A 69,242-nucleotide genomic window follows, 5' to 3' on the forward strand; every position below is an offset into this window, starting at 1 on the left:
GTGCCACTCGTGGGCAGACTCAGCGCCCCAAGGAAGTGTGCGCACCAGGGGGTCCATTTCATTTTTTAAAAAGATTTATTTATTTATTTGAAAGTCAGAGTTACACAGAGAGAGGAGAAGCAGAGAGAGAGAAAGGTCTTCCATCCACTGGTTCACTCCCCAATTGGCTGCAACAGCTGGAGCTGTGCCTATCCAAAGCCAGGAGCCAGGAACTTTTTCTGGGTCTCCTATGCAGGTGCTGGGGGCCCAAGGACTTGTGCCATCTTCTACTGCTTTCCCAGGCCACAGCAGAGAGCTGGATCAGAAGTGGAGCAGCTGGGTCTCGAACCGACGCCCATATGGGATGCCCCCCTCAGGCCAGGGCGTTAACCCACTGCGCCACAGTGCCGGCACCCAGGAGGGGTCCATATGCTTAGAAACCCTGTGGAATGCTTCAACACAAAATGGCGCTCACAGCAACCAGTAGAGCTTCAACAGCTACGGAGTGACCTGGATGGACCTCGCAGAGTCGTGAAAGAAGCCAGGCACAAACGGGCACGTGCTGTATGATTCTGTTTACATCAAGTTCCAAACCAGGCAAAACCAGGCCACGCAGACGTGGGCTAGGCCAGTGCAGTGACAAGGTGTGAGCAGGTTCGGAAGCTCAGTGAGCGGCACACCGATGTTTGTGTGCTTCACTGTAAGTTACACGTCAGTAGAAGGTTTACGGGAAAATACTGACTCACCTGCAGTTGTCGGCCATGTGCAGGACTGTGTCTGTCCCGGAAAATGGGTCAGAGTGGAGGTTGGCTGGGGTGTTGGCCACGTCCCCAGGGCTTCCCTGCAGTGCGATCATTTGGGGGGGGGGGGCTTCGTGCGGGAAGAAACGAGGGGTCAGGGCTCCCCCAGGCAGTGGTACACACTGCACAGTCTATGCGCTTCACGTACTTTGAAGAGATTTTTCAGGTACCTACTATGCGCCGGCCACTTTGTATATATTTAAATCCCCTGTCTACTCTAGAAAGTCAGTTATGAGACAAAAACCCCTGAGGTTCAGAGAAGTGGGATAACCCACCCTTGGTTCGTGAGACACAAAGCTCCAATTCAGCGTCAAGTCTAGCTCTGGCTCATGGACCCCGGTGGACCAAGCAGCCAGAACATGGAGAGCGCCTACGCCTTGCCCTGCAGTGAGCCCGTTAATCCATAACGCTGTCCACCCCACCCCGGGCAGAACTCAGCAGTCCCTCTGGGCCCCCTTGTAACCGTTAGCCGCTCCTAACTTCTTCCTGTCTTCCTTGGTGGTATCTGTCCGCCTTCCTAAAGACCCGTGTGCCAAGTACGCAGCATGGAGCCCAGCCCAGGGTAGACAGCCTGGGGTGACTTCAACCGTCCCCGGGACCGAGGACCGTGTCGGGGGCCAAGGGCACCAGAGGACTCGGGCAGAGCGAGGCTCGGTGCACACGGGCAGCTTCCCTGCAGTCTTTCCGCACACTCCTCACCGGCAGCTCCTCACACCAACGCCGGCCCAGGCTGTCTGCTGGAGTGAGGGCAGAGAGGAACTGTCCGCACCAGCCCCTTGCCCACGGGGAACCGAGGAGTCTAAACAGGGAACAGTGTGCTTGCCTTGGCTCATTCGGCAGAGGAGAAATGTAGGAGCCTCTCAGCGCTTTCTGCAAAGTTCAGCTGGAAGTGGGACAGAGGCTGAATGCACTCTGGGGCCCAGCAGAGTCGCGGGGAGTGTCCAGGCTCCGCCTTCCCCTTAGCTGAGGCTGGTAACCCATCACGTTTCTGCCAGTGTGGGACAGAGCTGAGGTTTGGCTCCGCTCTGCATCCAGGTGTCCGGGTTCATCACTGGGACAAGGAGTGAGGCACCAGCAAGGACTGGTTGTCAGGGGTGCCCTGAAGACCCAGTTGAGCCCTCACTGCTGGGGTTGCGCCAGGCCAAGCCTGCCACCTCCTAGACCTCGCCGACTCACCTGTAAAAGTGGTCCCTAAGACAGCGGTCCACACCGAAGACTGCTGCTTTTCTTCCCAAGAAACCTATTCTGGGAAAGGCAATCACAGGCTAGCGAGACCGTCGGGGTCTGTCGTTTGACGTGAGCTCAAGCTGTAACTGAGACAGGAGACGCTCGGATGATGTGAGGGCTTCTCGGACAGTGTGGCTCTGCAGGCGTGGGGGAAGGCTCTCCACCGTGACCGTCACCAGCGCGCTCTCGAAACCGCCCCACTCCAGACAAGGATCGGGCTCTGAGGACTCGCCTCCGTGCCCGGGGAAACGGGAGGGTTCGCCGTGTTCAAGCTTTCTCCTCTCTGTCCTCTGCCATCAGCTGTTCGAGGGCTCCTGACTTCTGCCTCGCTTGCCAGCCGTCACGCCAGGTGCAGGGTGGAGGGCAACCCTGGTTCCCTCCCTGGCTTCCCACTGTTCCGAGCCTGGCTCCTCACCAGGTGCACAGCGTCCAGTGAGCCTGACATGACAGCATGCATGACAGCATGAAGTCACACATCTGCACCTCCTGGCTGGACAAGAGCCTGTGTGGTCCTGACTCCTGCTACGCAGCACCATGGCAACTGGCCAGGCCACAGCTGGCAAGTGTCAGAATACCAGAAAATGAGGCATCCGGGTAGGAAGTGCAGTGTGGCACAGTGCAGCGGGGGACGGGAGTGCCACACCCATCGGACCAGCACGAGGACGGGCAGTCACGGCAGAACCTGACTATGCTCAGCTCACACAGAGGGAGCTGGGTCTGCAGCCCCCGAGCCCTGAGTTCCTGCGTGGTTGAGAAGCCCAAGCCAGGCAGCTGCCTCCACCTCAAAGGGTGGTCTCTGTGCAAGGACCTTGGACGTGGCCTTGGAGCACACCGCCAGGGCAAGTGCCTCCCCGCCTCCCCTGCACAGTGTCCATGGCTGGCCCCACTGCTGTCACCTTGGAGTTGGAAGGGAGCGGAGAGGCACCTGCTCCTGTCCCTGCCAGAATCTCCAACACTGTGTGAAAGACACGGGGACGACAGGAAAGGACTCGACCACAGCAGCAAATACTTTTTAATTTTGTCACATCTGCCACACTTGCCTTAGAGCCGTCACAGGAACGGGACACAAACAATCTGACGTCAACATACACGTCAACACCACAGGGTGGGGACAGGCGGTGGGGTGCACTTCTGCCCCCTGGCGCCCTGCTTTGGTCCCTGGTTAGCTGTGTGCTCTGGGCCAAGTTCCCAGACGTCTAAAGCTGCTCGTGGCTCCGGTTGTTCCAGTAACAGCAGAGACGGCAGCCTGAGGGCATCCGCAGGGCACTGTGCTTACGTGAATGGGTCCACGCTCACGGCCTTACCAGTCCCATCCTTGACACGGCTGCGAGATGAAGGTCAAAGGGCAGAGGTGATGCTGACCGAGAGCACTGGCCAGTGAGGGGCAGGTGGGCAAAACTGCTCAACCACCAAGAGGAGGTGGCACATGGCCGTCTGCCAGCCCACTGCACCAGCGCCCCAAACTCCAGCTCGGCTGCTTCCTGGCATAGTCCCAGCCCCAGACGGCAACAGCTGAGCTCCGGGAGCTGATTCCTGCACTTCCTGGGCACAGGACACAGCCTATACGGAGCCCCTGACATATGCCTCTGGCTGACGGTAGACTGGGCCACAGCCTGGATGGGCTGCTGTTCCCAAGAAGCCACCCTAGAGGGCGAGGCCCGTGGCTGAACGAGGACCATGCTGGTACCAGACACTGGAGCACATACACTGACCACACAGGAGCAGACTCAGGGATGCGGCTACAGTGCGGATTCTTGTCAGTAAATACTTCCAGTTGGATTTGCCTCCTGATCAGAGGAGGCGCTACTTTTTGACTTGTCACTGCACAGTTTGACAGCCTTCCACACAAAAGAATTTCTTAAAGAACATCGATTTTTGCCACCACAAATTTAGAATTTTGGACAAGAATATATTTTATTTTTTCATAAAAGTTCTACCAAAAATATATCTTTGTGCTTAACTTAAAAATACAGCTTCAGAAAGCAAAAATCTGAGTTGTTCCAATTCATTCCACGTCTTGTAAACAGCAGTGGGGGGAGGAGTCGCAGAGGGGCCCAGTGTTAGACTCCAATGCTCACTTGAGGAGCTTGACCTTGTCCTTCAGTAACCTGAAGGTGGGGTTCTTGCTGATTTTCTTGTTGAAGATGACCAGGAGCTCCTCTTCGGACTTGTGACAGTCACTGGTCACGGTGTAGTACTGAGCTAGGACCTGCACAGGGAAAACAAACGCCAGATGGCTGGGCGCATCCTCGAACCCACCCCAGGAGCAGGCCACCGGTGGGAGAGACGACCCCGGCTGCTGAGCACACGGGGTGCCCTGCAGAGAAAACCTCCCCGCTGCTCTGGCATCAGCCAAAGGGAACAAGCGCTCTAGGACAGCGACTGCGTAACAAAACCGGATAAAGCCAGAACCTAGGCACTGCCCTGGCTGATGCCACGTGATAGGGTTTGGCCCAATTCTTCTCCACAGAGCCTGTGGGGCGGGCCACTGGGACAGCCTGAAAAACACTAAGACACACACACACACGCGTAAAAACAACTGTACACTGGAGTGGTTAGGATGCCTGTGTTCCAAACTGAGTGCCCCGATTCGCGTCCCAGCTCTGCTCCGACAGCAGCTTCCTGCTCATGTGACCAGGCAGGTGAGGGCTCAGGTACTTGGGTCCCTGTCGCCCAACAATCTGGGAGACCCAGCCCGAGTTCCCAGCCCGAGCCCGGGGACGTCGTGGGCATTTGGGGAGTGAGCCAGTGCATGGGGGATCTCTGTCTGTCTCACGTAAATTTGAAAAAGACAGCTAAATCCCTCCACAGCGAATCCATCCTGGGGTTGTCCATGCGGCATACCTTTTTCCTTAGCTTTTTGATCGAAATTTCGTTGTCTGGGGCCTGTTTTAGAACTGCTTTAATAGTTCCCTTCCAGTTGAATTTACCTACAACACAAGAGGTTGTCAGAGGTTAAGGAGGGGCGGGGGCAGCAGGCAGCGGGGGACACCCCGTGGTGGCGGATCACCAGTCAAGCCGTTGTGTGAGACGCTGTGCTGGTTTGTACCGTACAACCCGAGACCCAGAGCACCACTGCTCCTGCAGCTGCCTGCCAACCTACAGTGATCTCGGCCATTGCACGGAAAAGGCCTCCACACTCAAACTGAGGGTCCCCAGCTGAGACGTCTGATCCAGCTCCCTGGTCACCGACCCTCCACTGGGGAAGCTACGATTCCCGGGGAGCCCGTGGGCTTGTTCCTGACTAGGTGGATCCCCAGGGGCTGGGGGAGACCGCCACCTCCTGACGGGAGCAGAGGCTTCAGGCCTGAAGCTTTGTGTGACAGGCGAGCGCGGGGCGGGGCACCAGCAAATGCACCCCCCGGGGAGCAGCAGGGAGGCCCCAGAACTGACACCGAGCTGAGCAAGGAAGTAGCCACGTGTGGCTGGGGGCTCAGGGGACAACGAGAGGTGGGGATGGGAGACCTGGGAACAGCAAGAAGGACAGGGCCTTGGAAATTTATCCTCAATTCCAAAGGTCGTACACCAGAACATTTCCCATGCACACTGCTCTCCCTTGGTCCTTAAAGACAGGGGCACAGCTCTGGCTCCTGGGGCCTCCACGTGTCCTGGGGGCGCACGTCTGCCCCACCTCGCCCCTCCCCGAGCAGGCAGGTGGCACTTGGCCAGTGCCGGCGGCGACCGTACCCTTCACAGGCTGCTGCTCGTCCACTTCTCCGCCCTCTGCCTGTCCTGCAAGCTTCATCTTTTTCTTCTTAGATTCTGTTTCAGCTAAGTATTTACAAAGAAGAAAAAACAGATTCTGCATTCAATGAGTGCATTCCTCATGCTAGCCAGGCTACATGCATCGTCGTCTGTCCCCAAGCAACCCCGAGCGGGACAGGTCAGCCCGAGCCCAGAGCTCACGCCCTCTCCGTGAACCTGGCCCCAACACCAGGTCCTGCAGGTGCTACCCCTCCCCAGCTCCCTGCTTTAGCGATCCTGTACCGTCCTGAGAGGGACGTCAGCTGACCACACACCTTCCGCGTGCTTCCGCTTTCTTTTTCCCACAGCCGACGTCATCTCCTCCTGGCCCGCGCCCCCTCCGTCCGCTGCCTCCTCTCCCTGGCGCTTCTTCTTGCTCCTCTTCCGGGCTGAGCCGTTGGCGGTGGGCGTGTCCTCCCCGTTGGCCTCCAGTCCAGCCCCCTGGCCCTTTTTGCACTTCTTGGGCTTCTGACCCTTTGGGGTTTCCTGGTGGTTTTCCAGTTCTGGTTCCTCCTTCTGCCGGTCTCCCTTCCTCTCTCTCTTCTTCTTCTTTGCCTCTGCTGGCTTCGCCGTGGCCTCTCCCGCTTTAGAGGCGGGAAGCTGGGCGGGCGTCTCTGCACGGGGATCTGCCACTTGGTCAGGTGGCGGCTGGGCCTGCCCCGTGCTGACTGGCTCCTTGTTTTTTACGGAAAAGGAGGAAACACAGACATTCTCGGTCTAGCTGCGGAACACAGCTGGTCTCAACACCGCACGTACGAGCTAAGAAAAGCGCTTTTATCACTTACCATTCTGGAACAGCGGAAATGTGGCAGTGACCAACAGGGGAGACTCCCCCAGCCCCCCTGCACCAAACATTTCCCTTCCACTGGAAAAGTGAAGAGCCCCGGTGCCACCGAAGCCGGTGCTGAGTGCCAGCCCACTGTGCACCTGTCTGTCAGGACACACAGCACTTAGGTGTGGCAGAATCTGCCGGACTGTCTGCAGCCCTGGGCTCAAATTCCAGCTCTGTGAGTTGCCGGTCAGCTGAGCCTGGCTCCGAACCTATTTCCCCAACTGTAAAAGGAGCGGTGGTCACACCTCCCTTACACGAGGCACGAGGCAAATGAGAAGAGGAATGTGAGCGCGCTTAGCACGGGGGTGGCTCAGCAAATCGGCCCCGTGGACAGGGAAAGCTTCGCACATCAGCAGGCACTAGACAAAGGCACGCTAGCGCCATTACTGCTCAGAGGAGGCGGTTACCCTCGGGGCAGTGGGGGGCACCTGGAGAGCGTGGAAGGAACGGCCAGTGCGAATGGAGGAGGAAAGAGGCCCCACCCTCTGCAGCGCCGGCTGAAGCCCGGCCACACATCCCACTTCCTTAAGAGAGGACCTGAGGCAAAGCACTAACCTGCCCTGAGCCCCGACGCCCCTGGAGACAGGGAGGGGGCTGCTGGCCGCGGCGGCAGGGCTGCTCCGGGGCCAAAGCCACTGGGGTGCATCTGCAAGCCTCTGTTCCTCAGCAGCCAGGTGACCTGGGGTTACCCACAGCCTCTCCCCGCCGGGTGAGCCGAGGCCTGGCTTCCACCGGCACAGGCGGGCCCAGGCCTGCCTCCTCAGGAGCAGCGCTGGGCAGTGAGCTGTGAGGGCTCCGAGGCGGCTTTCAAAAGCAGAATGGGGAAGAAACTTCCGTTTGCCTCTCCCAGTAGGGTAGTGCTACAACCGCCCGTCCACCCGCTACGGCCAGGGCTGCAGCTCGGGCCTTGCCTTGGCTGCCAGCCGCCGGCCTGGGGGACACCGAGAGGCACACGTTCCCTCAGCCAGCCCACCCCCTCTCTCTCCTTCATTCCTCACCCTCCGGGCGCCGCCCCAGCAGAGCGCCCCCTTTCTGCTCCAGGACCCCACAGGCCTCCACAGGACCCCACTCTACCCTGTGAGCCTGTATCTCGCGGTTTTCTGCCCCAACCCACCCAGGAGGGCAAGCCCATGGCCCGGGCAGGACAGAGGAGCCCCAGCTGGTGCCTGGTGCAGTTAGCAGAGGGGAAACGTGTGCGACGTGGACTAAGGAAGTCGCAGGCCTTCAGCTTGGCATGACAGGCACCAGGTGGTGCTGGGAGGCTCCCTGGACGAAGTTACAGCTGAAGCAGCAACCAGCAGCGGCTTACAGAGCCCAGCTCTGCACAAGCTGTTCACTGATTATTCTACAGAACAGGTGCCACATAAATGGCTGCAGGGTTCGAAGGTGCAGTCTGTCTGAGACTCTGCTGTGGCTCGGGGGCAGTCTGCTCACCAGGGGTCCATGTGTGGTGATGTGACTTTAAGAGGCGGAGCCTAGCGGGAGGTCTTAGGTGACGTGGGGGCACCACCCTCAGAAGGAATGTGGGACCCCAGTCTCCCTCGCTGGCTTCCTGTCTGGAGATGTGGTTTCTGTCCTGCACGCACGTCCACCCTCTGCCTTGGGACCCTCCCCACAGACTGCCGGCCGCCAAACTGAGCTCAATTAACCTCTCTGCTTTATAAAGTCGGCCTGTCTCAGCTATTTCATTTCAGTAACAGAAACAGACCACCAGCAAGACAAACACCCGATACAGCACCAGCCTCCACTTCACTGCAGTCTCAAGTTGACGCCCAAACTACTCGCTCTGCATCAAGCAAATCAACCGAACACTCTGACTGGAAGCAAAGAGCAGGCAGCGTCCCACGGCCGCCCGCTGCCCAGCGCTGCTGCTGCTTCCACTTGCCCAACGCACACCCTGGGAGGCAGCAGCCGAGCCAGCCGCTGGGTCCCTGGCACCGACGTGGGAGCCGATTGAGCTCTGGGCACCGGCTCCAGGCTGGCCCAGCTCCGGCTGCTGCAGGCATCTGGGGAGGAACCAGCGGACAGATCTTCTCTACGTGTCTGTCTAAACAAAAACTTCAGAAAGCAGTCCTCTTGTCTATGAACCTGATCTTGCCTCCAAACAGGACAGTAAGCTCTAAACAGGAGCAAAGTGCAACTGAATAAATGAGAACAAACCGTAAGCTAACGACGTGGCAAAGACGGCAACCGACACTTCCCGCGCTGCACTCTCACTGCCGAGCCACCGCGACTCAGACGGGCGTGCGGCAGGCTGAGCACCGCGGACGCCGGGCCCGCGCACAGACCCAGCACTCCACCCTGCCACAGGACACCTCGTGGCCACACCACTGCTCCCCGGGAACGTTCTGTTTTTATCCAGGGCCTGGAACAGGCCCGGCCCCCCGTGTGCACTGACTAGATGAACGCCGATCACTATCGGCAGACGCACAGATCTGAAGCGGGTGTGGCAGAGAAGCGATCACTATCGGCAGACGTACAGATCTGAAGCGGGTGTGGCAGAGGAGCGCACCCCCAGCTGCATTTCGGAGCCGGCCGTCGCCCGTGAGCTGGTACCGCTGTCAAACAACGAGCGAAACACCTTTCTCTGCACGATAAGGAAATCTTGCCTGCAGTGTCTCAGCTTATTCCTTCCCACACGTGAAGGCACAGAGCCTCTCTGAGAAAGGAAGCTGTCTTGACCTCCCACAGTAAGACATTCCCGCCTCATCATCACAAAAGGACTGCTGCTGCACCGCAAATCCAAAATGCAACCGCACTTACTGCGCTTGAGGCCTCAGCAAAGATACTCCACACTTGCTCCAGGACGGAGTCGTTGTGAACTTTTAAACTGTTCTTCATCCAGTTCTGTGCAGGGCAGAAAGACAAAGTCCTGTTTATGCCACCTGCAGCTCGGTCACTGCTGGGCCAGGTGGGGGTCAGACCACTCCGTACCTGGAATTTCGCCTTTTTCCTGGGGACGTTGTCATAAGCACTAATTTGCTCTAAAAGTTCTTTCACTTTGGGGCTGACATTAGGTTTCTTTATTAATTCATTAATTTTCTACAAAAAAGGAAGATAAAACGAAAACAATGAACAACCAGGGCAGAAGCTTCAGAAAAACCAAGCAGAAAGTCCCTGCCGTGGCCACCAGTTCTGTTTTAGGCCCAGATTCTACATTCAGGTGACACCTCGAGATAAACAGAGTCACTTCTCTTCCACATATGATGGAGTCCTGGCCAGAGGAGGTAGGCAAGAAAAAGATGTAAAGTGCATCTTAAATGGGAGAGGCAAATAAGGTAAAATTATCTATTCATAGACAATTTCTATGTAGAAATATGCTGTTATAGGTACAAACCCCTAAAGATTCCACACCAAAGGAAAAAAAAAAAACCACTAGAACTAATAAGCAAAGTTGCAGGATACAAAATCAGTAGTGAAATGATTAGGAATAAACGTAAGAGCAACTTGTATGAAAATTACAAAACAATGTTGAAGGAAATTAAAGACACCAATAAACACAAAGCAGCCATGTCACACACTGGAAGACTTAATAAGATGTCCCTCCCTACTACCCAAGGAAACCTATAGTCAATGCAATTCCTATCAAAATCCAGGTGGCATTTATGCCTGCAATACACATCTATCCAGCTGGGAGGACAGAAATGGCAAATCCACCCTAGAATTCTCACGGGACCAGAGGATGTGGCACAGGAGCACCGCTGGAGGTCTTCCACTTCTTGATTTCAAAGCTTACCACAAAGTACAATAACCAGAACTGCGATACTCACATACAGAAACACACAGTCCAGACGAACCGGGAGCCCGGACAGGAGTGCTTGCATGCATGGTCAGAGGCTCCAGGACAAGGCTGCCGGGACCACTCAGGAGACAAAGGACAAGGCTGGCATTACTGCGGCCAAGCCGCCACGTGCGGTGTGGTTATCAGAGCACAGGGCCGAGTCCCAGCAGGTTTGGTTCACCTCTGTTCCCTAAGACGTGCTATTGTGGGGCTCGTCTGCACAAAGGACCCGTTTACTCTCCGTCTGGACGAGTGAGGCGCTGTTACCTGAATCCACGCCTGCTGCTTCACGTCGCCTTTGTGGGTTTTCCCTTCGTAGCCTTTGCCACCGTACTTCTGGTCTTCACTCACACACTTCACGTGGTTTTTGTAGTCGTCGCCCCTGTAAAGCAATCAGCAGCCGGCCCTCAGAGTGCCAGCATGGGGAGCCCTGTCCAACGCCAGCGGCAGCTCCTGTATCTGCTCACACCTGCCCCTAACAGCTGCACCTAACGGTCACAAGCCCATGTTCCTTCCTCCAGATGTCCTGTGGAGCCCAGCACTGGGGCCCAGCACTGTGGTGCAGTAAATGAAGCTCTGCCTCACCCCAGCATCCCGTATCTGAGCGCCAGTTTGGACCGCTTTCGCTCCAGCTTCCTCCTGACGCGCCTGAGGAAGCAGTCGAAGATCCCTCAGCTACCTGGGGCCCTACCACCCATGTGGGAGACCCAGACGCAGCGCCTGGCTCCTGGCGGCAGTCTGGCCCAGCCCGGGCTGCGGTGGGCAGGTGCACCAGTGGACAGATCTCTCTCTGATGCTCTGCCTTATAAATACACACATACATAACAAATTTTTAAACTGAACACAACCCACTACTAAACTTTGTCCATTTTTATATACAAACGTGTTCAACCAAACTGACAGGCAGCATTTTTCTTTCAAATCATTAAGCGATGTACACTGAACACAAAAGAAAACCCTTCTCTGCGAAAGAGTGGTTTGATCTGAAATCCAGTCATCTGAATAGCTTCCTGGTGACGTAGGAGGCAGTCAGGAATTGTAGTGGAATCGTTGAAAGCTGATGTGCAGTGGTGGTACTGAGTCACCAAAAGTGATTTCGGGGTCCGGGGGGGAAGAGGCCCGATTTCTCTCTCATGCAATCTTTTAAGCTCTCTGAGATTCCCCAGGAAAATACTGGGGACAAGGAGGAAGGCTGAGTTAGAGACAACCCGATTTTCACCGACTTTACCCATCTGGCTTCCTTCCAGGATTAAGCCTGAACAAAGACTTGAGCAGTTTCAAACATCACTGCTCTAGAATGACATTAAAACCTACTCCTAACAAACAGTGAGCGAGTGCCGCCGAGAATGCTGGGTAGATCGGTCAGAGGCAGCGTTTCAGCGGGAGCCCCCAGAGCTGACGGGGCAGCACACACTGAGGCTAGCCCTCTGTAGTGACCCAGCCGCCTGTCCCTGCCCCTCCTTCCCAGAGCCCCTCTGAGGCAGTGTCTCCACAGACCCGGCAGCCGGGAGGGCTCCTCCTGCCTCTGGTTTCCAGGGAGGACCCGGCCTCCCCTGCCGCTGCAGCCGCTCATTCTCTGGTTCCCAAGCCCAGCTCATCCGTGGCATGGGCCCCGCAAAGCTGCGCCAGAGCCCCTGGGCCTGATGAGAACTACCAAATGCTCTCACCGCCATGATCCCTTCTCTTAGTCCTCTCTTGAAAACATCCTTGAAAAGCAAGTGGTTTTGTAAAGCACTTTTGAAAGTCTTATCTATTTTTTTATGTGAAAGGCAGAGTGACAGAGAGAGATATCTTTCATTTACTGGTCCTTCTCCAAATGACAGAAACAGCTAGACCTGGGCCAGTTCGGAGCCAGGAGCCGGGAACTCCATCCGGGGCCCCCATACTGAGGCCATCACCTGCTGCCTTCCAGACACATCTGCAGGAAGCTGTGTCAGAGGGAGGCTGGACTGGATCCTAGGCACTCCCCTACGGGAAGTGGGGGTCCCAAGCCGGGGCTAAGCCTGCAGCGCCACAACACCCGCCCCGTAAGGCACCTGTCAAAGAGTTCGCCACTTTGAGTCAAGGTCTTCCCTCAAACGCGCCTGCACTGCCCCAGGCCCTGTGGGCCGCAGCCCCCAGAGCCGGTCTTGGCGAACGCTCGTCTTACCAGAAGTCTTTTCCGCAGTCGATGCACGAGAGGCTATCGCAGCTCCTGCACACAGACACGTGCTTTTCCACTTGTACTTTCTTCACCGACTCGCCACACGCATTGCACGTAAAGAACACCATCTTTAGCTAAATGATTAAAATAATCTCTGTCCAAGATAGGTTTTAAATCTTGTGCTAAAAGAACAAAAAGAAAAAAAGATACTTATTTTATGCTGCCATTTCTATTTCCATACAGCTAACTTTTCAACCAGAATTTCTCATGAAAATAAGTGCAAATAGCAGAACCAAAGCTGATCAGCAATCTACAGAAAATTCTCCACCAACGGACGTAAGACAATCACTCCTGACAATACTGACAGCTAACACTTGGTGACTGCACACGTGGCACGTGCCAGAGGTGACTGAGCGCGTCACAAGTACTGATTCAGTCAGTCTTCATAGCAACCCGCTCAAAGAGGTACCTGAGGCACAGAGAGGTGAACTAACTTCCCCAGGGCCCCACAGCAACAGATCCAGGATTTAAACCTGGCGGGCTGGTGACAGAGAGGAGCTTCAGAGTGTTATAAACAGTGCTGCTTGCTGCTGTAATAACTTTAAATCCACTTGCATGCCCTCACTGTATATATGTAAGAATGATGTCTAGAGTGAAACCCCTAGAAACACTAGTGTAGATGGGCACTGCACACTATGTCACCCCTGGTTACGAGGGGGAAAGTGGAGGAGAGGTCCAAGAACAACTTGTACAGGCACTGAGAGCATCCATAAACACATTCCTGGATGTCCACGGGTGTCACTACATGAGGACAGGGAGCAAGAGAGGCATCACTCATGTGGCCTCTTGTCCACAAGGTCACAAAAAAACAGAAGCACACCCCGGAGTCCCAGTCCAGCAGGTGCTGAGTTACAGGCAGCCACAAACCCAGGTGTCCCCCGCACTGCCTCCCTCCATTGTACCTGCACGTACACATAACCACCATTTAAAAATCTCATGGCACAGCAGGTAAAGCTGCCATCTGCAATGCCAACATCACCTGGGTGCCAGTTCATGTCCTGGCTGCTCCACTTCTGATCCACCTCCCTGCTGATGGCCTGGGAAAAGCAGTGGAGGGTGGCCCAAGTGTTTGGGCCCCTGCCACGCACATGGGAGACCTGGATGAAGCTCCTAGCTTCAGCCTGGTTCAAAAATGAATCAGCGGTGGAAGATTCTCTCCCTCTCCCCCTTTCTCTGTAACTCTGACTTTCAAAATAAATAAAATGAATCTGAAAAATCTCATGGAGATGTAGTCTATCAGCTCAAAAACACAGGTTCATCTGAGGGTGACAGTGCTCTGAGTAACTTTCCAACCTTCGTGACCTCTGAGTCACTGCGTTCCAAGTTTCACAGCACAAACATTTAGAACTGTGTAACCTGCACTTTCTTCCTCGTTATGAGGATGCGTGTGCATCAGGGTCACGCTTCACCCGAGAACCCTTCGCACGAATGAGCTACCCTTGGTGCATGGAATTCCCATGCCTGGCCCCCGCTGCTCCCACATGCACATGTTCTGGATCACTGCTGGCAAGGTCCCACCTGAGCAAGGACCAAGGCCATTCCTGTCCACTCAGCCTCCAGTGGAAATGTACAAAGGCCCGACCAGTCTGTGGAGTCCCCTGTGGGGCACTGTCGGTCATTAGTTTACCTTATACGCTGCAGACAAATCACAGGCCCTGAGTCCGGGGCCCTGGGTCCCCCTACTGAGTAGGGGGGATGGGTGTGTGGTCAGCCACAACCCAGGCCCCAAGGGACCAGGGCCACCCTGGGACGTGCTGCAACAGCTGTCAGGTTCTGTGTGCTCAAGGTAAAGACGTGAGAGAGTCGCAAGCCCTGGGGCAGGGAGCACGCACACCATGGCGCAAGGCCCCTGAGCACCCCGTGCGAGGCAGACGGGTCCCCTACATGGCAGGCCACAAGGGCAGCCGTTCTGCCTCACGAGGGCGCGCAGAAGCAGCTGCACAGAGCCAGACTGTCTGCCGAACATTTCCTGTGCCTGCAGGAGACCACGGAGAAAAGCGTCCCCCAAGCTCACGGCGGCCGAGCACTTCCCAGCCTTGGCGTGGGGGCGGCTCTGCGTCTCGGCAGAGGAAGGAGGTTTCGGCAAGCTCCAAGATCCAACTGGGAGACTCCCACCACACACCTGGCATTGAAGGCCTCAGGACAGGTGCGAACAAAATACAGGAGACAGTGATGTAGACAGAAACGATGCCCTCAGGATATCTCCCTCGGCCACGTGACTGGCCACACTGGGCAAACATCAGGAGAGGATTAGGACGCGCCACACGGCCAGCTGAAAGGCCTGCTTTCACTGGTCTTTCATGGATTTAAGATAAAATGGATAACTCCCCAGCAAGTCACAACTCAGTCCCTCTGTGCCTTCCGCTGGACTTTCACCCTGGATGTACAAAGAAGCAGTACGTCTCCCCGCCTGGCTAATGAGATAAGGCCGGTAAGGAGCTTAACTCTCCCTTGTTCACTCCAGCACCAGCCCAAGAGTCACCTTGACTGAGCCTCCCACCCGATCCAGGCCCCGGGGAGACACCCAGCACCTATGTGGGGTGAACACACTTGCCTGGGGCGCACAACCATCACACACCAAACCTTCCAACCCAGCTCAGCTGCACGGCAGACGCGGTGTCCCAAGCCTTAGTGTGGGCCTGCAAGCTTCAGAAGCGTCGATGCCCCACTCACAAGAGACCATGCGCTAACTGAAGACAGCAAAGAACGTGTCCAGAGGCAGCTCTGCGACACTCAAGCCCCACGACTGCACGAATCCGAATGACATTTAGCGACTAAACGTCCAAGTGCTGTTTGGTGAAGTTTGTAAAATCCCCGCTTCTGAAGTCGGGAGAGCTGCACAGGACGTCACTAGGGCGGCCCACCAGGCTCAGATGCGGCACTGCGGCCTCTAGCCCTGCCCATAGAAGATGGCACTGGTACAGGGCCAGATCTGATCAGAGTCCGCTCTTCCCTCCCTGCGGCCACCATGTCAAAGACACTGCACAGGGTCTTCCTTGAGAAAGGCGAACAGCAGTGCTCCTGGATGGGCCGGGCACGCGCAGTGAGCACGCAGGCAATGAAGGAGAAGCGCGCCTCGGGCCCTACGCTCTCCAGGCCCCTGGGTGCCCCGACTCAGAGCAGACCAAGTCCTCTGTGTGCGCCCAGCTTGCTCTCCCTGAGAGTGACTGTTTTCACGACATGCCACACCCAAGACAGAGATGCTGAGAGCCTGAACCTGGACCACAGCATCATCGGCTCCCTTCAAAGCCATTCCACACTCAGAGCGCAGGACAGCCACCACCGCGCCACGGCCACCTAGGCAGAAAGGCAAGGCTCAGGAGGTCACAGAGGGGCAGAGGGGGCCTAAAAGGCGGGTGACAAGTCCAAGCCCCGTCCTCACCACGTGCTTGACCACCATGCCGGGACCCTGAGATCCTCATACAGAAAAAAAAAAAAAAGTGCAGGTTCTACAACGTGACCTTTCACCTCTAAACCTCAGAGCCCTGAGCCTTCATGGTAAAGTCAGCCCCCACTGGGCAACCAGCCACCCACATCACGGCGGAGGTCATCTGGCGTGGGGACACAGATGCTGAACTGATGGGCAGCAGACAGCCGTCAGGGAGGGGCTGGGAGCTTAGGGCCTGGACACCATGGTCTTCTCTTAAAAATACGGACTGCATCTGGGGCAGAGGATCTGAGCTGGGTCCGGCAGTTGCCAATCAAACAACCCATCAGTAACCTCAAGGCACTCGATGAGGATCTGTTTATCTCAAAGCATCACACGGGAAGTTACTAAGACACCAGATGTGAAGGCTTCAGTCCTACCCAAGCGCGCAAAGGTTTCCCTGAGACTTGGTAATGCACACATCAACGCTGCCACACCCAGGCTCCTGAAACCATGACCTCCATCCACCCGGCCGGAAGCCCACCCCGCCTCCGCCGGTCCTCACCCGTGACCGCCAGCTAACCCCCTGCTCCGGACGACGTGCCCTGAAGTCTGGGTCTCAGACTGGGATTTAGAGTCTTTTTTTCCCTTCAACCTTCCTCCCTCCATATTTTTGTTGTTTTCATTAAAAGACAATACTCACTATTCTCCAAACGTTCTCTCACACACATACATCACTCCATCATCATCACACCACAAAAACTGCCCCCTGGAGGGGCCAGACGGGCAGCCCCAGCACAGCGCCCAGCGCGCCTGTGACCTACAGCGAGTTCCCCATGGTACACACTCTGCAGGCCAACTAGCCTAGGCTCTCGCCCCTTCCGGGGGCGCTGTCCACCACCCCGGAGCCCTTGGACGTGGGGTGACTAGGCCTGCAGGTGCACTGTCAGGGAGGGCCTCTCCCTCGGTCCGGACTGGAGCCCTCGGAAAGGAGGTGAATAAATGAGCGACCCGAGGCTGGGAGGAGCCACGCCCCCCCACGTCCACTCTCTGCCATCCTTCCCGCCACAGCGTCTCCGTAGTTTCAGGCAGCATCCCCGGAGTGGCCACGGCGCCCGGCACTGCGCTCGGCGCTGGTGGTGGAGCGCACAGTGCGCGCCAGTCCTGGGCGGCCGCGCGCTCTGCAGAGCAGCCGGTCTTGCACACACTCCCGCTCCACTTCATCCATCCCCTCCCATGCCCTCACAGGTAGCAGCTGCAGCCCGGACACCTGCCGCGTGCCCAGGCCGGTCCTGGGTGCTCAGCACGTCTCCATTCACGCGACCCTCGCCACGCCCCCCCGTCAGCCTCTGTGTCGTCGCTCCCGTGCGACAGATGAGGAACCCGAGGCTCACGGAGGTGCCCCGCGAGTCGCCACACCTGCAGACACCCTGGCCCTAACCCGTGCTCGCGACCCCTGGGGTCCGGGCACCTCGGACTCACACGGCAGCCTCGCCCCCAACGTGCAGCAAAGCCTAAGCGCACGGGCTCCTGGGCCGCGGGGCCTTCAGCGTTAAAACCGGCACAAACATGTCATCCTACGTCCAGGGCTGCAAGGGTCTGCGCCTCCCTCGGAGCGTGCGAGCCAAGGCGGCCAATGGCGGCCAGGGGGGCATCGGCCCCAGCGCCTCGGCCCTCCGCTCCCGCTGAGCCCCGACCGCCTAGGTCGGACCTCCGGGTCGCCGCCCCTCACCTCTCAGCCAGCGCCCGCCAACGGTTTCAACTGGCCGCGGGGAGCACGTGGAACCACCGCCGCCCGCCCGTCGCACCACCTCCTCGGGCGCTTCCCCGCGCAGCCAGAACCGGCCCACGCGCCTGCGCGCCGCGGCCACACCCCTCGGCGGAAGTGACGTCGCCGGAAGCCGGCGGGCGGGCCCCGCGAGCCGAGGGGGCGTAGTCGGGAGAGTTCCGCTGTCTGCGGAGCCCGGCCGGCGCGCTGAGGGCGGTGGGCGCCGGCGGAGGGGAGGCGTCGGGGCGCGGAGCGGCCGCCGACGGTAAGGGGGCCCGGCCCCGCGAAGGCGTGCGGGGGCGGTGCGGTGGGAGGGGAGCACGGGCGCCCGAGGGTGGCCCGCTGCCCCGGCCCCGCGAGGGGGCCACGGAGACCGGCGGCCCCCGCGTGAGTCAGCGCGCACCTGCCGGCGCCGGGCTCCGGAGGGGCCGTTGGCGGAGGCTCGGGGCCTGGGAGCCGGGCCTTCGCCCCGCTCGGCTCCGGCGGCCTGGAGGCGCCGCCCGCCCCCTGCCCGGCTCCGGGCTGCGCCGCTCCTGGATGCGGTGTGCGCCCACCCCCGGAGCACGGCGGGGAGGGAGGTGCTCCGGCAGCCGGGCTCCCAGCTGGGCCTCGTCACCGTGCGCCGCCTGCGAAGTCGGGCCCCCGCGAGTGGAGCGCGCAGGGCAGCGCCCGCCCCCCAGCAAGTGCATCGTGTGTGGTAGCCGCTTTGCGGCCTCGAGTGAACGGGGTGGGGGCAAGGTCATTAACTGCTCCCCGCCCAGGGGTGATGGGGAGGCCGCTCGCGTGCTTTTTTGGTTTGTTTAGGGGTTTGTTTTTATCTATTTGAAAGGCAGAGTTATAGAGAGAGCCCTTTGATCCGCTGGTTCACCCCCCAAATGACCCCAGCGATCGGAGTTGGGCTGATCCGGAGCCAGGAGCATCTTCTGGGTCTCCCATGTGGGTACAGGGACCCAAGGACTTGGGCCATCTTCCATTGCTTTCCCAGGCCACAGCAGAGAGCTGGATCAGAAGCAGAGCAGCTGGGACTCGAACCGGCCCCTCTATGGGATGCCGGCAACACAAGCAAGGATTAACCTACTGCTCCAATTCGCCGGCCCCGCCAAGAACCTCCAATGCAAGTGTTTGGAACAACGTCCGGCGGGTTAAGCCTCTTCCTGGGACACCCACATCCCATGGGAACGCTGGTTGTAGTCCAGGCTGCACCACTTCTGATCCAGCTCCCTGCCAGTGTGCTTGGGAAGGCGGCAGAAGGGGTCCAAGCCCTTGGGTCTCTGCCAGCCACGTGGGAGACCCAGCTGGAATCCTAGGTTCCTGGCTTCAGTCTGGCCGTGTGGCCATTTTGGGGAGTGAACCAGCTGATGGAAGTTCCTCTCTCTCTCTGTATCTCTGCCTTTCAAATAAAAAGATACCGAACAGGAAAGAATTTTAAAAATTTAAAACACGGAAGTACTCGAGCTGTCTTGCGTGTCAGGGGACAGAAACGGACTTCATCCTTGCGTGTGCCTTCCTGCATTTTGTTCTCACGTGGTATTGAAAGTTCAGGAAGGGTGAGCTCGCTCTCTGCAGAACAAAGCTCTCAGCACACGTGTCTCTTCCACCAGGAAGCTTCCCCGGTTCATTTCTGCTCCCTGTGTCGAGTGGCTGTGGCCCAGTGCTGCACTCCTGAAGACAAGGGGTCGTCTTCCTGGGGTGATCACTGTCGCGCCCGTGGCGCCTGGCACATAGCGGGTGCCCTGTGGGGAGGTGAGAGACACAGCCTGTTCAGTTTAGCAGCGTTCCACCCCAGGAGTCGCGTGTGCGTATTCGGCACATAGCCTCTGTGTGAGCTGGCCTGTGCGGTGTGATGGAGTTGGTAGAAACCTAAGACCCAGGTGTGTTTGCTCACACCCGCACGAGGCTGGCTTGGTGCTGCGGTGCCTCGACTGCGGCTCCTGGAGAAGTAGCCTGTCTGACAGCGTCGCTGGAAGACGTCCACCGGTTCTGTCCTTTGGTGTTTGCCGAGTTGGTAGAGTTGGCCCAGGGCGCGGGAAGGCCTGTGTTCCGGGAGCCCTCTGTGGGGTTAAGTTCCCTGGGACGCGTGACGCGGTTTAGATGCACGTCTTCACTCACGTCAGTTGAGGCTGTTATCTGGTGCCATACAGTCCACCTTTCCACCATGATGTTCCTGGTGTGGATTTGTGGCTTTTATCTGCGATTTTTGCTGGTTTTATCCGCGAGGAGGAGAGGCCGAGATGTCTCCTCTGCTGGTTCACTCCCCGGATGCCCGCAGCAGCCAGGAGCCGGGCACTCGATCTGGGTCTCCCATGTGGCAGGGACCCAGCTGCTTGCGTCCTCGCCTGCTGCTTCTCTGGGTGTGCGTTAGCCGGAAGCTGGAATTGGGAGCAGAGCTGGGACTCGGGCCGGGCACTCTGATACAGAAATGCGGGCGTCCCCGGCAGCCCTCCCAGTCCCTTGGCGCAATGCCTGCTCCCGTTCGTAGGTTTTAGAGCAAGAAGAAACCTCCGAGTCCAATGGGGACGCTCTCCATTTTCACAGACAAACAGATGGAGAGCATCCATGCACCCAAAGGCTGTGTGTAAGACACCCGCTGGGCACAGAGGCACCCTGGTCACAGAGATACAGCAGTGTCCGCACCACACGAGACTTCTGCTTCTTGTCACCGTTAGCTGCAAAGATGGAAGAGCTGCCTGTGCCCCCTCCGTCACGCCCAGGCCGGCACTGTGCACACCGTACAGCAGGGCCTGCCTGGCGGCTACCTGAGGAGGTAGATGACTTGCCTTTGCTTTGAGTGCACAGTTCGCAGTAGTGATTAGGAAGTGTGGGTTTTGGAGTCTGTCCCTGGTTTGAATCCTGACTCTGCCTTTACTTGATGACCTACTTTCAGCTGTGTGGCCGTCTTCTCTGTACTTGGGGTCAGGTTATCTAGTGCCCTGCCACAAACCACCCCCAAGCTCAGTGCCTTTGAAACCATTTTGTCTGAAAATGTTGGGGTCAGGAATCCAGGAGGGCGTGCACTGGTGGATTCTTGGTTGCACGTGGTGTCGTCCAGAGGAGGACCGCCCTGGAGAGTCAGGTGGCCGTGGGGAGGGATCGCCAACCCCAGCCACGGCCCTGCCCTTCTCCACGTCTTCTGCAGGCGGCTCAGACCTCCCAGAGCCAGTCAGGAAGACGACGAGGGGAACTCGTTAGCTCCCAAGGCCTGGGCTCAGAAGTGAGCACAGCCTTCAGCCTGCTTTCTCCGAGTTCTGGGGACAACAGAGCCTGCTCAGGTTAAGAGACAGGAACCTGGACTCCACGTCCCGATGGACGTGTGGCCTTCTTTCACCTACGGCCCTCGCCGTCGTTTGCCGCACGTGGGGTAACAGCGGTGGCTCCCAGATGGTCCTGCTGGGTCGGCTGTGAAGGGCTCGGCCCAGTTCCTGGTGCGTAGGTGCGTCTGTAGGTGCTTGTATCACTGTTGTGATTAGCTGTGTTCCTATCGGTAGTTGTCTACAGAGCGTGTCAGAAATACAAGATCCACATTCTTTTTCCAGAGCTGCTCCTGACCGTGTTGGGGAGGTACAGGACTGACTTCAGGAGGTAATTTAGAGAACTGTAGTTATTTTTTAATTCAAAAATAAATTTTGGGGCCTGGCTCTGTGCGCAGGAGGTTAATCCTCCACCTGCGGCGCCGGCATCCCATATGGGCGCTGGTTCTAGTCCCGGCTGCCCCTCTTCCAATCCAGCTTTGTGCCGTGGCCTGGGAAAGCAGTGGAAGGTTGCCCGAGCTCTTGGGCCCCTGCACCCACGTGGGAGACCCCAGAAGAAGCTCCTGCCTTCGGATTGGCACAGCTTCAGCCGTTGCGGCCATCTGGGGAGTGAAACAACAGAGGGAAGACTTTTTTTCTGTCTGTAACTCTACCTCTCAAATAAATATCTTTAAAAAAAAAAGTAAATTGTGGGGGCCGGTGCTGTGTTGTAGTAGGTTAAGCCTCTGCCTGCAGTGCTGGCCTTCTATATGGGCACTGGTTCAAGTCCCTGCTGCTCCACTTTTGACCCAGCTCCCTGCTAATGTGCCTGGAAAAGCAGTGGAAGATGGTCCAAGTGCTTGGGCCCCTGCACCTACCAGTGAGACCCAGAAGAAGCTCCTGGCTTCAGTCTGGCCCAGCCCTGACCATTGCAGCCATTTGGGGAATGAACCAGTGGATGGAAGGTCTCTCTCTCTGCCTCTCTCTCATTCTCTGTAGCTCTGGCTTTCAATGAACTAAATAAAAAAATTTTTTTTAAAAGAATTGTGGAAGGGTTCATAACTTTGTATATCATAATTCCAGGAGTTGGTCCAAAGAATTGTTTCCATTATTTCTGTAGAGCTAGAAATGTCTAATGAAGGTTCAGGATAGTTGCTGTATTTTAACATTGGTTTGTGGGTGAAAGTTTTGTGTTTTGTTTTCAAGGTCTTCCCACGGGAGCCAGTGAAGCCTAAGAACAGGGACCCCCGGGTCTCGGAATTGAAGGCCCAGCTTTGGCACGTGGTGGCTTTATGGTCCCAGACAAGCTGCCTGACCTCCCCACTGCTGTTTCTTCACCTGGAAATTGTGCTAGCGGAGCCTTTAGAAGTGCTTGAGTCAGTGGATAGTCCTGCAGTACATGGTTCGTACATGATGGCTACTTATAGACCAGGAAGCCCTCTCTGGTCCGGCTGCCAGGGGGGCGGGGCCAGCTCCCTGACGACTGGCTTGGCTCCTCACTGCCCCAAGGAATCCGCGCTGGAGACAGTGCCCACCACGTGGCACCGAGCCTCCCTTTCTGAGTAGTGGTCTGGGCGAGGCTGCCCGTCCAGGGCTTTGGAAATCCCAGACCGGGAGATGGTGACCCTGCCCCCAGCTCTGCACGTCAGAAACTGTGCTTCCTGTAAGGAAGTGGGGGGTGAGAGGAGGCATGAGGGGTGAGGGGCATGCGTTTCGGAGGCGCCAGGTTGAGGGGCCGCAGCCCTGGAGATGTTCAGCAGAAGGCTGGAGATTTGGAACTGGTGGTGGAAGGAGACGTTTCCGGTTTCAGAGCTGTCTGCTTGGGCAGGTGGGAGCCGGGGGTGCACGTGATGGTCCAGGAACAGAGGAGAGGCCAAGGAGCTGCATCCCAGGAACACTGAGGCTTTCGGGACTAGCGGGAGAGGAGGCGTGGCACAGACCGCGACAGATCCGGGGTGTAGGGAACCGGCAGAGCTCTGAGGAGGAGGAGCTTCAGGATGGAGTGGCCGGCGGCACTGCTGGCCGCTCAGGAGAGCTGGGGAGGAGGGCCTGGCAGAGCACGGCGGGCGTCACTGTGGGCGTGGACACTGCGGTTTTGAAAAGTGGGGGTGAGATTTGTGTTGGGTGGACCTGGGAGGACAGAATGAGGCCCTGAAAGGGGGATTATGGGAAGGTTGCATGGAGAGGAGGAGGCACACTTCATCCTGCCACGCCCAAGGCAGTGACAGGGCGGTGAGCAGGAGGTTTGTGGCTGTCGGGTGTAGCAGGCCACACGCAGACGCACTCCTGGGTCACGGGTGAGGAGGAGGTGAGGGCAGGGACCAGAGCAGCCGCTGGGTGGGATGTACCAGGAAGGATTTAAAATGGCATACGTGCTTGTGAAAAGAGTTACCCGCCAGTATTCATTAGCCAGCAGAGGTCAGGGAGCGTGGGTTGTAGAGGCTGAGGATCTGTGTGCCAGGCAGAGTCAGGAGGTGCCACAGAGCAGCAGCGCTGGACACGAATGCAGGAACCGGGTTACCTCCTGGGAGCCTGCGTGGGCGATCCTGGGGTCAGACGTGAGAGAAGCAGGCGGCAGCCAGCCCAGCCCTGCTCAGGAAGGGGGCGGGTCCAGTGTGGGCGCAGTATTCCCAGGAGAGGAGGTGCAGAGGCCTGCGGGTCACCTCCAGGACCAGCCGGAAGCTTGTGATGATGATGCCCTGGCCCCACTCCAGACCACGGGACAGAGCTCTGCCCAGTGCTCAGGAGTCGGCACTCCTGAGCTCCCAGGGAATCCTCAGAACACCTGCGGAACACTTAGACGTGCCAGATACCATTCCAACTGTTTACCCTGTTGCCGCAGTAACCGGTGAGGTAGGATGGGCGCCGCAGAGAGAGGGCGTCGCCCAGGTCCTCGCTAATGAGCCAGAGATGTGGTGTGTTTGGGGAGCCCGGGAGTTCCGCTGTGGCCGGTGTGTGTGGGGAGAGAGGGGGCTGAAGCTGGGGCGGAGGAGGGCCACGCTAGCCAGAGTCCAGGGGGTTCTGCAGCGCTTGTTCACCGAGAAGGACTGCAAAGCAGGCGGAGGGTGGTGGTGCGGAGTTCAGTGTCCAGCCTGCCATTCTAACCTCCGGACTCTCGTGCCACGCCCACTACCTTTCCTCGCTGTCCCGTCTCCTCTGTAAGTCTTCCCCTGCTGGACTGAGCTCCTGGTGCCGGCCTGTGTCTGTCTCTCTGTGTCTCACTGTCTAGCCGTGACTTGTGGCTGCGTACTTGTGTGTGTGTGTGTATTGCTCTCACTGGAATTCAGCCGGCATGCTCACTGCTGTGGCCCTCTAGCCTGGCACACTGTGGTCAGTCGGTGAGTCCGTGTTGCAGGATGGAACTCCGTGTCCCCGTAGTGCCCTCCCGTCTCAGCTGGCGCCAGCGGGGGGCAGCATTTGCCCATGTCCCGTGCCTGCGTGCCTTAGCGCCAGTCCTTGCCCTGCTGTCCATCCCAGCTGCCTGCTAGTGCACACCCTGACAGCCAGTGGTGATGACTCAAATCACTGCTGGACCGAGCTCCTGGCTCCCGAATTCAGCCTGCTCCAGTCCTAGCTGTGCAGCATTTGGGGAATGAACCAGCAGGTGGGCGGCTCTGTCCCCCTCCCCTCCCCCTTTCAGATAACATACATACAAACACAAAAACAGCTCTGTGAGGCCCAGGGGGACCTGCCTGTCTAGGGTGTCATCCCAGACCCCTCACTAGCACCGGGTGCCTGCTCAGCCCCTTCCCGTACGTCCCGCAGCACCTCGCCACGGAGGCACAGAGGTGCCAGAGGGCCGAGTGGTGCCCTGCTGTGATGCCGCCCTTTTCATTGGCTGGTGCTGTCCGTTATTTTTGGCGACTCCTAATTTTTCCCAGCTTCCGGTTCTGTACAGGTGTTCCGTGAAAGCGCGGCGAATCCTAACCACTTGGCTTTTTTGTTTGTTTTTGCCTTACACGTGTTACTCTATGTGTTTTAGTTTGTTTTTGAAATTTGTCATTTTCTTAACACATGAGAGAAACATATGGTACTAACATGATTATATTCTAGATCTGTGTTGTCAGATATATTTAAATATAAATTGAAATTTCCGATCCCCAGCCACATGTCAGATACTCAAGGCCACACGTGGCCAACGGCAGCCACGTTCACGCGCGGATGGCCCTGCTCCACAGCCCTGGCCTCGGTGCCCCACGAATGGAGTTTCTCAGGGGTGTGTGTTGGGGAGCACAGGTCGGGGTGGGGCTCGGCGCCGGTCAACTTGCAGCGATGTCATGAGGAACCACCATCACCACCTTCTCTGCCGCAGGTCTCACACGGTTTGGCATGGACCCTGTGGCCACCCACAGCTGCCACCTGCTGCAGCAGCTGCACGAGCAGCGCATCCAGGGCCTGCTGTGTGACTGCATGCTGGTGGTGAGAGGCGTGTGCTTCAAGGCGCACAAGAACGTGCTGGCCGCCTTCAGCCACTACTTCCGGTACGTTGCGGGGGGGGGGGGAGCTTTGACCACTGTGGGTTTTCTCCCTGGCTCTCCTGCCCTTCTCTTCTATAACAGACTGGGCTTTTTCTTTTTCTTTGTAACTGTAGTTCTTAATTATTTTAGAAGTTTTTATTTTAGATTACTTCATGGCTCTTGTGTTTAGACTCACCTGGAAGTAAAATGCATTTGGGGTGATGAAAGTATTTTGACACTTTGTCACTTAAATCATTACTTTCAGTCTTCTCTGCATATATTTGTATGTATTTCACTTCCTTTCAGGATAAAATGAGGAACTGAATTCCTGGTAAGAATTTTTCTGTGATTGGGGCCAGCGTTGGTGCAGCGGGTTAGGTGCCTCCTGCAGTGCCCATATACCATATGGGTGCCGGTTCAAATCCCGGCTGCACCTCTTCACATCCCGCTCCCTGCTAATGGCCTAGGAAAGCAGCGGAGGATGGCCCAAGTGTTTGGATCCCTGCACCCATGTGGGAGACCCGGATGAAGCTCCTGGCTCCCACCCTGCAGCCGTTAGTGGAGTGAACCAGCAGATGGAAGATCTGTGTTTTTCTGTCTCTGCCTCTTTGTTGCTCTGCCTTTCAAATAAAATAAATCAATCTTTGTTTAAAAAATCTTTTCCCATGATAAATCACAGTGGGACAGACATCCTATACATCATTTTCTGTTTCCGTTTTTTGAGGTATATTTTTATTTACTCTTTGAAAGGCAAAGTGCCAGAAAGGGAGAGACAGAGATCTTCCAGCTGCTGGCTCACTCCTCAAACTTTTTAAAAAATGTTATTAAAATATTTATTCCTTGTTGGAATATTTTAAGAAACCTTAGTTGGATCTCAGCTTGGTTCTCCTCATAAACCATTTTTCTTACATGAACTATTTATGTGCAAATACTGAATAAAACCTAACAGTAGGGTTTCAATGCATTTAATATTGCTGGAGTTCGTATTCTACATAAGTTAATTTTCTGGTTGACAGATTTAATTCTCTTTAAAACCAAAACCTCTTTCCTCCCACCCAAGTGCTTTCTGTTCCCAGAATGTGTGCCATTTTGCTGCTCAAATAAACACTATTCACAGGTACTTCAAAAGGTTCATGGAAAAATGGAACTGAGTGTAAGTTTTTTTGGTACAGAAATGTGAAATCCGTAGTCTTTTCCTAACATGGATCCCCGTGAACTTTTTGAAAGCCTCTCGTGTGGAACATAATTTGCTCTCTCCCTGACAATCTTGAGTCCTGAACGAAGTCTCGGTCACTGTGTGCACCGTGTCAGCTCCTGGACGCAGGGCAGCTCTCGTTCCTGCACAGAGTGGCCCCCTCTTCTTGGGCTTTGCTATTGCCTGCGTCTCCTGTCTCCCAGATAGTAAGGTTTTAAGACTGTAACCTACTGGTTGTCACGAGTGTCCATCACAGAAAGCGTGGCTGTGTGGGGGACACAGGTGGCTCAGGTGGCTGTATTTCACAAGCGTGAGGGCTAATTGACCCAGCCCTGGTTATTTTATATACAGTACCAAGTCATTCACCTGTGAACTTGACTTGTGCCGTGGTAAAGTGCCTGGCTTTATGGTGCCTTTTTTTCTTCATGAATTCATAGGAGTTTTTCTACTGTTGGTTTGTGGTTTCTTGCCGAAAAGCCCAGCAGCCAAATACGTGACTGGTTGCAGTGAATGTGTACTGAGGGTTGGTTGGCTATAGCAGCTTTTGTTTTTAGAAGTTTTAAAGGCACTTAGATATGGAAACATTGGTCTATATGTTTTACGGCTTGAAATATATAATTTGTCAGAGTAAGCATGGAATATTGAAAAGTGTATATCCTTTAGTTTCCTGTATTGTATGAGTATGTAATTCATATGGAAAAATATTTATATCATATTGGGAATTGTCTTTGAATCTTCTTGATGTGTGATTTACCAGCCATGTTACTGTGTGTAATTTTCCTAATCTGTAAATTTTAAATTTATTTGAGAAGCAAAGAAAGATCTAGAGAACTCCCATTTGCTGGTTCAGTCCCCAGATGGCAGCAATGGCGAGGGCCAGGCCAGAGCCAACGCCAGGAGCTGGGGACTCATTCCAGGTCCCCCCACCCCATCCCCGCCATGGATAGCAGGGACCAGACCTCTTGAGCCATCACATGTGCCTTGCAGGGTGCACGTTAGCAGGAGGGTGGGGCCTGGAGCTGCACGACTTCCATATGGGATGCAGGCGTCCCAACTGGAGTCTTAACCAGCAGGCCGAGTGCCCCCCTCAGTTGTGTCTATTCCAGAGCTATACTTTGAGGTCTGTTTTTGACGTTGGGAACCCCCCCAACACATAATTCACCTGAATTGTTAATCGGGTGGTTTGCCGCACGTGTGTTTGCAGTGCGCCTGCGTGGAAGGGTGGTGTGTTGGGTTAGCGGCCGCGTGCGTGGTTAACCCTGTAAACAGGTATCTTTCTGTTACCAGGAGCCTCTTTCAGAACTCTTCCAGCCAGAAGAATGACGTGTTTCACCTGGACGTTAAAAATGTGAGCGGCATAGGGCAGATCCTGGACTTCATGTACACGTCCCACCTGGATCTGAATCAGGACAACATCCAAGTCATGCTGGACACCGCGCAGTGTCTGCAAGTGCAGAACGTCCTCACGCTGTGTCACACCTTTTTAAAATCCACCACGGTGGACCAGCCCGCTGGCCTGCCGTGTAACAGCGTGTTCTCCCTGCAGGGGGCGCTGACCCCAGAGGGTCCCTGTGTCCTGAGTGACAGCTACCCTCCTCACTTACTGCAGGAGTGCGCGGCGGACGCACCGCCCGGCAAGGTTCTGGATGAGTCGCAGTCTCAGGCGCAGCCGACCGTCAGCCTTCCTCACGCCGCAGCTGACATCGCCAAGCAAGCCCCGGACACGCTGGACGGTGGCTGCGCGGACCTGGCTTTCCGACAGCCGAGCTACTACTACAAGCTCAGGAACCTTTACAGCAAGCACTACAAGCAGGCCGCCTGCCCGAGCCACGAGCGCGTTGTGGAGCAGCCCTTCGCGTTCAGCTCCAACGGAGACCTCGCCGCCGCCGTGGAAAACCAGCCCTGCGCCGTGGGCCCCTCCGCGTGCCTGCTGGAGTCTCCGGAGCACCTGCCTTCCAACTTCCTGGCCCAGCCTCTGAGCAGCTCTGCCCCAGACCCTGAGCCGGACGCCGGCTGCCAGCAGCCCACCAAACAGATGAGGCTGAAGAAGGCCGTCCATCTCAAGAAGCTGAACTTCCTGAGGTCCCAGAAGCTGGCAGAGCAGGCCTGCGCCCCCGCGTCGGTGGGCGACGGGTTAGCCCAGGGGATGGAAGCCACCTGCGAGAACGCCGGGGAGAAGGCCCGCAGCCAGAGTCCCCATGAACAGGAAAGGGAGGACCTGGTCCCCCCGGAGAGTGACGTGGAGGTGCCCGAGGCCCCGGGGGCGCCGGACGAGCAGGCTCAGGCCCTGCAGGCCCAGAGGCAGTACGCGTGCGAGTTGTGCGGGAAGCCTTTTAAACACCCCAGCAACCTGGAGCTCCACAAACGGTCGCATACAGGTACAGAGCCCCGGCCCTGCGGGAGAGCGACGCAGCGATGCCCGGCCTTTTCTCTGTAAGGAGTTCCGCCACTGCGCGCTGGAGTCTGATGTTCTGAGCCAACACGAGAGCTTCCCGCTGCCTTGATTCTGTGTTCTGGGTGATGCTTCGGAAAGTGCTGCAAATTAGTTTCCCCTTAGAAAGATGGTGTATTTTCAATCTTCATTCCCAGTTGTGTATGATAAGCTCTGTTTCCAAGGAAGCCTAGTGTATTATTTCAAATTCTAAGGCAGATAAATCATATTTAGTTTCACTAGACTTATTAGGCTTATTTTTTGAAGGCAAAATGTAGCTTAATTCATTCCACAATAATTTAGTTTGAGTAATCCTTAAATTCTCTTAGAAGTAATAAATACCTGATTTTAGAAATCATGATTTGAGAGGCAGGAAGTAAACTTTTAAGGATCCCTTTAATCATTTGATATTTTCAGATGAGTTTCTTACATTTTAAACACCGAGTTTTCAAAGTTTGTCTCAATCTGTACCTTCTACTCTTAGAGGTTTTTTTTTTTAAAGGCCGTACACATGTACGTTATGTTGTGCAATACATACATTTTGCTTTTGTTCCTGTAATTCAGCATGATGACTTGGACAACACGTTACACATTGACAACAGTTGCCCTATAAACTGGGAAGTCACGTGTGACGGGATGCTCCCAGTTAACTGCTCTCACACGTGTTGCCCCGTGTGGCCCTCTGCCGTCCGTGTGCCAGGTGTTTCCTGCCTTGATGTGTTGGGAGACCTCCGTGACCTCCGTGAAAGCCCTTTATAAACTGTGCTCCTCCAGAATTGCTCCGTAGAAGACAGCATTGCAGACTCAGTTTGCCCTGGAAAAAACTTAGCTCATTCTGCTTGCTTTTCTCTCCTACAGCCTGGCGATCGCGGCTCATTTTTATTTGAGAAGCCCACCTGTTTAACGGACATAAAAATTATTATTATTATTATTATTTTAAATTCTGAGAGCCCTTTTTGGAGTATGTGAGGCCATGACAGTGTTCAAAAATAGCCGGAGTTGTTGCTCGCCCTTCCCACCCTCTGAGTGTAGTGTGTGTGGCAGGTGGTGATGTCGCCCTGGCAGCCAGGGAAATGTTGGAACAGCCACTCGGTCTTCATGGTCAGACAGGGTCTGGGTCCCTAGATGCGGCCCACGTGGACGGACGCTCTAGGCAGGGCCTGCTGTCAGAGCGAAGGGGCCCGAGGCCCACCAGAGCAGGACCACGGCCTTGGTTACCTACAAGTCTTAGGTCCAGTGACCTCTATTTTTTTCACACTGTTATATAAATCTCTTATGGGGGATTTAATGTACTTGTCACTGTTATCTCGACAATTTCAGATGTAAATGGAATCTCCAAATACAGAATTAATGTGGTTATAATTATTCAAGGTCAAGGAAGCCATCAGCCATTTGCAGGACAAAAATAGAAATACCCTGGCAGGAGCGGAGAGCTCGTTAGCTGGCTTCCTCAGAGAAGTGCAGTAGCATCAGGTCAGTAGCGGGGTTGCAGGTTTAGAAAGAGATCTTAAGGAAACCACTAGTTTTGAGGGGAGTGGGGAAAAGGGCGAGGTCTTAGTGTTCACACTGTTTAATAGAGTTGTGTAGATTAGTCCCACGAAGTGTATTTTTATTGAACCGATCACTTTCTGTTTAAAAACAAAAGATTCATCTATTTATTCGAAAGGCAGAGTTAAGGAGAGAGAGAGAGAATGAGAGAATTAGATGTTCCATCTGCTGGTTTACTCCCCCAATGGCTGCAGCGACCAGGGGTGGTCCAGGCTGAAGCCAGAAGCCAGGAGCTTCTTCCAGGTCTCCCGTGTGGGTGCAGGGATCCAGGGACTTGGGACATCTTCTACTGCTTTCCCCAAGTGCATTAACAGGGAGCTGGATTGGAAGTAGAGCAGCCAGGGCTTGAACCAGTGCCCATATGGGATACCTGCACGCTGTGGCTTAAGCCACTGTGCCAAAGTGCCAGCCCCTAACCACGTGCCTGTAAGCCAGGTTCAGACAGCGGTCATTCTTGGTAGCCGAGAGGTGCCACCCTCCACTGTCTGCTCTGCTGGACTGCGGCTGCCCAGCCTGATGTCAGAGGTGCCTGCAGGTCAGCAGGGAAACCCCCTCCCTGAGGGAATCTTCTCGGGGAGCAAGCTTAAAGCAAGCTGGACGGCCACAGAGGGAGGCCGCCTCCCCGTGCGCACACCTGCTCAGGCCACGCCCTCGTGCCGTAGCGAGCCCTGCTGTGTCCGGCGGAGGCAGGCTCACCTTTGACTCCCGCTGAAGGCAGGGACCGTGTCCCGCACCTGAGGCTGCATAACTGCACAGCCTTTCAGCCCGGGGTGGACTCCTCCTGGGTCCCACCCGTAGCTCCCGGCAGGAGATGGTGTGCGGAAGCAGAGGCTCCCCGTGCCATAGGGTAAAGAATGCAGCGGGAGCCGACGCCCGTGCTGGTCGTGATTTTACAACTTGTTTCTTGTTTGTTCTGTTTTAGGTGAGAAACCTTTTGAATGTAACATTTGTGGGAAGCATTTCTCTCAGGTGGGAATACTCTTATTTACTGTTCATAATTGGGAACCTGAAACCCAGTGTGTGTGTGTATTATAAATAAGCCATGCTGTCGTCCTTGGGGAGAGGCGTACGCTGATACCTGTGACGTACAGACTTCACACTGAATCACGAGAAGGGGACTTCCAGGAGGACAAATTTCTGGTTCATTGCAGGGAAAATAGCACTGTGTGTGTGTGCGTGCACAGGACCCTGTGTGTGCGTGCACAGGACCCTGTGTGTGTGTGCACAGGACCCTCTGTGTGTATGTGTGTGTGCACAGCACCCTCTGTGTGTATGTGTGTGTGCACAGGACCCTCTGTGTGTGTATGTGTGTGTGCACAGGACCCTCTGTGTGTGTGCGCACAGGACCGTGTGTGTATGTGTGTGTGCACAGGACCCTCTGTGTGTGTATGTGTGTGTGCACAGGACCCTCTGTGTGTGTATGTGTGCGTGCGCACAGGACCTCTGTGTGTGTGTGCATAGGACCCTTTGTGTGTGTGTGCGCGCACAGGACCCTCTGTATGTGTGTGCGCATAGGACCCTGTATGTGTGTGCGCACAGGACCCTGTGTGTGCACAGGACCCTCTGTGTGTGTATGTGTGTGTGCACAGGACCCTCTGTGTGTGTATGTGTGTGTGCACAGGACCCTCTGTGTGTGTATGTGTGTGTGCACAGGACCCTCTGTGTGTATGTGTGTGTGCACAGGACCCTCTCTGTGTGTGCATGCACAGGACCCTGTGTGTGTGTGTATGTGTGCGCACACAGGACCTTTGTGTGTGTGCACAGGACCCTCTGTGTGTATGTGTGTGTGCACAGGACCCTCTGTGTGTGTATGTGTGTGCACAGGACCTCTCTCTGTGTGTGTATGTGTGTGTGCACAGGACCCTCTGTGTGTATGTGTGTGTGCACAGGACCCTCTGTGTGTGTGCATGCACAGGACCCTGTGTGTTTGTGTGTGCGCACACAGGACCCTCTGTGTGTGTGTATGTGTGCGCACACAGGACCTCTGTGTGTGTGTGTGTGCACAGGACCTTCTGTGTGTGTGCGCACAGGACCCTCTGTGTGTGTGTGTGCACAGGACCCTCTGTGTGTATGTGTGTGCACAGGACCCTCTGTGTGTGTGTGTGTGTGTCTGTGTCTGTGTCTGTCTGTGTCCCCACAGGACCCTCTGCTTTCCCCACCAAGGAGGCTCTGGGTCCTGGACCTGTCCTGACCTGTCTCCGTCGGCACAGTTCCCAGTGGCCCATGGTGAGCGTGGCGTTGTTGGGGGCTGCACATGGCGCCAGCCTCGCCCCAGTACAGCTCCTCGTCTTCCTAGGAGTGTCGGAAAAAAGAGCAAACGATTTTTACTCCCTGCTTTTGCTGCTTCCTCTTAGCTCATGGGAATGTACTGTCTTCCTTCCCCTTGTGGGTCAGCGGGAGCCCGAGCACCCAGGAAGTGTTCAGGAAGGGTTTGCTGACCTGAGCTGAGTACTCCTCGTCCTAGCCGCCCGGGTCACCTCAGCTGACCTTTCAGGCCCTTGCTGTGTCCCACAGGCCTGGGGGGGGGGGAATCAGAGTCTGGCCCCTGGAGCCAGTCTGTGCCTCTGCTCTGTGGCCTCGAGCAAGCTTCCGAAGTCTTTGCAGCTTCTGTTTCCTGACCTGTGAAATGAGGAAGATAAGGTGGCTTGCCCGCAGTGGTGGTGTGGACAGGGCTGAATTAGTGACGTAGGTGAGCGCTGAGGCCACCACCACCTGCTGTCCCCAGCCTCCCTGAGGCCCTGTCCCTACCCCCAGGGTCCTCATAGCAGCCTTATTTGTTTTTCTTTTTTAAAGAATTGTTTATTTTATTTGAAAACGTTACATAGAGAAGGAGAGGCAAAGAGAGAGAGAGAGGTCTTCCACCTGCTGGTTCACTCCCCAATTGGCTACAACGGCCGGAGCTGTGCTGATCCAAAGGTAGGAGCCAAGAGCTTCTTCCAGGTCGCCAACGTGGGTGCAGGGGCCCAAGGACTTGGGCCATCCTCCACTGCTTTCCCAGGCCACAGCAGAGAGCTGGATTGAAAGTGGGGCAGCTGGGGCTTGAACCGGTGCCCACATGGGATGCTGGCACTGCAGGCGGCGGCTTTACCTGCTACGCCACAGTGCCTGTCCCATGGCAGCTTTATATAGTGGAGAGAGCACAGGACCTGGCCAGTCACAGCGTCTCGCAGCCTCCTTTGTCTGATAAGTAAGGGACAGCCCTTGGTGGAGCTCTGAGGGAGACTGAATAAGAACGTGGGCTTGCAGGCTTTACAGTTAAATTGTGCTAACAGTGTGACGTTCTGTCACCTGTCGCTCAGAACGCCTCCGTGCCACCCCGAGCTGACCAAACTAAAACTGACCGGCAAGCACCCCTGCTGTCTGCCCCCAGCCACCTCGTGGCCGGCTGCCCACCCTCAGGGATTCTGGCTCTGGGTTGGGCTGAGGCTCAGCTGTTGGTATTTTTTTAATCCAGGAATTTTTGCTATACAACCAGGCTTGAGACCACTGCTTTAGACCTTGACTGCCCATACCCCGTTAGCTCCTATGCCTCATAGCAAAGTACCCTTCTCTCTCCTATGTCCGTGTGTGTATTTTATCTGGTTTTTATGAATGTAAGGGTTGTCACGCTGTTGTGAAGGTTTTGCACTCAAGGACGGTTTTAAAAAACTTCACTCAGCAAGTGGAGTGCAGCATCCTGCAGAGGGGGCGGGAGTGGCGCTGGCCCGGGGTGGGGGGAGGGGGAGGAGCCGGCACACGAAGGATCTGGTCCAGTGACGCGCACAGGAGCAGCATGGCCAGAGGGCGGGTGCAGCCGCTTCTCCCTGGAAAGTGCTGTTGGGGTAGGGGAGGCCCAGAGACACGCAGGCCCAGGATCCACCCAGAGTCCTCAGTGTTTGCGTGTGGTGCAGCCTAGTAAACAGTGCCTGACCACGCGCCCTTCACCTAAGCCAGGGCGCTGGAACATGGAACTCCCACGTTGTTTGCCGGAAGTTAGAAGACGTTCCCCATCCTGCTTACTGAGGGTTTAGTATTTCACAGGGCTAGTCTTTGTCTAAAAAGTCAACCACAGCCTTCATGATAAGTCAGCAAGCAATATGGTACATCAGCTATTTAAAAAAATATTTATTTATTTGAAAGGCAGAGTTAGACACAGAGGCAGAGAGAGGTCCTCCATCCACTGGTTCACTTCCCGATTGGCTGCAGTGGCTGGAGCTGCACCGATCAGGAGCCAGGAGCTTCTTCTGGGTCTCCCATGCGGGTGCAGGGACGCAAGGACCTGGGCTGTCCTTACTGCTTTCCCAGGCCATAGCAGAGAGCTGGATGGGAAGTGGAGCAGCCAGGACCTGAAGTGGCGCCCATATGGGATGTCCACACTGCAGGCGGTGGCTTTACCCACTATGCCACAGTGCCAGCCCCGGTACATCAGCTTTAGAAAGCTGCTGCCATCTTAGGTTGGGACAACAGAATATACCGGCACCTGCTAGTGTCCATGGAACCCCAGCAGCTCGGGTCTCTTAGGTTGGTGCTGCGCACATCCTCCTGTAGAGCGTAGGCCACCTGGGTTACCGGTGATGCTGACTTCCACGGCAGTGCTGTGTGAACAGCTGTCGTACTGTGTCGTTTACAGAGCAGCCACAGGAGAGTGTGGGTGTCCGGCGCGGACACCGCCACCCCGGCTGCACTCAGCACACACAGCCGCAGCGTGACTTTCTTCCCCAGGTGCGTCCCACCCTCGCCTGGCGTACAGACGCCCGTGACAGCCTCTGGCCGCTGCGCCTGCGCCTGCGAAGTGAGAGTCGTGGTACTTCAGAGTAGGACGCGGGCTCCCCTGTGCGACACACAGCACAGCCTGGTGGGGAACAGGAGAAAGCACACTTGGCATCTTGTGGAGAGCAGCAGGGCGGCTTTGTTCCTCTGAGGAGACAGAAGTAGAAACACGGGCAGTGGGACAGGAAGCCGGGTTCAGAGGGTTTGAGTGGCAGGAGCCCCAGTCCGGACAGGCAGGCGGCCTCCACGCCGGAGCAGATGGAGCTGCCTGCAGCCAGCAGCTTCGACGCAGGCGTCCTGGGCGCTGGTGTGCACTGGGGCAGAGGTGTCCGTGGTGCAGATGTAAAACTAAGGGTGTAGTGAGCTTTTCCCAGGTGACTCCGTGTTCCGCTCTAAGGGACATTCCCCACTTCTCCTGTTACATGTCGTTAAAGAATGTTCTTCATTTCGGTACCATCTCGACTGGTCCTCAGGTTTGTTTTACATTTGACTACTCTGTGAAATTCGATTCTTGAAACTCCTAAACTGATTTTTTTTTAAGATCTGAGATCCCTACAGTCTCTAGTATTATGATTTTTTTAAAGATTTATTTATTCGAAAGAGAGGGAGAGAGGAAGAGAGAGATATTCCATCTGCTGGTTCACTCCCCAGATGGCCACAACAGCCAGCGCTGGGCCAGGCCAAAGTCAGGAGCTTCATCCAGGTCTCCCACATGGGTGGCAGGGCCCCAAGTACCCACGCCATCTTCTGCAGCTTTTCCCAGGCCATTAGCAGGGAGCTGGATGGGAAGTGGAGCAGTGGGGACACAGGCAGCACCCACAGGGGATGCTGGCATTGCATGCAGCGGCTTTACCGGCTATGTCATGGCGCGAGCCGCTAGTTTTATGATTCTTGACATTTTTACGTAAACACTCCCTCCGTCCCCCATGGAAAGAGTGCTTGTGATCAGGCATGGCGACGGGGTTCCTCCATGTAAGTCCCGCCCTACCAGAGGGCGCTTACAACAGCTGCTCTGCTCCTAGGTCCCTGTGTGCTGCAGCAGCTCTGGCAAAAGTTCCAGCAGCTCCATCTTTAGGAGATGTGACTTAGGATCGGAAGGCATTCCTGCCGACAGCTTTAGCGTATGTTAACACACAAGCCTTGGAACCCACAGACAAACCTGAATTCCTGCAGTTACTCCCAGCGTTAGGGCCTGGAGTGCGGTGTGAGTACTGTTCCTTTGTAGCGCGTGGGGATGACTGAGCCGAGCGCTGTCTGCCACTGCCCAGCGAGGTTCAGGGTGTGCCCTGTCACCGTTACCACCGGGGGAGTCTTGTGCACCTGGAGGTTTCTGAGCCCTGGTTTGTGCACATAGGGCCCGAGGGGTACTGGAGTGGCTCAGGGATTCCCCAGAAATCAGAACGCTGGCTGAAGCTCACATAACCTGCGGCCAGGTGTGCTACCTGATCTGGTCTAAGTTACCCAAAGGTGTTGGGTTTTTTCCTGAACCACTCCACTTGTTTATAGAATCTTACAGCACTTATCTGAACAGTGGAGCCAGGTAAAGAAACATGTCCCAGCTTGGTATCGCTGTGGTGTAGCTACCTGGAAGACCATTTGATTATGCTTGGGAGGCGCGTATGGTGTGCCTTTCTTAAAAAGGAAAAAGGCCGCGTTGCTCAGAATCCACTCAGGATGCATTTCAACCGTAACGTGTAACTCACTGACTGTGGGAGCAGGGGTCTGACCCCACAGTTGGGCAGAGCTGTGTAGGTTGCCCTGTAACCAGCGAGCTTTCTTGGCACTTGGGAGCCACTGCTGTAACACCCTTGTCGGCTGGTGCCGGAGTGGCAGAGGGCCCCTTGTCGCTGCACTGTGCACACATGCTGGTTTATTCCTGGGGCCTGGCACAGCCTGGGTGTCCCCCACAGCCAGAGAAGAGTGTAGACCCACATACGCCAGTGCTCATGGCCGGCGCAGCCATCAGGTTGCACTATCCTGCTTTGTCTGAATGTGTTTTTCGCCACTTAGCAGTGGGGTCTGGTCGCGGGGTGAAGGCCTAACAGAGTCTCGGCAGGCGCGTGCTGCTGTCGTGTCTGTGGCTTTGCTGCTCACGGTCACGCTGTTACAGATACGTCCCCAAATCTCGCCAGGTTCTTTTCCCTGGTTTTGATGATAAATCTGAGTTTTTCCTAAGCCATGGTTACCTGATCTTAAGTGTGGCGTCCAACTCAGTTTGCCAGAGCCTGACAGACAGCGTCGGCCCCCGGGTCACGCAGGCCACACACACGGTTTTGATACTCGTGAGTTCCCACTCACAGGTGCCGCCGGACTCCTCCTGCATCAGCACATTGGCCTCTGCCGTTTACGTGAAACCCGGGGCGAGTGGGAACGCCAGGCCTGCTCACTGCATCGTGAACCCCGGGGGCGAGTGGGAATGCCAGGCCTGCTCACTGCATCGTGAACCCCGGGGGCGAGTGGGAACGCCAGGCCTGCTCACTGCAGGTTGCTCGTGCTCGTTTTTGGGCTTCCTTGTGGGCCGTGCACTCCCCTTGCTCCCCGGGGCGCGGCGCTCGTGGACCTTTCACAGGATCCAGCGGAGGGAGAAGGGTGAGAGGCTCACGCATCAGGTTGCAGCATACACGACAGTTCTGAAATGAGCAGGAGCGAGTGCTGCTTGTCCCCCAGCGCTGCTGCCTGTGGAGAACCCAAATATAGCACACGGAGGCCTGGTCAAGGTGCAGGCTGGCGAGCACCGGCGCGGCCTCCACGGGCAGCCAGGCCCTGCTCAGCAGGGAGTGCACCAAGCAGGCCGCAGCAGGGGCTCACGTGGGGTCTCAGGGTCCTGAGGTGGCTGTCTTGCGGCTGCTCAGCTGTGCCCACCTGGTCTTCCTTTGGAAGCAGGCTGGGAACCAGGCCGAGTCTGTCACTTGTGCTGCTGAGCTTATACAGCTTTAAAAAACCACACTTTGGTGATGGTGGTTTCTCCCTCTCCTTTCGCAGGCAGGTAACTTGCAGACCCACTTGCGTCGGCATTCCGGTGAAAAGCCCTACATCTGCGAGATCTGCGGGAAGAGGTCAGTGCTGGGCTCGAACTCGCACAGCTCAGGGGCCACTCGTGGTCGGAGCTCCGATGTGAGCCCGCGCGTGGGCCCCTGCTGCCACCGTGGGTACTCTCACACCCATGCCATGCGTGAGAATTACAATGACAAGAGTGAGTTCCCAACGCAAATCTAGGGCAGAAGTCAGGGAAAATGGGATTTTACGTGAAGCAAACTGATTTCAGACTAAAATGTTCATTCATCCCAAAACTGCGAACACAGATGAGAGCCCTCTGGGGGTGGGTGTCTCGTAGGGGGGTGGGACTTGCCGCCCGGGTGACTTCAGGAGCGCGGGCAGTAGAGGGTGCCGCAGCCGAGGATCCTCAACGGCCAGCAGGCAGTCCGGCCTCAGGGAAGGCTCAGCCAAAGCCTGCTGGGGGCTGGCGACAGCGTCGATCCCTCTGTGCAGTGTGGTGTAAATGCGGGCCTTGGCCCCTCCTGGCCGGCAACCTTGATCCTCACCCCATCGCGTGGGTTGTGTATCTGGGGTCCACACACTGCACCCTCTAACGGTTGTGCTGAACCAACAAGCTAGCCTGGTTGCGTAGTGTTTGTATTGAGACATTCGTTCAACATTTATTGGACACCCGCTATATGTGAAGTGCTGTGGTGGGAACATAAAAACTCACAGCAAACTCCGTGCCCCTGATGAATTCACGCTGGAGAGGCCCAGAGGAAGACGCGGGCATGGGGACGATTAAGTCAGTCCCTAATTCAGTCTGCCCGCATGCCATGGCGGCAGCATCGGGAGACACGGCTCGGCTGTTCGTCCTCCCCAGAACACGGCACAGGAAAGGGCCGCGGTTACTGCCTAAGCCGGGCTCATGACTGACTCCGGCCTTGGTTTCCCCTTCCGGAAGCGGGGTTGAACATGCCTGCCTGGCAGTGCTGGGGAGACAAGGGAGCGAGGTGAGGTTTACACGACACCTCGCGCGTCACCCGGCCACGCCCGCTGCTCAGCGAGCCCTCCTGTCCTTTCTTCGTTTAGTTCCCGGTGTCCCTCAGCCTGAGGATTGGGCGTAGTAGGCAGAGGGGAGAAGGCTGCTCCCCGAGGATCTCGAGGGTGGCAGGACAAGGGTGTTCGTGAGCCTTTGACCATCTACCTGGTGCCTGAGGTTCTGCCCCCCTGCCTGCTCTTGGCCTGCGCCTGCCGAGAGCAGACAAGCGCGCGCTCGGGGGTCTCTGGGCATCCTCCCTGGGCTGTGCCGCTGGCCCCAGTAACCTGCAGGCTGCGGGCCGGGAGGCCTCGCCTTGCTCTGTACTGGGGGACTCCTTTTTCTCTCGACAGCCGACGAGGTGGTGACGCGGAACCATGTAGGATCTGGTCTTGTGTTCTAGAAAGTGGAGGAAGGCCAGGTGGGCAGATGAGAGAGCACAGCAAAGTGGGGTTTTGCAGTGCCCGTGTCGAGGGCACCCCAGCTGCCTCTGACGCAGGTGTCCCTCGCCCGGTGACCTGCGGTTCCAGCGGCCTCCTAACCGGGTGTAAATCGCCTTTCAGGTTCGCAGCCTCTGGCGACGTCCAGCGGCACATCATCATCCACTCAGGAGAGAAGCCACACCTGTGTGACATCTGTGGCCGAGGTACAGCCGAGCCCAGAGCTTCCTGCCCTCGAAGCCTGCTCACCGGTTGTGCGCTCTCCTCCCACTGACGCCTGTTGTCTCTCCAGGGTTCAGCAACTTCAGCAACTTGAAGGAGCACAAGAAGACACACACGGCGGACAAAGTGTTCACCTGCGATGAGTGTGGGAAGTCGTTCAACATGCAGAGGAAGCTGGTCAAGCACAGGGTGCGGCACACGGGCGAGCGGCCCTACAGCTGCGCTGCCTGCGGTGAGTTCCTGTCTCTCTTTAGCAATGAGTTATTGGAGAGGCAGAGAAACAGGTCTTCCAGCTGCTGCTGCACTCCCCAGATGGCCACCACGGCCGGGGCTGGGCCAGTCCCAAGCCAGGAGGCAGAGTGCAGGGACCCAGGCGCTTGGGCCGTCCTCTGCTGCTTTCCCCGGCCGTTCGCAGGGAGCTGGGTCAGAAGCGGGGCAGCCAGGACTGAACCGGCGCCCACAGGGATGCCGGCGCCGCAGGCAGAGTCGGGTCTGGGATCTCATTCACTCCTGCTTCCCGTGTGAGACGTCCACTGCGAAGCTCCTGGCTGCCAGCACCTGTGCCGGGTGCTATGGATGAAGGTGGCGAGGCCAGGTCCAGCTAGGGAAAGCAGGGTGGGGTGGGTGGGGGCTGCGGGTCACTATGGCCCCCCCCAGCGCAGGAGGAGCACACGGCTGTCAAAGCCAGCATCCCTGCTCTGGGCGCCTACTGCTTCCCGTGAGCATCCGTGGAGTCGAGTCCTGACGGAGGAAAGGCGGCAGCCCTGGGTGCCAGGGTGTGAGCGCACAGCCGAGGACGTGGCCTCCACCCACGCGCACCTGCTCCTCCCAGGGGCCTGGTGTATGAAGCGAGTGACGAGCATTTTAGAGAACAGGGAGAGAGCCGAGTCCTCCTGGGGAGCCCATAGTCAGGCCCGTTTGCAGTGGGGCAGGACTTCCGGGATGCACCCGGAAGGCCACTTGGTCTCCCACCACGGGGCACAGCAAGCTCCAGGGCACTCCTGACGATTTTTGACAACTCTCAGAAAGTGAAATTTCATCCCTTTACATCAGGAATCCACCTCAAGTCACTAAGTCGTCAGTCCCCAGTGACCACCTCAGCTGTGCCGCCTCCTCCCCGCCCTGCTAGCCCATGCCTGGCTCCTCCTCCCCTCCCCGCTCCGTGGTTTCTGACCCCGGCACCATCAGCTTCGGGGGAGCCGGGCTGTGTGTGTGACAGGTGCAGCTTTGATGGCTTTGAGAGAACATGCCCCGACCGTAGATTTGCCCACTTAAAGTGAACGATTCAGTGGTTCACCAGAGTCTTGTTTAGCACCGCAATCTAATTTTAGAACATTTCTCACACCCAGGGGCAGCTGCTCCCCACTCCCCACCCCAAGGCCACCTCCTGTCTGATTCGCTGTTGGACATTTCCCGGGAAGGGACTCCTGGGCCGTGGGTCTTTGAGGCTGCTTTCCATGAGCATCCGTGTATGAGTTTTCCCTTTTTTAAATAACCCAACTATTGCTTGGCTAGGACTAGAGAGCCAGGAATTCGAACATAAATATATAAACAGGTGAGAAGTTCTAAACAGACAAAGGATCATCAAAGTGTCTAGAAACGCGTGTCTCGGATGAGTTCGCGGTGCAGGGGTGAGGCCGTCACCTCAGCGTCTGGGTTCCCATCCTGGCGCCAGCTTCCTGCTAACGAGCATCCCGGGAAGCAGTGGGTGACGGCGCCAGTACCTGGGTTGAGGGCCCGGCCCGGGAATGCAACAGCAGACGAAGAGCTCACTCTGTCTCTCTGCCTTTCACATATTTTAAGAGCAAAGGAAAACCACACATTATGAAAGCACCATGCATGGAGTTCAAAGTCATTCTGTACCAGAGGAGCCTCACCTTCCACTTCGGCGGCCCCTGTGCCCCTATGCAGATGTTGGGGCCTCTGAGTGCTTGCCTCCCATCCTGACACTGGCCCTTTACGCCTGCCTTTGGTCTCGCACACCAGGCGAGGCGGCCTCACTCCTTGAATCCCTTCGGGAGCAGCTGTGGGGGGCGCTGGGCCTTCCGGGTGCACGCCTAACACGGCCCTCCTCCTTTCCCCAGGGAAATGTTTTGGGGGCTCGGGGGACCTCCGCCGGCACGTGCGCACGCACACTGGGGAGAAGCCGTACACGTGCGAGATCTGCAGCAAGTGCTTCACGCGCTCGGCTGTGCTGCGGCGGCACAAGAAGATGCACTGCAGGGCGGACGCCGGCAGCCCGTGCGCGCTGGACGAGCTGGGCGCGACCGTGGAGGCCTCGGACCTGGACAGGTCTCAGAGCTCGGACTCCTACTCCCAGGATGTGGCGGTGGCGCTGATGCCCGTGTCCGTTAAACTCCAGGGCCAGCCGGCAGAAAGCTCGGCGTTTGACAACCAGGCCGCGGGCGCCTACTGCAAGCTACGCCCGGTGGTGCCGCCTCCCGGCGTCTCGGAGCCCGAGAAAGCAGGCCTGGAGCCTGAGAAGCTGGGGAAGCTGGCGCTGCCGCAGGCGCAGGCCTACGCCTACACGGACGTGGACAGCACGGCCGGCGGCGAGCCGCTGCAGGCCGACGGCATGGCCATGGTCCGCTCGTCTCTGGCTGCTCTGGACAGTCACTGCGCTGACCCCCTGGGCGCACGCACGGCTTCCACGGCCTACAGGAACTCGGAGGGCCAGTTCTTCTCCAGCATGACGCTCTGGGGGCTGGCCATGAAGACGCTGCAGAACGACAACGAGCTGGACCAGTGATGGCCACGCCCCCACGGCTGGGAAGCGGTGCACGCTGTGGCAGGGCCAACGAGGGAGGCAGCGCCAGCCTCCGGACACCCTCATCAGCTGCGCTAAGGGAAATGGAGATGTACCACACAGATACTATTTTTGTATTTTCCAAGCTTGAAATTTGTAGCATCTTGTATTTTTAAATATTTACACAGATTCTATTTGTATTTGAAACTCATAATTTAATTTGAATAAATGAAACTTACTTTTTGGTCCTGCGTGTTTCTTCCATGTCACAGTGGCCTGGGCGGGGACTCGCCCTGCGAGGCTGGGTACCGAATCCAGTCACTCTGGCACGCTGGGTCCGGCTCTTCCCTGCAGGGGAGAGAAATACCTTTGAGGAGATGGATCAGCCACTGCAAGGTGCCTGCTCAGCGCACGGCTGTGGCCCTGAGCTCCCTGCTTGTGCCAGCACCCCAAGCCCAGCCCCCAGCTCAGCCGCAGCGGCAGGTTCACTTCCTGCCCTTGTTCGAGGCTGGCCCAGCAAGCGTGGGGTTAGGGGCATGCCTGGAGTGACCGTGCAGCATGGGACGGCCCCTGAGGGCTCACCCCCTCACCCTGTTACTGTCCATCCCTGCCAGTCCCTTTATCAGGCTGACCTGCGAGACCCCCAGCTCTGCCCTCGCGCCTACCCACGGGCAGCTCCAGCGGCCGTCCTTGGTCTCTACCACGCCGCTCCCTAGCACCGTCCGACCCCCTCCATGCTTTCCCGCGCCCCACCCCCACCGCGGCAGCTCAGGGAGTTTTCCCTTTCGTTCTCTGCTGTTCCATGGGCCCAGAGCCTTGCCCGGCACCCACTACGCACCCAGTCACGGTCGGGTGAAGGTTCTGGACAGCTCCGTGTTGGAATGCTCCACCTCCTGGACTGATCCTTACCTGCCCTCCCCTAAACCCTGTTCAGCCAGACTGGAACCCCATCAGGAAATGGCGGTGAGCCGTCGCTTCCCACGCCCCGGCGCCCGGAGTGGTGTTTGCTCCCACGGGACAAGGCCCACCTGGGCAGGGCAGCTGTCCGTCTGCACGCCTGCTGGCGAGGACAAGCATTGGGCCTTGTGGGAAAAGCTTCAGGGGAAACGGTCAAGCAGAGCTCTTAGTTCATGTTTCCTGTGTCTCACTGCCCCAACCCTCACCCCAAGTCGAGGAAAAACACAGGAGGGGAAAAGGCTTGGGTGTGCATGAGCGCATACTGCACGGCACATCATCTGACCAGGGTGGGCCTAGGCTTCCTGCTGAGCTCGTGGCTCAGGCTGTCCACAGCAGGGGCAAATGCACGTGCGTGTGCATGCTCACGTGTGCACGTTTGTGTGTGCACCCCGTGTACTCGTACATGTACATATTCATGTGTCCGCACGCCTGCATGTAGCATGTGTGTGATCGTGTCCATATGTGCTGTGTGTGCGTGCTGACGTGTGAATACATTCTGCATGTGTGCATGCTTGTGTACCTACATGTTCCTGTGTACACTTTGTCGTGCATGTGTGTAATGCCCATGCGTGTGTGTGTACATTTATACACGTGAGGTGCTTGTGTGCACATGCCCGTGTGAACGTGCTTGCGTGCATGGCTGGTGTGTAGACATAGACCCCTGGGTCCCAGGCAGGAGACCCCACAGGCAGGCCGTGTGACAGTGCCCTCCCTGCCCCAATCCAGCACTGTGACTGGGGGTGAACTTTAACCCTGGGGCTGTGCGGCTCTCTAAGAACAGCCTGGGCCCAGGCTCCTGCAGGACCTGCGGAGCACGGCGCTAGCGCAGCATGAAGGCTCGTGAGCGTGCAGGCATTGGAAGTGCCGACTGCAGGGCAGGGCCGAGGGGTGCGAGTCTGCACGTTAGGGAGTGTCCCAGGCGGCTCAGAGGCAGGCAGTGTGAAGACCCTGACCCAGGCTACACTCTCACATACAGAGGCCCTGACATAGGGCGGTGGGGGGGGAGACACCTGCTGACAGCAGCAGCAGACACACGGGTCCACAGCTCCTGGTGCAGCGGTCACTGCTCGGCGCACGCCAGCACGGCTGGCCTGCGGGACAACCTTGTGGTGCAGTCCCTATGATGGCCCTCGCTTCCACATGGGAAAAACAGCTGTGAGCGGACTTACCCCAGGACACAGAGCCAGGAAGTGGCAGGGCCGGGTCCCAGAGGAGAGCCAGGCGGGACGGAAAGCAGGGCTCACCCGGAGGGCCGTGGGGGGGCCTGGAGAGAGCAGCTTCCTGCCGTGCGGGCTGCGAGCAGCCTTGCCCTGGATTGTAATGTCCGTCAAGCACGTTCAGTAGTAACCCATGGACAAGAGGAGAGTACGGAAACACAGCTAAGCAGAAAAGATACAATTCCTTCCTCCAGAAGTGACCCTAGTGCTTCCTGCCACTCACCACAGCTGCTGCTAGCCCAGACACCCCCCTGCACCAGCTCACAGATACTGCCCACACACACCCTGTGCCAGCTCACAGATCCTGCCCGCAGAGCCTGGCACAGGCCAGCCCCACACACCCCCCTGCACCAGCTCACAGATCCTGCCCGCGGAGCCTGGCCCGGGCCAGCCCGCACACCCCTCTACACCAGCTCACAGATCCTGCCCGCGGAGCCTGGCCCAGGCCAGCCCTGCACACACCCCTACACCAGCTCACAGATTCTGCCTGCGGAGCCTGGTGCGGGCCAGCCCCGCACACCCCCCTGCACCAGCTCACAGATCCTGCCCGCGGAGCCTGGCACAGGCCAGCCCCACACACCCCCCTGCACCAGCTCACAGATCCTGCCCGCGGAGCCTGGCACAGGCCAGCCCCACACACCCCCTGCACCAGCTCACAGATCCTGCCCGCGGAGCCTGGCACAGGCCAGCCCGCACACCCCCCTGCACCAGCTCACAGATCCTGCCCATGGAGCCTGGCCCAGGCCAGCCCGCACACCCCCCTGCACCAGCTCACAGATCCTGCCCATGGAGCCTGGCCCAGGCCAGCCCCACACACCTCCCTGCAGCAGCTCACAGATCCCGCCCGTGGAGCCTGGTGCGGGCCAGCCCCGCACACCCCCCTGCACCAGCTCACAGATCCTGCCCACGGAGCCTGGCACAGGCCAGCCCACACACACCCTGTGCCAGCTCACAGATCCTGCCCATGGAGCCTGGCACCGGCCAGCCCCTCATACCCCCTGTGCCAGCTCACAGATCCCGCCCGTGGAGCCTGGCCCAGGCCAGCCCCACACACCCCCCTGCAGCAGCTCACAGATCCTGCCCGCGGAGCCTGGTGCGGGCCAGCCCTGCACACACCCCTACACCAGCTCACAGATACTACCAACACACACCCCTGCGCCAGTGCACAGATCCTGCCCGCAGAGCCTGGCGCAGGCCAGCCCTGCACAGCCCCTTCGGCCACCCAGCGAGAGAAGCCTGCTCTCATCCGGGGTGGTTTCCTCCCAGACCCTGACCTGCAGGTGCCCGCAGATGCACTGTTTTCCCCGATGCTTCACATCACATGTGCTGCTTTGTCATTGCCTTTTCCCAAAGCAAATCGTCACAACCCTGGCCCCTGAGCCCGCCCCTCAGTCCCTGCACAGCGCTCGCATCACACTCCCCCTCAGCCTGCAGAGTCCCCGCCCTCGCACAGCTCTGGGCAGGCAGTCAGGGTTCAACCCCAGGGCCCCGGTCTTGAATCCAGAAGGCCAGCAGCTTCCCAGACTGTTCTGTGGCAGGCTTCCTTCTGGCCAGCAGATGGCAGTATCGGCACTCACAACTCAGAGCTGGGCCTGGGGCACCTCAGGTGCTGCCCCTACCGGTGGGCGCCATTCCCGCAGCCCTGTACAGGTAGTGGTACCCCAGGAAGCCCGTGAGGTGGCAGTCCCTTTGCCCCTGTTTGCAGGAGTGTCTCCACCTGCTCACCCTCCCCCAGCCTTTCTGAGTGCTACAGATGCGCTCACAGCACGGGCCTAGGACCCTGCCCTGGGGAGGGGGCTCCACCCACAGCCCTGCAGGGCAAGGTCCCCAGGCGCTGGCCTCAGTGACTTCGGCTGTAAAAATGGCTTTAAAACCAGCTTGCAGCCAGGGTGAACCTTGAAAAGGCGCCGAGGGAAAGAAGCCAGACACACACGGCCACTTTCTGGGGGACTCCATCCCTGCGACAGATCAGGCAGACCCAGAGACAGGAAGCCGAGTGCCGGCTGCACAGGGCTGGAAGAGGACAGGGGGAAGTGACGCTCACTGCACCCAGGGCCAGCGCCAGGCAGTGCCCCTCCCCTCCCCGCTCCCAGCAAAACCAGAGGCTGATGCCGCATCCCCAGTGGGAGCGTGTTTGCAGACAGAGGCCTGGAGATGATTCAGGTTCATGAGATCCTGAGTAGAGCCCCAGGCCTCATAGGACCAGTGTCCTCAGAAGACGAGCAGCGGCCGGCGCTGTGGCTCAACAGGCTAATCCTCCACCTAGCCACGCTGGCACACCGGGTTCTAGTCCCAGTCGGGGCGCCGGATTCTGTCCTGGTTGCCCCTCTTCCAGTCCAGTTCTCTGCTATGGCCCGGGAGGGCAGTGGAGGATGGCCCAAGTGCTTGGGCCCTGCACCCGCATGGGTGACCAGGAGAAGCACCTGGCTCCTGGCTTCAGATCAACGCAGTGCGCTGGCCGTGGTGGCCATTGGAGGGTGAACTAATGGCAAAAGGAAGACCTTTCTCTCTGTCTCTCTCTCTCACTGTCCACTCTGCCTGTCAAAAAAATAACTAAATAAATAAATAAATAAAAGAGCAGGACACCAGATCTCCCTCTCTCTGAGGGAGGATGCAGAAGACGGCTGTCCCCAAGCCAGGATGACAGAGGCGGCTGGCGCCTTTGTCTCCCAGACTTGTCAGCCCTGACGGACGGGCGTGACACAGCGGCACTGGCTGCACAGCCGTGGGTGTGTGCTGGACGCCCCAGAATTGGGCGCTGTATTAATCCACTTCGCGTTACTATAAATGCCCGAGAGGCGTTTCTTTGGGAAAGAAAAGGTCTATTCCAGCTTCCAGTTGGAGGTTCCAAGATCGGGCACCTGCTGGGGGCCTGGTGGCACGTGGTGCCAGGCTGGTGGTGGCAGGCATGGGGGACAGTGCGTGGAGAGTCAGGAGCAGAGAGAACTGTGGCCGGACTCGAACTGGGAAACTCAAATCTCTCCAGAGACCTGCCCCATCTCCCTCTCCAGAGACCGCCCCCCCTTAGCTAAACCAACCATCACCATGATGACATCAGAGCTCAAGCACGGGCGTGAGGTGTGGGGAGAAAAATCCTACTGTACCCACAACGTACACTTTAAAGCAGTGAATTTTATGTTACATGTATTTGTCTTTGGGGGGTGGTTAATAAAGAAGCTCGCATCTCATGGTGGAGGCCCTGGGTTTGAGCCCCACCTACAGCCTCTGACGCCTTCTTCCTACAACCCCATGAAGGCAGCCATGATGGCTCCACTGGAGGGGTTCCCGCCACCCACGGGGGAGTCCTGGGTTGGCTTCCCAGCTCCCAGCCCTGTCTGTGTGGGCATTCAGAGAGTACGCCTGTGGATGGGAACTCCCTAATAAATATTAGAAGTCGACAGGACTATCTCACAGGGCTGTTGAGAGAACGGAGCGAGCGTGGCCGCTCTGAGCCCACGCCTGCTGGCTGGACGGAGCTGGCACACAGCAGGGTCAGACTCAGAGCCCTTTTGTTTCTTCATGCTGAGCAGGTGGGAGCAGCGACCACAGGGCGGGCTTTTCTGGGACAGACTTCAGTCCACGTCCATCCTAAACGTGCTCACCTGGTGTCATCCTAGGCCATCAACTTAAGTCAGGGTCAAATCTGAAGGAGGCAGCTTAAAGAGACTCTGCTGTGACCTCAGTCCTCAGTTTGCCCCACTGTAAAATGGGCTGGTAATAACTGCCTACCCCCCAAGGCTGCGGGGGTGTGGAAGCAATGGTCGGTGAGGGACAGGCCAGGGCTGGCAGGGAGCCAACGTGCCATAAATGCGGGCCTCTGTCTGTTGTCTCCTGTGGGTGCCAAGGGGGCAGGGTCCTCACCACGTTCGTACACTTCCGTCTGCCCCAGCTGGGCAGGCACTCGGGAGAGACTCATTGCATGGATAGTGCAGGTGGGGTTTGTCCGATTTTACCTAAAATCTAAGCAAAAAAGTCAGTTGCTGTCGTGGGTTGATTTGTACTCCCCAAAATCCCTATGTAGAAGCCCTGACCACAGAGAGTCCGAGGTGGCCAGCAGGGCACCAGAAGCCTGGGGAGCCCCCAGAAGGAACCCACCCACTGCCCCTTCCTCCCGGAGCTGAGACAGGGTGACTGCACTGCAGGCCACCATTTGTGGTCCGTGGTGATGGCCGCCCCAGCAGGCTAATTACACTGTTGATGTGTAAAGGACTCAGGGTGTCCAGGCCCCAGAACTGCACTCACACTCTACCTCGGGGTGCAGGTCATTGCCAGCCCTGAATTCTTCCAGGGACAAGGCAGTGCATGAAAAATGAACAAAATGCCCGAGCAGGCTCACAGCTGGGGAGGGGGCACCGGCAGCCTCCGGGTAGCCCCAGCCCCTCTGGGGCAGGAACGGGGACCTGCAGGTTCAGGGGCACCACAGCCAACTTCCGCTCATCTCAGCCCATACGGAGCCCAAGGAGAGGCAGGTCGGCCGCACCCTGTCCCCCAGGGACTATGACTGTGTGCCAGGCAGGGGAGGGCCAGCCAGAGCCACTTCCACCCTCGTGCTCCTGGGCAGTCGGGAGCAAAGCACCCTTCCACGCCTGCACAGTGGCCTGCAGGCACCTGCAGGCATGAGGTGGAGCCTCTGTCCGGGATCCCTCACAGACCCTGACCTGGCCTCCTACACCATCCAGCTGCCCAGAGACCCCTGGGAATGGTCTTGTCCCCAGGGCCTGGCCCATGAGTTACCGAAGCTTGGGACACAGGATTTAGGGGGCTCCATCTCTGTGGCCAAGCCTTGGCTTTTGGGTATCTCTGCAGGATTCCATGCTGCGTGCCGACCTGGCCTAGCTCCTAGTGCTGTTGCTCCCATGCCTCCTCTAAGACCAGGAGGCTGGGGCTGGCACTGTGGCAAAACCGCCACCTGCTGTGCTGGCGTCCCATATGGGTGCCGGTTCAAGTCCCAGCTGCTTCACTTTCAATCCAGCTCTCTGCTATGGCCTGGCAAAGCAGTAGAAGATGGCCCAAGTCCTTGGGCCCCTGCACCTATGTAGGAGACCAAGAAGAAGCTCCTGGCTTCGGATCGGCACAGCTCCAGCTATTTGGGGAGTGAACCAGCGGATGGAAGACCACCCCCTCAGACTTTCAAATACATAAATAAATCTTTAAAAAAAAAAAAAAGGCCAGGGGGCTCCAAACCACCTCTTGGAAAGTGCAATTAAAATACCTTATTTTGGCTTCTTCCAGGTCTCCCACACAGGTATAGGGGCCCAGGGACTTGGGCCATCTTCTACTCTTTCCCAGGCCACAGCAGAGAGCTGGATCAGAAGTGGAGCAGCCATGCCTCGAACCAGTACCCATATGAATTGCTGGCACTCCAGGCAGTGGCTTTCTCTGCTATGCCACAGCACTGGCTCCAGTTTCAATTTCTGTGAGATCACTGTTTAAAAATTTTAGGATTGGATTAAGGTGGCAGAGTAAGGAGGGTGCTTGCTGCTCTTAGTAGTTTAAAAAAAGTGGAGAGAGTGCAGTCTCAGGGAAGAGTCAGGGAAAAACCAGCAGAGGGAACTCCACAGAAATTAGAGGGACACCTTGGACCCACGTGGAGGGCGAGGGTACACACAGCTCAGGCCCCCGCAGCAGAGAACCTCCACACCAGCTCTGGAGAGAGGCGAGACCAGACCGCAGCAGCCCAAGCCCCTGACGAAAAGCTGCAGGAAGAGCCTAGAGGGAATCCAGCTTGGAGCCCCGTGGGAAACAGTGTAGCTGGCAAACTAGAGGAGAAAAATGGAGGGGGGGAGGTGGCACATTTCTGTCTCCCCGATCACCCTGCAATGGTGTCCTGTAACAAGTCAATACAGAGTGGGCACCATTTTGGACATACATAACAGCTACACCAGCTCCTGTCCACACCCAGCAACCAGCCGAGTGGAGACTCCTGAGTCTGGTGGGGAGAACAGACAGGGGGCTGGGTGCTCGTGACTGTGGGAGGCTTGTGTGCCAGGTCTGTGAAAACACTGAGGCTGTGTGGGAGGGCTCAGGGTGTGGCTGGGACTTTGGGCAGTCACTGTGGGAGGCTCCACACTATCAGGGCTCCCTGGTTCCCTGGTGAGTGACATTGCTGGGGAGTCTGAGCTTACACTGAGGACTGCACAGATCCTTTGTGTGGTCTTTGTGGGCAGAGTAGATGAATATTATACTCACTGGGGCTAGCGCCCAGGCACTGGTCTCCTTTGAGGAGAGGAAGTGAACTGAGTCTATGCCAACAGAGCAGAACAAACCTCCCTTCTGATAAAATTAAACAAAAGAGAGAGAGAGAGCTTTACCCCAACCTGGGTGTCAGTTATCTTAGATACTCCCTTCACCCGGGAGTACTGAACAGAGCTCCCTGGTCACACCTACCACATACCTTAGGTATTCACTGAAAGCAGACACTCCGTTAAACCACAGAGACACAGTCAGAAGATAAAAGCAGCCACAGCGAAAAAACAAAGAAGAAACCAGCAAGTATCTCCACAAAGGCTGAACAACAAACAAGAAACACAGCATGAAGCCCCCAGAAGAACACAACCTCAATACCAGATTGTGAAGATGCAGAGGCTGAAGAAGTGTCAGAAGTGGAATTCAAAAAATAGATCATAGGATTGCTTAGAGGTAATCAGAAGCAAATGCACAAACTAATGAAATCCATACATGACATGAAAGAAAATTTATCCCATGAAATTGAGATCATAAAGAGAAATCAAAATGAAATCTTGGGAAGGAAGAATTCAACAGAACAAATAAAAATGCAGTGGAGATTCTTAACAACAGAATTGGTGAAGCAAAAGAAAGAAATTCCAATTTAGATGACAAATCTCAGGTAATTATTCAGTCAGACAAAAACCAAGAAAAATAAATTAGAAAACTAAAAAACACTGTTGGGAATCTTCAGGAAACTATGAAATGACCCAACATATGGGTTCTAGGAGTTCCTGAAGGCATGGAGAGGGAGAAAGGATAAGAGGGTTGTTTTTAGTGAAATAATAACAGAAAACTTCCCTACTTTGGAGAAATGGGCATCCAAGTACAGGAAGCTCATAGAACCCCTAATAGACATGACCAGAAAAGATCTTCACCACGACACATTGTAGTCAAACTCTCCACACTGAAACATAAAGAGCAGATTCTGAAATGTGCAGAAGAGAAATGCCAGATTACTTTCAGAGGATCTCCAATTAGACTCACAGCAGACTTCTCATCAGAAACCCTACAGGTTAGGAGAGAATGGTGAGATATAGCCCAAGTACTAAGAGAAAAAAACTGCCATCCCAGAATATTATACCCTGCAAAGCTCTCATTTATGAATGAAGGTGAAATAAAGACCTTCCATAACAAACAGAAATTGAAAGAATTTGTCAGTACCCGTCCAGCCCTACAAAAGATGCTTAAAGATGTGTTGCACACAGAAACAAAGAAACATGGTCATCACTATGAAAGATGATAAAGGAAGAAAATCTCTCAATAAATGTTTAAAGGAAATTCAAAGCAAAAAGTAGGAATATTTTTGGGAAAATGGCAGGGCAAAGTTGTTACTTATCAATAGTCACATTTAATGTAAATGGCCTCAACTCTCCAGTTAAAAGACAAAGACTGGCTGAATGGATTAAAAAACAAAACCCATCTATTTAATGCCTACAAGAAGCACATTTTGCCAACAAAGATGCACATAGACTGAAAGTAAAAAGATAGAAAAAGATATTCCATGCTAACAGAAACTAAAAAAAAGAGCTGGTATAGCCATCCTAATATCAGACAAAATAGACTTTAACACAAAAGCTATTAAAAGAGACAATAAAGGGCACTATATAATGGTTAAGGAATCAATTCAACAGGAAAATTTAACTATTATAAACACATATGCACCTAATTACAGGGCACTTAGCTATTTAAAAGAAATGTTGAGGGATTGAAAGGGAGACTTAGACTCCAATGTAATAGTAATTGGAGACCTCAGTTCTCCACTTACAAAGTAGATAGATCAACCAGACAGAAAACTAGCAAGGAAACAGCAGAGTTACTCAACCAAATGGACCTAATGGATATCTACAGAACTTTTCATCCTACAGTTGCAGAATACACATTCTTCTCAGTAGTACATGGAACTTGACCACATACTAGGCCATAAAGCAAGTCTCAGCAAATTAAAAAAAAAAATCGAAATCATACCACAGATCTTCTCTGACAACAATGGAATGAAGCTGGCAACCAGCTACTCAGGAATCTCTAGAACATATGCAAACACATGGAGACTGAACAACATGCTCCTGAATGAACAGTGGGTCACAGAAGAAGTCAAAAGAGAAATCAAAAAATGTCTGGAAAAAAATGAACACAACATATGAAAACTTATGGGATACACCAAAAGCAGAGTTCAGAGAAAAGTTTATAGCAATAGGTGCTTACATCAAGAAATTGGAGGGGCCAGCACTGTGGTGTGGCGGGTAAAGCCACCACCTTCAGTGCCATCATCCCATATGGGCACCAGTTCAAGTCCTGGCTGCTCCACTTCCAATCCAGCTCTCTGCTATGGCCTGGGAAAGTAGTAGAGGATGGCCCAAGAGCTTGGGCCCCTGTACCTGTGTGGGAGATCTGGAAGAGGCTCCTGGCTCCTGACTTCAGATTAGTGCAGCTTCGGATTGGCACAGTTCCGCCCTATTGGGGAGTGAACCAGCAGATAGAAGACCCCTCTCTCGGCCTCGCCTTCTCTGTGTAACTCTTTCAGGTAAGTGAAATAAATCTTTAAATAAAATTGGAGTGTGCCTGTGGCGCCAGCATCCCATATGGGCACTGGGTTCTAGTCCCAGCTGCTCCTCTTCCAGTCCAGCTCTCTGCTGTGGCCCAGGTGTGCAGTGGAGGATGGCCCAAGTGCTTGGGCACCTGCACCTTCATGGAAGACCAGGAGGAGGCACCTGGCTCATGGCTTCGGATTGGCATAGTTCCAGCCATGGCGGCCATTTGGGGAGTGAACTAACAGAAAAGGAAGACCTTTCTCTCTGTCTCTCTCTCTGTGTCTGTAACTCTACCTGTCAAATAAATAAGTAAAATCTTTAAAAAAATTGGAAAGGCACCAAATAAATGAGCTATCAATGCATCTCAAGGATCTAGAAAAACAACAGCAAACCAAAAGCAAAACTAGGAGAAAAGAAATAAATAAAATTAGAGAAGAAAGTAACAAAATTGAATCAAAAAATAATACAAAAAAATAAGCAAAATGAAGAGATGGTTTTTTGAAAAAAAAAATGAACGAAATTGACACACCACTGGCCCAACTAACCAAAAAAAGGAGAGAGAAGACCCACATTAATAAAATTAGAGCTGAAAAAGGAAATGTAACAACAGACACCACAGAAATAAAAAGAATCATCAGAAATTACTACAAGGACTTGTATGCCAGCAAACAGGGAAATCTATCAGAAATGGACAGATTCCTGGACACATACAACCTACCTAAATTGAGCCAGGAAGACATAGAAAACCTAAATAGACCCATAACTGAGACAGAAATTGAAACAGTAATAAAGGCCCTCCCAACAAAGAAAAGCCCAGGACCAGATGGATTCACTGCTGAATTCTACCAGACATTTAAAGAAGAACTAACTCCAATTCTTCTCAAAATATTCAGAGCAATCAAAAAAGAGGGAATCCTCCCAAATTCTTTCTATGAAGCCAGCATCACCTTAATTCCTAAGCCAGAAAAAGATGCAGCATTGAAAGAGAATTACAGACCAATATCCCTGATGAACATAGATACAAAAATCCTCAACAAAATTCTGGCCAATAGAATGCAACAACACATCAGAAAGATCATCCACCCAGACCAAGTGGGATTTATCCCTGGTATGCAGGGATGGTTCAACATTCACAAAACAATCAACGTAATACACTACATTAACAGACTGCAGAAGAAAACCCATATGATTCTCTCAATAGATGCAGAGAAAGCATTTGATAAAATACAACACCCTTTCATGATGAAAACTCTAAGCAAACTGGGTATGGAAGGAACATTCCTCAACACAATCAACACAATCATGGCCAGTATCCTATTGAATGGGGAAAAGCTGGAAGTGTTTCCACTGAGATCTGGTACCAGACAGGGATGCCCACTCTCACCACTGCTATTCAGTATAGTTCTGAAAGTTTTAGCCAGGGCTATTAGGCAAGAAAAAGAAATTAAAGGGATACAAATTGGGAAGGAAGAAGTCAAACTATCGCTATTTGAGATGACACGATTCTATATATAGGGGATCCAAAAGATTCAACTAAGAGACTACTGGAACTCATAGAAGAGTTTGGTAAAGTGACAGGATATAAAATAAATGCACAAAAATCAACAGCCTTTGTATACACAGACAATGTCACAGCTGAGAAAGAACTGCTAAGATCAACCCCATCCACAATAGCTACAAAAACAATCAAATACCTTGAAATAAACTTAACTAAAGATTTCAAAGATCTCTACAATGAGAATTACAAAACATTAAAGAAAGAACAAAAGATACAAAAAATGGAAAAATCTTCCATGTTCATGGATTGGAAGAATCAATATCATCAAAATGTCCATTCTTCCAAAAGCAATTTACAGATTTAATGCGATACCAATCTAAATACCAAAGACATTCTTCTCAAATATAGAAAAAATGATGTTGAAATTAATATGGAAATGCAGGAGACCCTAAATAGCTAAAAGAATCTTATACAACAAAAACATAATAATGCCAGACATAGCAATACCAGATTTCAAGACATATTACAGGGCAGTTATAACCAAACAGCCAGCTACTGGTACAAAAATAGATGCATAGGCCAACGGAACAGAATGAAAATGCCAAAAATGAATTCAAATATCTACAACCAACTTATATTTGATCAAGTATCTAAAACCAATCCCTGGAGCAAGGACAATCTCTTCAACAAATGGTGCTGGGAAAACTGTATTTCCACATGCGGAAGTATGAAGCAAGACCCCTGCCTTACATCTTACACAAAACTCCACTCAACATGGATTAAAGATCTAAATCTATGGCACGACACCATCAAATTATTAGAGAACACCGAAGAAATCCTGCAAGATATTAGCACAGGCAAAGACTTCTTGGAAAAGACCCCAGAGGCACAGACAGTCAAAGCCAAAATTAACAAATGGTATTACTTCAAATTGAAAAGTTTCTGTATGGCAAAAGAAAACAGTCAGGAAAGTGAAGAGGCAACTGACAGAATGGGAGAAATTATTTGCAAACTATGCAACTGACAAAGGATTAATAACCAGAATCTGCAAAGATATCAAGAAACTCCACGACAACAAAACAAACAACCCACTTAAGAGATCAGCCAAGGACTAAAACAGACATTTTTCAAAAGAGAAAATCCAAATGGCCAACATACACGTGAAAAAATGCTCAGGATTGATAGGTGTTAGGGAAATGCAAGTCAAAACCACAATGAGGTTTCACCTCACTCCCATTAGAATGGCTTACATACAGAAACCAACTAACAACAGATGCTGGTGAGGATGTGGGGAAAAAGGTCCCCTGATCCACCGTTGTGGGAATGCAAACTGGTTAAGCCTCTATGGAAGTCAGTCTGGAGATTCCTCAGTAACCTGAATATAACCCTGCCATACACCCCAGCCATGCCACTGCTGGGAATTTACCCAAGGGAATCGAAATCAGTAAATAAAAGTATTATCTGCATTCCCATGTTTATTGCGGTTCCATTCACAATAGCTAAGATAGGGAATCAACCTAAATGCCCGTCAATGCAAGACTGGATAAAGAAATTATGGGATATGTACTCTATGGAATACTACACAGCAGTAAAAAATGAAATCCAGTCATTTACAACAAAACAGAATAATCTGGAAAACATCATACTTACTGAAATAAGCCAGTCCCAAAGGGACAAATCCCATATGTTCTCCCTGATCTGTGAGAACTAATAGAGCACCTAAAATGAAATGTGTAGAAGTGAAATTGACAGTCGGAGAAGGGATGACTTGAGCTGTCCTTGACTATTGATGAACAGTTTCATTTTCTTTGTTTTTTCGTCTTTTCTTTCTTGTTGAGCTGTTTACTTAATAGAGTTAATCATATGTGTATAAAGTCAATAGAAAATAGATCTCAGTAAATAAGGGTGGGAATAAGAGAGGGAGGAGGAAGTTTGTAGCTGTAAAGCTGTGTAGTTCTGCATACATTCCCATTAAACTTGGTGGTAAAAATGCCATCTTAATTGTTAAAGTGATCATATTAAGTGTTAAAGTGAATATGCAGATAGGATTAGTGTTAAAGAGATCATATAAATAGCATCAAGTGCCTGGCAATAATAGAATTAAAAAGGAGAGAATGTCCAACATGAAAGCAGTCCACATAGCAGACTCACGGAATTAAAATGACTTTCAGTAACACTCTGACCTCAGAATCAGCCCTTAAGGCTTCCCTGGTCTGGCTGAAAAGCCCATGAGAACATTTCAGGCATGGAAAGCCAAGACACTGTGGGGAAAAGTATCCTACATGAAAGATCTCTGTGAGAGACCCCAGTGGAAAGAAGTGGCCATCAAAGAAGGATGTACTTTTCTCTAAAGGGAGGAGAGAACTTCTACTTTGCTTGTAATCTTGTCCAAATACTGATGGAGTTTGTGGACTCAAAAGGCTTCCATAGCCTAGGCAGCTCATGTCAAGAGCCTCGGGTGGTCACTGACATCATACATAAAAGTGTTAATTGTTAAATTAACAACATGAGTCACTGTGCACTAACTCCCCATGCAGGACCTCTGTCCTCAATGAGTTGTATTATGAGAGTTAGCTGTGATACTTGTTCTCAGTTTTGTGTGTGTATGTGCAAATTGTTGAAATCTTTACTTAGTATAGAGTTGGTTTTCTGAGTACAAATTTAATTGAAAATGAAACTTAATGGAGAATGGGACTGGGAAGGGGAGAGGGAGGAGGAGGTGGGGTGGTAGGGCAGGTATGGTGGGAAGAATCACTATATTCCTAAAGTTGTATTTATGAAATTTGTATTCCTTTAAAAAATTTAAAAAAGAATTTTCAGAAAAGCAAAACTCATGCCCATGTGAGTGCATGCTCATATCAGCAAGGGAGGCCAGAGAAGCCACAGAACAGCCACGCTTGGCTTGGGAACACGGACCTGTGGACCAGGCAGAGGCCACAGACAGCCACCATGCCCTGCCCGTCCACAGACAAGAGCAGAAACTGGCTAGGGGGGGGGTGACAGCTGCCTCCACCCTGCCCCCTTGGATGGGCTCTGCACGCATCCCCAGCAGGGCCAGAGGGAACCAGCCCCCCCCCCCCCCCCCCCCCCCCCCGCACAAAGGCAGGGCCAAAGCAAGTGAGCAGGGCCGAGTTCCAGGCTGCCACACCCCTCCCTGCCAGAGCCCTCCAGAGTCAGCTCCACTCTGGCTCCCAAGCACAGGTCCGGGGTGCCCTGCCCAGTCCACTCCCTAGAGGTTAGCAGTGCAGGGACAGGTGACAACAGTGACTGACTTGCGGGCCCCTCCTGTGCATTTTCACTTCCTAGAGCTCGTCCTCATGTACTGGGTTGATACATGTGTAACGTGGCGGATCATGGAAATCGTAACTAAATGATGCAAAAATGCAAGCATGTGAATAAGTCCCGAAACACTTGTATCCATTTCCATATATGCGTGTAAGAGAAAATAAATGCTTAAAATAACCAGGTGGGAAAGAATTGGGGTCGTAGATGTCTTATCTCAGAAGTCCAGGGGCCAGCGCTATGGCGCAGCGGGGTCAGCCACCACTAGCATCCTATACCAGAGCGCCAGTTCAAGTCCCAGCTGCTCCACTTCCAGCCCAGCTTCCTGGGAAGGCAGAGGATGGCCCAAGTACTTGGGCCCCTGCCACCCACATAGGAGACCTGGTGTTCCTGGCTCCTGGCTTCAGCCTGGCCCACACCTAGCTGCTGGGACCATTTCGGGAGTGAACTAGAGGATGGAAGATCTCTCTGTCTCTCTGTCCTTTCCCCCCCTCTCTGTAACTCTTTCAAATAAAATAAATCTTGAAAACCAATTGCCTCTGCATGTGCGTGTTCCTAACCCAAGCCAGCAGCCCCACTCAGGGCCGAGGGTGTTTTTGGTCATCATGGGGGCAGGCCAGGTATTCAGACAGTGAAGGGGAAGGGAATGGGATAGTTTCAAAACAGCACCGCCCAGGGTAAAACAGAACTCAGACAATGAGCTGATGCAGCCCCGGGGACAGAGGGGTCAGCTGAGCCATGGTCCAGGCCCCTCCTCTCTACCCATGATCCTGGGCAACCGAGCCCACCTCCTCATCTACAAAATGGGTGCGATGCCACTCACTGCGGTTCCATGTTTTTAAGGATTGCTGTATTAGTGTTACTGGAAAGGCAGAGTGACACGGGTTTCCCATCCGCCGGTTTTCCAACCCCACCTCAAAGGGCTGTGCCTTTGGCATAAACCCTGAGCGGTTCTGCGGTCCTTTTCGCCTCCATTCTTCCTTTCCTCCCTCATTCATTCATTCATTCATTCATGCTTCACTGAACAAGTCTGTCCTGGGACACCTGCTCCCTTGCCATGTGCCAGGCACTCAGCCACCTGTCACCTCAGCTGAGCTCTTTGCCTCCCGCCCCAGGCAGGTGCCAAGATGACCTCGCCCTCCCCAAGCCAGGCCTGGGGAGCCTTTCGCTGCTGGAGGTCTCCAGGGCGCCTGCCACCCCTGCACCGGAGAAGAGGCCCCGGAAGCTGGGTGGACGTGCAGCTTCCTGGGCCCTGACCCCGGGCAGCATGGTTAGGATTGCAGCACATTCTGGGTGGGTCTCTGGTGTCGAAAGTGTGGGAGCACCTTCGTCCCAGCTGGCTCCTCACCCTGCACTGTGCCTGTCACTCACGCCAGGGTCGGAGGGCAGGACCGTGCCCTTCTACTTACCCCAGGTGGCACCCACAGTGTAGCTTGGGGTCTGGGATTTGGGGGCGAGGCCACCATGTGGTAGCTTCTCTCTGCAGAAGTAACTTCCAGGCGCACTGCGACCCACGATGGGGCTCATCACTCCCTAAAAGCATCGTAAGTCAGACAGACCCGGCCGCCCAGCCTGCTGAAGGCTGTGGGAGAACCTGCCACTTCCCCAGAGCTGCCTCAGCCTCTACTGACACCGAGCCCACTTTCTAATAATGACCGAATAGCCTGTCATTTCATGAACACTGCTCTGAGGGTGGGAAAGAGAATGGCGGTAGCCGATGTTTCCCCACCAACTTCTTATTTGCTTCTGAGAGGCAGAAAGAACAACGGGACACGATGATTGGAGCCGTCTCTGCTGTGTCCCAGAGACTGCATTAGCAGGAGCTGGAACTGGGCATCAAACCCAGGTACTCTGATGTGGGCATCTTAGCCACTGGGATCAATACCCGCTCTGCACACCATCTCATACCAAGGTCAAAAATCCCAAGTGAAACCATCGCAATGCAGGGACTATCTTCTGGGTAGATTCTGAGCCCCTCCTGTGAGCTGGAACATGCTAAGGGCTCTGCAAGTGATGTCCCGTTCGGTCTCTTAACGTCCCCCTTTCACAGATGAGGACACAGGGGTGTAGAGGGGTTAGGGGCTTGCCCAGTCTTAGAGCCGAGACGTGCAGGGCTGGCCTTGGAGCCCAGGCCGTCTGATGCTAGGGTCCACGCTTAGAACAGCAGGGAGGGAAGAGGCATGGCAAACTCTGGCCGCCACTCCGTGCCAGGCTGGCGGCACCAGCGTTCGCCATCATCACCACCCTTGCTACAGCCTTGGGGACGCTTCTCAGTTTCCTCGACTTACAAAGAATGAAACAGGCCTGGAGAGGCCACAGAACTGGCTGGAAGCCGGTCAGCTCCAGGGGCATGCTGGGATCGAGGTCGAGCCTCCAGAGCACCCCAGCCCTCTGCCCACCTGCACACCCTGTGCCCACTGTCCCCACCACTGCTGTAGCCCTGGACCATCCCTGGGGCTGCTGTGACAAAACCTGGTCTCCCACAGTTTTGGAGGCAGAAGTCTGATGTGCACCCAGGCACCAGTGGGGCTGTGCTCCCTCGGACTCCCCCGGGGGTAGGTGCCGCCTCGTCTCTCCCCGCCTCTGGCAGCTCCTGGCACTCTTCGGCTTGCAGCCCCACCTCCCTCCCACATCACACGGCCTTCCTCCATCCCATCTTTCTCATGAGGACAAGTCACCTAGGAATAGGTGTCCACCCTAATCCAGAGAGACCCCATCCCGATCAAGGACATCGGCAAAGACCTACTCCCAACCAGGTCTGGCAAAGGAGACCCCGGAGCCCAACTGTGGGGGCTTCAAAGCCAAGGAGCAGCCTCAGGGTTCCTCCCAGATCCCCCACCCCCTACCGTGTCCCTTAACCCCTTCCTCTCCTCAGGGGATGCAGCTGCTAAAATTCTCCCCAGCCAGGAAACAGGAATGATGAAGCAGCAGCGGTGTGGCCAGACCTTTGTCCTCTTCTGAGGACGCCTGAGCGACGCCTCTGCTGCCAGCTGCCTCCAGCCCCTCCCGCTCCAAGCCTGAGTTACGTCAGCGTCACCCTCCCAGCCCTTCCCAGGGTCTCACGCTGTGTGCGTGACTCTCGCACTGGGCTCTGCCCCGGGCGTATTAAAGATGGGCGTCTCCTCCTGTTTACTCTGTCACGGTCAGCCCAGGGGGACAATTCCAGACAGGCACGGGTCTGGGGGAACCACATCCAGCCTAGCACAAGCCTTCCGGCCCTGACACAGAACAGGAAGACAGGGGCTGGGAACGGGTCCCCACGGTGCCTGGTGCTCGGCCAGCTGCCGGCTTCGATCCCGATTGTGGGTGGTTCCCAGGCCCTCCCAGGCTTGTGCCCTCCTCAGTGGTCCCGAGCTCCCGAGCTGTGTGCGTGGCTCAGGCTGGGAGCCACAGCAGGTGAGCTGCAGGGGGAGATGTTGCCAGTTAGCGTGAGCCTGGGGACCAAACACGTACAGACTGCTACCAGGGGCCGCTTCTGGGCCTTCAGGTTAACGATGGGTGCTTTGTTTTAGATGACCATCACCAGTGCTGGGGACTGGGTGTTCAAACGGCCCCTTTGGAGAAGCAACTTGATGCTGGTTTTGAAGTGCTACCCAGAGATGGCTTCCCCTGAGCTCCGTGACTTCCCACCAAAGGAAACCATCAGAGATGCGGTCAAAGTCCCCGCGCCAAGTTGTCGTCCTTACAGCGGGAGGAAAGGTGGCAGAGAGAACCAACACGGAGCAGCAACACCCATCTCACACAGGCATCGTCCGAATCCATAGCAGATTGGCTCGGTGGAAGAATGCCCACCCACACCCCGCCCTATCCTGTGCTGTGCGACACGATACAAACCCACAGGCTCAGCAGGACCACCAACCTGCAAAGATTATCCGGGGAGAAAAGCGATTGAGGTGCTCCTGACAACGAACCCCTCCGAGGAGCCCCCGTCCCCCAGGGAAGGAGAAACCCAGGACAGCAGGGACTCCGGCTCTGTCCCGGGTACCCCCGCCCCCAGAATCCCTAAAGCCCTAGTGATTTGCCGAGTGGTGGGAGTGCCTTTTTCTTAATTGAAAATGAGCCCCTTTGGATCGCACCTGATCGGGGGCAGCCTCAGGAGAAAGATGCGGGGAGCAGAGTGAGGGTTGCAGCTGGCAGCCCCTCCCCCACCCCGGCCAGCCTCTGGCTGTGAGAGGCACTCTGCTTGGGACACCTGCGTGCCCTATTGAGTGCTGTGTTCGAGTGCCGAGTCCACGTCCAATCTCAGCCCTGCTGATGTGCGCCCTGGGAGGCAGCAGGTGCTGACTGGAGTCCCCAGGCCCCTGCCACCCACGTGGGACACCAGGGTTGAGTTCCAGGCTGCTGACTGCAACCTGGCCCAGCCCCGGCTCTGAACGAGTGGATGGAAGATTTGTCTGCCTCTCTTTCAAAGAAATAAAAAACACTTTCTTACAAATTAGAAACCATCACTCTTGTCCAAGATGGTTTACTGAGCTTCCAAGGTGCCGACGGCGTGAAGCCCCGGGCCCACCCTGCCCCACCCAGCCCATCCTGCACCTGCCTGCCCCCCTGCCCCACCCAGCCCATCTGCACCTGCCTGCCCTCTGTGTGAGAGCTCGCAGCACCGCTGATGCCAAGAACAAAACCAGCAAGAGCCTCTGCCACACCTCACCTCTTCAGGGACGGCTCCCAGCTGTTCACGGAGCCGGCATTGGGATCCGCTTGCCTGGGTCCTTTACAGAGAGAAAGGTACACTCGGCTCACGGGTCTGGAGGCTGACAGGCCCACAGGCAAGAGCCGTCTTGCTGCCGGAGACCCCCGGCCGAGTCCCCGATGGCGCAGGGCACCCCACAGTGAGAGGGGAGCGTGCCAGGGGCAGAATCCAACTGGCTTCTCTGCCCTCCCCATCTAGAGCTGACCCGTTGGGTCAGGACCCCAGGCACAGACGAATCCAAGCAAGGAGACGAGCCCTTGTGGCCACATCACCTCTTAAAGGAAGCACCTGGCCCCACTTCTTCACTCCCCACCTGAGCTTTGCTGGGAACTCAGACCCCAGCCCTGCAGCCAGCGTCGTGGTCTGAAGCCCCCCCCCCTCCCCCAGCAATGCCAGCCTCGCCAGCTCCAGCCAGGAGCTGCTGTGGCCTGTGCTTGGCTGCAGAACAGCCCACGTGAACTCACCCTCGCTCCCTTTCAGTCTCCCCTCGGGGCTGGTGTTGTGGCGAAGCGGGTTAAGCTGGCTCCCGTACCAGAATGCTGGCTCAAGTTCCTGCTGCTCCACTTCCCATCCAGCTCCTGTGGTGCATGCTGGGAAGGCAGTGGAAGACAGCCGCAGGTGCTTGGGCCCCTGCCATCCACCGGATGAAGCTCTTGGCTCCTGGCTTCAGCCTGCCTGACCCAGACCTGACCGTTGTAGCCACTTGGGGAATGAACCAGCAATGGAAGATCTCTCTCCCTGTGTCTCTCTCTCTCTCTGTAGCTCTTTCAAATAAACACATACGTCTTTGAAAAAAGTTTTCCTTGTTTCAACCGCTGAGGGTGCACCTGCAGTCTGCTGCAGCACATGTGTCCTGAGTTACAAGCCCCTGCTCACTGCTGAGGAAATTCACTTGTCTTCAGAGCGTCTTCACTTACGTTGACGTCCACATCCTTTATCAAGGCCATGGAAAGGAACCAGCACACGTGACAACCTGTGTTCCTGGGACCCAGCCCAGGAAGTCCTCGCACCCAAGGAGGGGGCTTGGCAGAACGCCCCATATACAGTGGGTCGGGCAGAAGCACACTCGCACCTGCCATTGGTGCGTGACACCCTCACCTGTGCACCTGAGAGAAGGAATCAGAATGGAATGGAAGGGCAGGACATACCCAGCGGCACCTGCGGAGGAACCCGTGATGCGTGTGCTCACACCGCGGTCTGTGCTGGGTAGACAAGAGTCTGTCCCTTCCCTTCGAGGCCCGGTGGGGGAGCCCACAGACCAGCAGTCCCTGTCCCACATAACAAGGAGCTCGGGGCAGTCAGAGGTCTGCGGTCCCAGTGGTCTCCCGCCCCCTCTCGTCTTCATCTCTATGGTCCACACTGCAGGCAGAGTGATTGTTCCAGAAGACAGATCCCCTCAGCTCACTCTCCTGCCAGAACTCCTTCCAAAGCTCCCCATGGGTGACAGAATAAACCCACGCCCAGGGAAGGCCGGACCCTCCCCAGCCAGTTAACCACCCGTCTGCCCACCGCACCTGCCCCTGGCCACAAGCCGTACTCTCTCGGTCCTCTGTGCCTTTGCTAATGCTCTTCCTCGGCCCCAAGTCCACGCCCTTGTAGTTCCTCCTAGCAAACCCCTTTGCATGCTTCAAAACCCGAGTCAGTTGCCGCCTCCTCTGGGAACCTTTCTCTCACTGTCCCCACACATTGGCGGTGCGCTCCTCTGCTTGCGCCGTAACAATTCACTTGGCTGCCTGTCGCTTCCTCCAGGCGGAACCTCGTGCAGGACTGGCCCTGTCACCTCTTTCCCTTGAACACCCAGAGCCCAGCTCATGCTGGCCTACAGCTAAGACCCAGCAGGCACCTGTGGAGCGGTGACTGCCTGTCCCGGCTGACCAGGAAGTCCATCAGAGGTAGGAATCTGATCCCCGCTCAGCACACAGGGACACTGAGGCTCTGGGGTGTGAGGGACCTGGCCCGACAGCAGGGGGCAGCGCTGGTGTTGTCTGTGACCAGACACAGCTCTCACACTCTGTCCACCGCTCCTGCGCTAGCTTCCCACAGTGGCTGTAACTAGTAACCACGAACTTGGCAAACTTGGAGACCAAGCTCCCCACGCTGGCTCCAGGCCGCCTCCAGTGGCTGCAGGTGCACCTGGCTTGTCACAGCACCACCCCTGGGCCTGCTCCGAGTCTGTCTCCTACAAGGACGGTGTCGTTGGATCCAGGCTCCACATGCGCAGCCCAGGAGGGTCTCGGCGCCAGGTCCTTACCTGAATGGCCCCTGCAAACCGGGTCCAGGGCTCAGGCCGTGGACACCTCTTTCTGGAGGTCGCTTTCGATGCGATCCACACCCCTGTTCTCAGGGCATTCCTGGTCTGTCCACATCCATTTTGCTTCCATTCGGTGTGCTGTGTTCTAATCCCATTCTCGTCCATCAGCAAACAGCACGTCAGCCACGTACCAGGCTCCCCTCTCCCCCTGCAGCCCCACCCAACCCTGGCTCCCGGCTCCCAGACCCACGTCCCCTGGGTCTGGCTGCAGCTGTGGGCATCTTCTGAACCGAGACATGGGCTCTGCGTGGGGCCCGAGGCGGCCTTGGGCCGTGCCCCTTCCTGCCTCCCTGTGCAAATCTGTAAAATCGGCATCACTTTTGCTCCATTAAAAACATTGAGGTAAAATAAATGACATAAAACGTGCCGTTTTAACCATTTTCAGGGTCTCTTTGGCTTTGATTTCATTCACAACGTGGCGCCGCCTCCCCCACCCTTCCGCAAACGCTCTCACCAGCCCAGACATAAACGCCCCATTGTCTCCCCGAACCCCGGAACCTGGAACTACTTCCTGTCTCTAAGAATGTGGCGGCTCCAGGCACCTCCGGTTCCCCTCACCCAGCTCCCGTCCTTCGGCGACTGCGTGTCCCGTCCCTCGGCCTCGCGTGCACCTCGTTCTGTCCGCGCTCTCGTCCGTTGGCAGACCCCTGGCCACTGGGCACCGTGCGGCTGGGACACCGGTGCAAGCATCTGTGACTTCCTGCTGTGTCCGGGGGTGGCTCTCGGGCTCCTACGGGAACTGGCGCTTCTCTCTGGGGAACAGCTGACCTGTTTCCCACGGTGGCTGCCCCATGCATTTCTTACTTATTTTTTTTAAAGGTTTACATAGTTGAAAGGCAGAGAGAGGGAGAGGCGCATGGGAGAGATATCCTTCATTCGCTGGTTCGCTCCCCAGATGGTTGCAACAACCAGGGCTGGGCCAGACCAAAGCTAGGAGCCGTGAACTCTGTGCGGCTCTCCCGGTGGACGGCGGGATCCGAGTGTTTGGGCCTTTTCTCTGCCTTCCCGGCACATTAACAGAAGCTGGGACTTGAACTGCTGATCCTGTGTGGGACTCGGGCAGCAAACTGTGTGCTATGCCACAACACTGGTCTCTCAATTCTATTTGTGCTTATTTATTTGGGGGATGGGGAGGAGAGAGAGAACTCTTATCAGCTGGTTCACTCCCAAGATACCTGCACTCAGGGCCTCCACGTGAGCAGCAGGAACCCGGGCACCTCCGGCCTCTCAGGGCCAGCATTAGCAGGAAGATGGAGACAGGAGGCGGAGCTGGGCGCTCTGACGTGGGCCTTGGACGTCTCAACCCAGGCAAGCGGCCAAGTTCTCCCTGGGTCTCTCCTTCGACTGCTCAGGTTTCATGGGAGGCTTGAGTCGGCGGGGAGGGCGGGGCTTAGCCACAATAAGAGGTCAGGGGACATCGGTGGCGTCAATCACTCATCTCAACCTCCAGAGGCCCCAGCAAGCCAAGGTCAAGGCCAGTGTTCAGGGCGCCCAGGGCCTGGCCTCCGGCTGCCGCCCAGCGCCGTCCCCCACCCAGCCTGTGTGCCGTGCTGACTCGGCTCCTGCCCGCTGCTGGGCCCACTACACCTGCTTTGCCCATCAGTATTGGAGCTGGCTGCAGGCCCCATGGCCTCTCGCGACCCCTGACTTGGGCGTGGTGCTGGCGGCTCCCAGCGTCCTGTCCGTGTCCTGATGAGGCCCAGCTCTCCCTGAGGACAGCGCTACATGTGTGCTGGTGCGTGGCCTGGCAACACGTGTGCTCTAACATTCAGGGGCTCCCTCCTCTTAGGCCAGCCGCTACCCATCTGTCTCCTGGATTAGGGAACTGTGACGCAGCAGCGCCCCCTGGTGTGCGGCCAGGAGGCCAGTGGGACACAGCACGCTGGCTCTGGAAGCCCCCGGGAGCTGACTCTGCCCACCTGCACCTGGATGCTCTAACACTACCACCTCCTGGGGGGCCGGGCGGGCTCTTGTTCCTGTCCAGTGCCCACCCCAAGATGCCTGTGAGCCCCTTCATCTGAACTCTCTGAACCACTACCCCAGCCACGCAGGCAGCCTGCACCACTGCCCGACAATGTGCTGCTGGCATCTGCTGCCCTGGCCCTCCCGGGCTCCTGGCCCCGCCCCACTCACTCATCTCCACGTCCCAGATGTGGGGCCCATGCCAGGAGCTCTGGGGCTGAACCCACAGCGGAGTGACCAAGCAGGAGTCTTCAGGGCCACCTGGACCTGAGAGTGAATTCCAGCCCTGCCGCTCGCTTGCTGTGTGGATGTAGGGTTGTGATTTGGCCAGGCCAGCCTCGGTTTTCCCATCTGAGAAATGGGCATGATGGCCCTTCCTCCCACGGGTGGGGGTTGGGGGTAGGAACAGGCATGGGGCGCACAGCTCAGAGCAGATTTGATTTGGGGGTGCTCATGCCCCTACACGTGGTTAACGCCGCCCTCCTGGGCCTTGGGAGTGGGGGTCCCACGAAGTGGAACCTGCAGCACCTGCTGCCAAGGCCTCACCGTGGATCCACGGCAACCGCCCTGCGTGTGGGGCCGTGGCCGACTTGCTGTCCCGGCTTCATGGCCCCGCTTGCCTGGCCCACATGGGGAGGAAGGGCTTCTGATGTTCATGGCCAAGTTCACTGGAGCCCAGGTGCTGGTCACCCCGAGTTTGTTGCCTGCGATGCAGGTGGGAGACCCAGAATCCGCCCAGCAGACCCACTGCACAGATCCACACACAAACCAACCTCCAGGAGGGGCAGGTGTCCTGTGGTTCCCACGTGAAGCCTCCCAGGGAGGCTGTACCCAGCCCCAAGCAGCCGGCGCCTTCAGGCTCTGCCCGGGGGTCACCTTCTCTACCGCCCTCCAATTCCCCTAGCATGCAGAGTCAAGAGGACGTGGGTTCAAAACCCACTTTCACAGCTAGCTGCTGTGTGACCTGGGCCAACTTACTTAGCCTCTCTGAACTGCCTTCTTCCGCCTTTGAATGGGAATAGTCATACTTTATATAAACACTGGGTTAGGGGGAGCAGGGTGCTGGCCTTATCTCTGGAAATGGTCCCCCTTCCAGGATCTCCCCCATTTCACCTGCACCGGCTACCTCGGCCCCAGATCATGGCTGATTCTGTGTGAGCTGTGTGCCCCTGCCAAAGGTGTTAACTCAGCATGTTAACCGGTGCCCCCGGCCCCCAGCACACGGGGACCTCCCAGTAAATGCTCCCCGGTCACTCATCTGCGCAAAGACTCCCACGCTTGTCGACAGGAGCCCCTCCTGTGTGTGGTTTTCAGAACCTTTTCACAAAAAGCCACGGGCATTGATCTTCAGCTCCTCCTGGGAGCGGAACTTAGAGAGGCGAGAAAAACCTCCAGAGTGTCTGGAAGACGCCGAGGCCACGGCGAGACCGCGGAGGAAACCGTGGGGAGACTGAGAGAGGGCTGCCAGGTGCAGGGGCTGGGTCCAGGAAGTGACTGTAGCCACGTGCACGTGTCGGGGCTGGGCAGGCGTCCCAGGGACACGGCGCAGACCAGGCAGCAGGCGGTATGGACTCCGGTCCTCCACAAGCACCTGCACCTGCAGGCATCGGGCAGCCCCGGTGCCAGCCGTGAGGATGCCACACCTGTGCTGCCGCGGCTGGGACGGTGGCCCCTTAAAAGACGCACCTGCCTCCTGACTCTCGGGCCACTGGGCAACAGGGTCTCTGCAGCTCCATGCGGTGCAGGGTCTAGGAGGAGGTGCTGGGTGAGCCGCTGGCAGGCGCCCTCCTGTGGCACAGGCAGAGGGGCGGGGAGACGGGGCGAGGCGGCTGTGT

General features: G+C 55.8%; 2 protein-coding genes across 6 annotated transcripts; one reads left to right on the plus strand and one right to left on the minus strand.

The window, feature by feature from the left end:
* Window positions 1-3,890: 3,890 nt before the first annotated feature.
* LYAR (Ly1 antibody reactive) lies at window positions 3,891-17,774 on the minus strand. Of its 2 annotated transcripts, none has more exons than XM_062212932.1 (9): window positions 17,666-17,774; window positions 12,513-12,688; window positions 10,631-10,745; window positions 9,517-9,624; window positions 9,346-9,429; window positions 6,026-6,425; window positions 5,694-5,777; window positions 4,851-4,936; window positions 3,891-4,215 (listed from the first exon to the last, which is right to left on the minus strand). In XM_062212932.1, exons 2-9 carry the CDS (start codon window positions 12,632-12,634, stop codon window positions 4,081-4,083), a joined length of 1,134 nt encoding a protein of 377 aa, XP_062068916.1. In that variant the 5' UTR covers window positions 12,635-12,688; window positions 17,666-17,774; the 3' UTR covers window positions 3,891-4,080. The 2 variants fall into 2 exon arrangements, with proteins under 2 accessions (XP_062068916.1, XP_062068917.1); XM_062212933.1 differs by lacking the exon at window positions 17,666-17,774 and adding an exon at window positions 17,416-17,574.
* A 116-nt stretch (window positions 17,775-17,890) lies between these two features.
* On the plus strand, window positions 17,891-42,955 carry ZBTB49 (zinc finger and BTB domain containing 49). 4 transcript variants are annotated; one of them, XM_062213832.1, is made up of 10 exons: window positions 17,891-17,966; window positions 18,687-22,330; window positions 25,033-25,144; window positions 25,241-25,409; window positions 27,850-28,958; window positions 31,482-31,528; window positions 38,291-38,364; window positions 39,887-39,969; window positions 40,056-40,217; window positions 42,070-42,955. In XM_062213832.1, the coding sequence occupies exons 2-10, from the start codon at window positions 22,328-22,330 to the stop codon at window positions 42,732-42,734; spliced, it is 2,424 nt and encodes an 807-aa protein (XP_062069816.1). In that variant the 5' UTR covers window positions 17,891-17,966; window positions 18,687-22,327; the 3' UTR covers window positions 42,735-42,955. The 4 variants fall into 4 exon arrangements, with proteins under 4 accessions (XP_062069816.1, XP_062069817.1, XP_062069819.1 ...); XM_062213833.1 differs by having other exon boundaries at window positions 27,868-28,958; XM_062213835.1 differs by lacking the exon at window positions 25,033-25,144.
* The last annotated feature ends 26,287 nt before the right edge of the window (window positions 42,956-69,242 follow it).

Source organism: Lepus europaeus, chromosome 16 (assembly GCF_033115175.1).
Source record: "Lepus europaeus isolate LE1 chromosome 16, mLepTim1.pri, whole genome shotgun sequence".
NCBI lineage: Eukaryota > Metazoa > Chordata > Mammalia > Lagomorpha > Leporidae > Lepus > Lepus europaeus.

What these genes read in the sequence shown, in the direction of transcription:
- LYAR (XM_062212932.1), bottom strand. Translation starts at nt 12,634, where the DNA reads ATGGTGTTCTTTACGTGCAATGCGTGTGGCGAGTCGGTGAAGAAAGTA. An exon ending in GGAAAAAGGCGAAATTCCAG is followed by an intron (nt 9,430 to 9,516) that starts GTACGGAGTGGT and finishes TGCCCTGCACAG; the next exon opens with AACTGGATGAAGAACAGTTT. An exon ending in AAAGCGGAAGCACGCGGAAG is followed by an intron (nt 5,778 to 6,025) that starts GTGTGTGGTCAG and finishes GTAAATACTTAG; the next exon opens with CTGAAACAGAATCTAAGAAG.
- ZBTB49 (XM_062213832.1), top strand. An exon ending in GCCTTCAGCCACTACTTCCG is followed by an intron (nt 25,410 to 27,849) that starts GTACGTTGCGGG and finishes CCCTGTAAACAG; the next exon opens with GTATCTTTCTGTTACCAGGA. An exon ending in CTACAGCTGCGCTGCCTGCG is followed by an intron (nt 40,218 to 42,069) that starts GTGAGTTCCTGT and finishes TCCTTTCCCCAG; the next exon opens with GGAAATGTTTTGGGGGCTCG.